This window comes from Neoarius graeffei, chromosome 8 (genome assembly GCF_027579695.1).
Source record: "Neoarius graeffei isolate fNeoGra1 chromosome 8, fNeoGra1.pri, whole genome shotgun sequence".
Classification (NCBI taxonomy): Eukaryota; Metazoa; Chordata; class Actinopteri; order Siluriformes; family Ariidae; genus Neoarius; species Neoarius graeffei.
Genome location: NC_083576.1, coordinates 67,381,151 through 67,453,239, shown reverse-complemented (window position 1 = coordinate 67,453,239; position 72,089 = coordinate 67,381,151). Strand labels below are relative to the sequence as shown.

Below are 72,089 nucleotides of genomic sequence, written 5' to 3'. Positions count from 1 at the left end.
GATCTAAACCCAAGTGGTGTTTTGTTACTGGACTTCTGTGCTAGTCACGGTTTGTCCATAACGAACACTGTGTTCGAGCATAGGGGTGTCCATAAGTGCATGTGGCACCAGGACACCTTAGGTCAGAGGTCGATGATAGACTTTGTTGTCATTTCATCTGATCTCCGGCCCTATGTCTTGGACACTCGGGTGAAGAGAGGGGCTGAGCTGTCAACTGATCACCACCTGGTGGTGAGTTGGATCTGCTGGCGGAGGAGGAAGCCGGACAGACCTGGCAGGCCCAAACATATGGTGAGGGTCTGCTGGGAACATCTGGCCGAGCACTCTGTCCGGGGGGTCTTTAACTCCCACCTTCGGGAGAGCTTTTCCCAGCTTCCGAGGGAGGTGCGGGACATTGAGTCTGAGTGGACCATGTTCTCTACCTCCATTGTGGACACAGCTGTTCAGAGCTGTGGCCGCAAGGTCTCTGGTGCCTGTTGTGGCGGCAATCCCCGAACCAGAAGTAGTGGACACCAGAAGTAAGGGATGCCATCAAGCTGAAGAAGGAGTTCTATCGGGCCATGTTGACCTCTGGGATTCCTGAGGCAGCTGACGGGTATCGGCAGGCCAGGCGTGCCGCAGCTCGGGCAGTTGCGGAGGCAAAATCTTGGAACTGGGAGGAGTTCGGGGAGGCCATGGAGAAGGACTATCGGTCGGCATCGAAGAAATTCTGGCAAACCGTCCGGCGCCTCAGGAGGGGGAAGCAGTACTCTGCCAACACTGTTTACAGTGCGGGTGGGGAGCTGTTGACCTCGACTGGGGACATTGTCGAGCGGTGGAAGGAATACTTTGAGGATCTCCTCAATCCCACCGTCTTGTCTTCCATTGAGGATACTGAGGATGATGACTCAGAGGTGGACTTGTCCATTACCCAAGCCGAAGTCACTGAGGTGGTTTGCAAGCTCCTCAGTGGCAAGGCACCGGGGGTGGATGAGATCCGCCCTGAGTATCTTAAGTCTCTGGATGTTGTGGGGCTGTCTTGGTTGACACGCCTCTGCAACATCGCGTGGCGGTCGGGGACAGTGCCTCTGGAGTGGCAGACTGGGGTGGTGGTCCCTCTTTTTAAGAAAGGGGACCAGAGAGTGTGCTCCAATCACACTTCTCAGCCTCCCAGGGAAGGTTTACTCCAGGGTACTGGAGAGGAGAATTCGACCAATAGTCGAACCTCGGATCCAGGAGGAACAATGCGGTTTTCATCCTGGTCGCGGAACACTGGACCAGCTCTATACCCTTCATAGGGTGCTTGAGGGTTCATGGGAGTTTGCCCAACCAGTCCACATGTGCTTTGTGGATCTGGAGAAGGCATTCAACCATGTCCCTCGTGGTATTCTGTGGGGGGTGCTTCGGGAGTATGGGGTTCAGGGCTCTTTGCTAAGGGCTGTCCGGTCCCTGTATGAACGGAGCAGGAGTCTGGTTCGCATTGCCGGCAGTAAGTCAGACCTGTTCCCAGTGCATGTTGGACTCTGGCAGGGCTGCCCTTTGTCACCGGTTCTGTTCATAATTTTTATGGACAGAATTTCTAGGTGCACCCAGGGGCCAGAAGGAATCCTGTTTGGGAACCACAGGATTTCATCTCTGCTTTTTGCAGATGATGTTGTCCTGTTGGCTCCTTCAAACCAGGACCTTCAGCATGCACTGGGGCGGTTTGCAGTCGAGTGTGAAGCAGCTGGGATGAGAATCAGCACCTCCAAGTCCAAGGCCATGGTTCTCGACCGGAAAAGGGTGGCTTGCCCTCTCCAGGTTGGTGGAGAAGTCCTGCCTCAAGTGGAGGAGTTTAAGTATCTCGGGATCTTGTTCACGAGTGAGGGAAGGATGGAGCGTGAGATCGACAGGCAGATCGGTGCAGCCTCCACAGTGATGCGGTCGCTTTACCGGTCCGTCATGGTGAAGAAGGAGCTGAGCCAAAAGGTGAAGCTCTCAATTTACTGGTCGATCTACATTCCGACTCTCACCTATGGTCATGAGCTTTGGGTAATGACTGAAAGAACAAGATCGCGGATACAAGCGGCCGAAATGAGTTTTCTTCACAGGGTGGCTGGGCACTCCCTTAGAGATAGGGTGAGAAGCACAGTCACTCGGGAGGAGCTCGGAGTAGAGCCACTGCTCCTCCACATCGAGAGGAATCAACTGAGGTGGCTCGGGCATCTTTTTCGGATGCCTCCTGGACACCTCCCTGGGGAGGTGTTCCAGGCATGTCCCCCCGGGAGGAGGCCCCGGGGAAGACCCAGGACACGCTGGAGGGACTATGTCTCTCGGCTGGCCTGGGAACGCCTCGGTGTTCTTCCCGAGGAGCTGGCCGAGGTGTCTGGGGAAAGGGAAGTTTGGGCTTCCATGCTCAGACTGCTGCCTCCGCGACCTGGCCCCAGATAAAGTGGAAGAAGACGAGATGAGACGAGAAGATGGACTTAGAGAGGGAAATGCATCTGAACTATTCACAACTAATATTCCTGCACCTGTCACACTCTTTTCAAAGCAGGATTATTCTCCTGTTGTTGTGTCTTTTTGCAAACACATCCATAAAGTCATCAAGACTTAAGGCCTTTGACCTTTTTGACTCAATACTTAGCACCCCTAAGTTGCTCAGTCGCTCATCACTCATGGAATTTCTTAAGACAGTCTTGATCAATTTTAGAACAGAAAAACTACGCTCACAAGCAGCAGTACTCACAGGTAATGCAAGTGCAATTTTGCAAAGTTTAAACATCTCAGGAAATACTTCCCCATTTGGCTCAAGAAAGACTGTGAGGTCTAGTAAACTGGATGGTGTTTCCAAGCCACTAGTTTGCTTCCTGCCCAGTATCCTTTTAAGTTGAGGGATTTCAAATTCAAGAGCCTCAGTGTTGCATTTGTATTGTGATGCCAAAGCTAATATTACAGTTTTCTCACAAAATCTGGAACTCACTGGATTCAAGGCCTGTATGCCTTCCATTATGACACAACTCTCCTTAGAAAATCTTCTCTTAATTTCTGAGAGAAGGACATCAAGAATTGGAATGAATGAGCCCTTCCTAAAAGACTCCTTATCTGTGTTGACCTGTCTCTGAGCTATTGGTGTGGATATGTAATAGTCTTCAAGCCTAGAGCTTGGTGTGACTTGACGTCTAGATGCAACACTGACACTGCATTGTTCAGCGAGGGCCATTGCATTGTCCCAAATTTCATTAAAGACAGAGCCTTCTCGATAAATGTTTAATGTGTCAACAAGTGAATCCACAAGGGTAACCGCTACACCCAAATTCAGTTGTGGGGACTGTAAAGCATCAGACAGATACTTAATCTCAGCAAAGACTTGTGTCATTGTCAGAAGGAGGGCAATGAACTAGAGATCTATTTGTGCCAACAGACCTCTTGCTTCGGTAGCCCTGTCACCATTTCTCTGTTCAGAGAGTCGTTTCAGTAGGCACATGATAGCCGGCAGTCTATCCTTAACCGTTTTGCATGCATGTACCTACATGCCCACCGTGTCCAAGGTTTAGCAAACGCCTATTTTAGTTAGCCAAAAGGTTCACACTGAACAGGAGTTTGTTCAGCCTATTACTCTGGTTCTGTCTGTCTCTCAGTAAGCCTACAGAAAGTAGCCTAGGCTACCTAAATTATGGTTTGCTTTTCAAATAAAAAAAAAAAAAAACGTAGCCTATTGTGCTTCATTTTCTTCTCAACCAAAATGAATCCTCAGCCATTTCTATCAAAATTTCGCATTGCTGGTTGGCGGTACATCGAAACATGATGCCATTACATTACTGATGTTAGCCTATCTGAAATATCCATTTCAGTAGCAAGGATACCCATTTTATCTGTAACTTTACCTGCTGGCCCAGGAACCGTTGCTGACATGGCATCACTGTGTTCTGTCCCTGCTCTATCCCTGGACACCTCTTCCAGTTCATTGCCTAGCTCTACCTCAGTCAGGTTATCATCTGGTTCCTCCTCATTCTCCCCTGGCTGTATCTCCCCTGTACTGGCATTTTTCTTGTCGAAAAAATGTGAAATGTCCATACGTTTTTGTTTCATCCTCTGCAAATTGACACACCATATTCAGTATTAGTTGTTAGCTATGCTAACTTTCCCACTTAGCAATGCTAGAGTGAATTCAACAATAATAAATTATTAATAAAATATTAATAATAAAAACGTAATGAGTCAGTTGAGTTTTAAGAATGAAGTGTATGTCCTTTGGGAATTCACGATTGTGTGATATATATACCCACTAGAAGTTTTCTTTTTGGAAATGCAAGTGTTGTGCAAGCACTGTGCTGCGGTCTTCCATGCATCGTTCAAATCTGATTCATGCTGCCTCTGGTCAGCAAAGCAATCACCAACCAGCAATGTCAGGGAGGGAGGATGTCAGCAAGAGCAGCGCCGCTGTATCTTGCTACAGAATCGTTTTCACATTACGAACTGTTGTGAATTTTAAAAAATCTAGTGTACATTATATATTTACACTTAGTATGCATAATAAAAATTCTCTTAGGGGTGGCCTATGTGGTGGCCAAGAATGATTTTCAGGTGGCCGCGGCCACCACTGGCCACCACATGGTGGCGCCCCTGCTTCTGAAATCAACTCCTTTCACAATTTTTGGAGGAATTTCATGAAACTCGACAGAATTCTTTTTTTATATGTCGGTAATACATATATTGCAATTTCGTTCAATTCAGTCACATTTTACCAGAGTTATGGCATAGTTGCCCACGGGGGATATTGTGCTCTCAGAGCACTCTTGTTAACTATTGCCGCTTTTCCACTACAAACGCGGCTGAGCCGTGCCGTGCCGAGTCGAGCTGAGTCGAGCTGAGCGGGGCTGTTGGAGTTGCATTTCGACTACAACCGCGCTGAACCGTGCTGGCTGGAAGTGGGTGGACACATTGGGTGGAGTTAGCGAAAGTGGGTGGACGTCATGTGATGTCGTTAAGCAGCACAAACAGTGACATCAGTGACAGTGGCGGAACAAGTCAGAGCCGGGCCGGGGGCGGGGCAAATGACCGGACCCTTTATTAAAGCTTATCATAACATCATTTTAGGCTACAAAATGTCCGCAACTGCGGTGTTTACCAATTTCAACACTACCGGGTGCAACTATGTTATTTAGTACATCAAGTCCTTCAAACGAACATGTAACTCAGAAACAAAAAACATTAGGATACTGTACATGGCTCATAATAAAACATCAATAGCCTACTGCGCACATTATTTGAAGGGCATACGAATGAGCGCTCAGAGGTTGCAACAGTGACAGGAAGAGTCAGAAATAAAAGGAGGGCGGTGCAAACCTCACTGAATGCACTGTGTTTACCAATTTCAACACTACGGGGTGCAACTATGTTATTTTGTACATTAAGTCCTTCAAACGAACATGTAACTCAGAAACAAAAAAACATTAGGCGACATACTGTACATGGCTCATAATAAAACATCAATAGCCTACTGCGCGCATTATTTGAAGGGCATACGGCGAGCCTTGCGCTCCGCGAACTCGTCCACGATGCTCTGTATGTCACTGATTCAGTGAGCTTTTAAGCGGTAGTCTCACGACCCGAATAGTAAACAATAAACATGGAGGACATGGAGTCGTTAGTGTTGCTGGTCTTGGTGCTGTGGCTTGACAACGCCAACAGATACTGGCAAGAGCGTATAGATGAGGCGAGGCGCATAAGGCTTCAGAAATTCTCGTAATTCGTAATTCTTCTTCTTCCGGGTTTACGGTGTTTACAGATCCCAGCGCGCTCGCGGGGCGTGTGTGGGCATGTGAGGACACTCCTCCTCACCAATCAGTGCACAGGGGAGTGTCTGCTCACGCCCCCAGCCTCAGTCAGCACGGTTTGGCTCGCTTCAGCCCCACTCCAAAACGGTGCGAGTTTTAGGGGCTAAGCAGGGCTGAAGCGAGCTGAGTCGTGCTGGTTTTTGGTAGTCGAAACGCGAGCCGTGTCGGGCTGAAGTGAGCTGAAGCGAGCTGAAGTGAGCTGAAAAAGGGTAGTGGAAAAGGGCCATAAGTGTGTTTGCTCGGCTATCTTCAGTCTCTTAAACCCAGTTGACTGTAGCGCCCAATTTTTTCGACTGTCTGTGTTTTTAGTTTTATTTAGCTAACTATCATTTGCTCACTTGTTTGCTTAGAGTGTGTGCTGTTTGTCCAAGCTGCTGATGTCCCACAGCCATGAGATGATTGCTGTTTTTGGCTCAAATTTGCTAACTGCTTTTTTTTTCCAGCTAGCTAACTAATGCTCTTCAGCTTGTTTTCTGTTCTTGTCCACTATGTTCAACTGGGCTGTGAGCTGTAGAGCAGCATAGAGCATCAAATCAAGTGAAACAAGCAACTCTTTTCATTTTCCCCAGGAAAAAAGGGGTGGGTTATGAGGAAATATCTCAACAGAGCAGGAGAAATTATAAAATAATCATCACAATCTTTTTTTTTTATTACAACAGCATTTGTGTTCTACCCTAAACATTGGGGAAAATCATAGTTAGCACAACAGCCAAAGCGACAAGTATATAGGGAAGTCGGTTTATGAAAGCAGTTACTAAAGAACGTATAAAATTGAAGCTCTTTATGTTATTTCATATATAGCAGTGCAAGAGCCACGAGCTCATTCTCTCACTCTCACTGTCATCATGCGTAAAAACTGCACTAGAAAAATCTACTTGCACTTTCTCGAACACACAAAGTCTGTACCATGGGCATGGGCAGAGACACCGGGGGGGTTGACTGTGCTGTTGCTGAAGAGCTAAGCGTAGACAGAGTGCCAGTAGCAGTCCTCTTCTGCAAACATAACATTGATCCCATGTTCACGGTACTGATTTACAGCATAATAATGCATTTTAACACATTTGTATCATTTAGTCCTTTAAGCTACAGTGCGTGATGCAGATACGAGTAGATATCTTGGTCTGAATGTGCAGTCCTGCTGCTTCAGGCTCTATTCATGTTTATTGGGAAGGCTTCTTTTGGTCCGCTGTGAGAAGACAACGACTCCCGTGTCACTTTCAAGCATACAGAAAAAAATCATCTTCATTGTTGTTCTCTGACATTCCACTTAAAGGAATACTCCAGTGTTGTTGTTTTACTGTTATCTCCATCTACTGCATCTGTAGCATATGTGGAAGTACCATGGACAAGAAATTTACCAAGAAAAGAAACCCTGATGGCTCAAAAGAAATTAATAGAATATGACTGAAGGGGGGCGGCACGGTGGTGTAGTGGTTAGCGCTGTCGCCTCACAGCAAGAAGGTCCTGGGTTCGAGCCCCGGGGCCGGCGAGGGCCTTTCTGTGTGGAGTTGCATGTTCTCCCCGTGTCCGCGTGGGTTTCCTCCGGGTGCTCCGGTTTCCCCCACAGTCCAAAGACATGCAGGTTAGGTTAACTGGTGACTCTAAATTGACCGTAGGTGTGAATGTGAGTGTGAATGGTTGTCTGTGTCTATGTGTCAGCCCTGTGATGACCTGGCGACTTGTCCAGGGTGTACCCCGCCTTTCGCCCGTAGTCAGCTGGGATAGGCTCCAGCTTGCCTGCGACCCTGTAGAAGGATAAAGCGGCTAGAGATAATGAGATGAGATGAGATGACTGAAGGGCAGTCATTAAAAATGTATGCAAAACATGTATTTCTGTAGAAAATTCTTCATTATTGTCAATCGTCAATGATGTTTGGAAATTTAGCTGATTAAATTCATCTATTAGACTGCCTTGACCGCGAGCTGGCCTAGTGGTTAGCGTCTTCACCTCTCGATTGGGAGATCGTGAGTTCTACTCGCAGTCGGGTCATACCAAGGACCATCATAAAAATGGTACAGTTGTAGTCATTAGTTTACATACAGCAACATGAATGTCAGGGCAATATTTGGGCTTTCAGTAATTTCTTTGAACTGTTCTTTTTCTGTGGCAGGATGATTATACAGCATACATTTTTAATTTAAAAAAACACTAGAATTTGGTGCGCAAGTTTTAATTTTCTTTGGGTTTTCTGAAATCAACACAGGGTCAAAAATATGCATACAGGGTCAAAATATACATACGCCTCACTTAGATTACTAATTCAGAGGTGCTGAAACTTCCAAAATGTCTCTTATCTTGCCAAGGCCAAGGTCTCTTAACTTCCTGTTAGTGATCATGATTGACTACAGCTGGTAGCTTCTCTGTGCCTTCATAAAAAGGGTTTGTTTACAGCACTCATTGGATTGACCAACATACAGTAAAATGGGAAAGTCCAAGGAGCTCAGTGCAGATCTGAGAAAGAGAATTGCAGATATACACAACTCTGGAATGTCTTTTGGAGCCATTTCTAAACAACTGCAAATTCCAAGATCACTTCAAACAATTGTATCCAAGTTATTGTGAGGTGTAGTCACTTTGCCAAGCCACTTTGCTTCAAGAAAACCCAAACTGTCACCCTCAGCTGAAAGGAAATTGGTTTGGATGGTCAGGAACAACCTGGGAACCACCATGGCACAGCCCTGCCATGAACTGGAAGCTGATGGATCACTGTCTACAGTTCAGATCACCATAGACTAAAAGGCTGCTATCCAAGAAACAACTTCCTGCTCAAAAATTTACACCTTCAAGCTTAGTTAAACTTTGAAGCTGACCACATGGACAAAGAAAAAGCCTTCTGGAGGAAAACTGTATGGTCAGATGAGACAAAGATTGAGTTGTTTGGCCACAATGACCACCATATACAGAGGGACACTGTACCAGCTGGTGGTGGTGGTAGGATCATCATGCTCTGGGGCTGTTTTGCTGCCAGTGGAACTGGTTCATTGCACAAAGTGGATGGAATAATGAAGGAGGACTACCTCAGAATTCTTCAGCATAAACCATCAGAAACTTGAACACAACTTGAGAGTTACAACAGGACAATGAACCCAAACACGCATCAGAGCTGGTTGTGGAGGATAAAGCAGGCTAACATTAAGCTTAAAACAAGTCCTGACTTCAACCCTATTGAAAATATATGGACCATGCTTATAAGTCAAGTCCATGCCAAGGAAAAAAAAAATTAATTTAACTCTACCAATTCTACCATGAAGAGTCGTGAAATATCCAACCAGAATTCTGCCAGAAGCTTGTTCATGGTAAACAAAAACGTTTGGTCAAGATGAATCTTGCGAAGAGATATTTTCCCAAATATTAGGTGTGCTGTATGTATATTTTTGACCCTGTGTTGATTTCAGAAAACCCAAAGAAAATTAAAACTTGTGCACCAAATTCTAGTGTTTTTTTTAATTAAAGATGTATGCTGTACAATCATTCTGCCACAGAAAAAGAACAGTTCAGAGAAATTATTGAAAGCCCAAATATAGATGACATTCATGTCACTGTGTGTAAACTTCTGACCACAACTGTACCTACTACCGTCTGGCAAGGCATGCTGCAATACAGATGCGAGTGGGGAGTCAAACTCTCACGGTTACTAGAGGACTAGCCCTCCACTGTAACCCTAGCTATATAGGCGAGAGGCCGAAGGCTATAGAAGCAGAGATGGGTGCCTGATTAGTACTGGGTCAGGAGACTGCCTGGAAAGCCCGGGTCCAGGCACAGGAGGGACTTAGACTTTGTTAGACTACTTTATTCAGAGGGAAATATCTGGGTTTATCAGCATTGACATAGCGCATGAATAACACAAAGCCTTGTGATAGATTGGCAACCTGCCCAGGGTGTACCCCGCCTTAATGGGATTGGCTCCAGCTTCCCCCATGAATCTGACGGATAAGTGGTATAGATAACGGATGAATGGATGGATGCCACAAAAGCTGACAGGGAAAGCATCTGTAACTAGAATTACTGTACTATCACTATCCAATTTTCACTTGGATAAAATATAGTATGATATAAGTAAAACCTCTCTCGTACTGGTGTCATCCACTGCCAGCAATTGTTTTGTTGAGCATCATTCAAATTATGCTATACTAGTCACTACATGTGATCTTTCATTGACTGATTTTTATTTTTAATTGACTTCGTGATCATTAGATTTACTTCCAGATACCATGATTTCCCTGGCAGAGCCAGAGTAGTGCAATATCCACACAAACAATGACATCTGTATAAGCTAGCTACGACATGTACAAAAAAAAAACTCTCATTTGACCCCAAATCAAAAGTCTTCTGACTAAAAATAAAACCTGGAGGAAAATGCTTTCGTATAAAAACGCATCTGTACAGCAGAGGGGAACTGTCAGGGCCTTCTAGGCCTTTAGAGAAGGCCCAAACATATCAGCATTTCAAATGTTATATTTAATTTCTTTTATTCTTTAATTGTTTTCATCATTTCATTATAATTATTCTCTTCTAATTCGGCCTCATTTTCTATTAAATTTGCTTCAGAAATGAAAAGGTTACTGTCCTGAAAGCATTAAAATTGAGTTATCCAATGAGATTATTTTGTTTGATGCTGTTCTATTGTGGGTGAATGAAACTCTTCAGCCCTGTAGGGACAAAGCAAGCATGATCAATTCGCTCAGAAGTAAGAACCAGAACGTCAAGGATGTAGTAGTTCATCTGGCCTGCCATTAAAACAACCATGACTACCAAACATCAAACAGAACTGAAATGTGACAATGTGAGAGAGGACCAACCTCCACGACTAATTGTTTACAACAGGAAAATCAACAGAGGACTAAATTTTGTTTCCCAATGCAAGATCTACTCAAAACATCCATCAGAACTGGAATCGGATGAGAACTGCGAGAGGAGATACAATTCTAATGAGAAGTCCGAAAATTCATGAAGTTGACCTAACGAGCAGTTCATTAGCAAAAAATTGACAATACAATGACCAAGTGTTGTGCAGAATGACTAGTTCTTTCAAATGAAACAATCAGAACTGAAATGCATTGAGAATAGAAGGAGATATGATTTAACTGAAAATAAACAAAGTTGTAAACAAATTGTTTACAACAGGAAAAATCAATAAACAAACAACCAAGTTTTGTTCCTTAAAGGAAGATCTACCCAAAAACATCAATCAGAACTGGAATCGGATGAGAAATCAGAGAGGAGATACAATTCTAGTGAAGGGCTTGGAAAATTCGTTACCTTGGCCTAATTACGAACTCGTTAGCAAAAAAATTGGCAAAACAACGACCAAGTTTTGTGTGGAGTGATGAGTTCTTTCAAACAAAATGATCGGAATGGAAATCCATGGAGAACTGACCAAGGAGATACGATTTTGTGGACGACGGATGGATGATGGATGCCACGCCATGGCAACAGCTCATTGGCCTTATGGCCAGATAAGCTAAAAAAAATACTACATGGAACCAAACACTACCCATTGGTAGTCACCAAATTGGTTTGCATCTCATTTCTGTATAGTTTCTTGCTTCAATTGCCGCTCCACTTTGTGTCACTACAGGAAATTGCCAGCTCTCATTGGAAATTAATGAGTCACTTTGCTGCATAGCGTTGCTGTGCGTGGTGTGATGCTGTGTAATGATTTGAACTCACAATCTTCTGTAGCAATCAGTAGCCCAAAGCCTTACCATGGAGCCTCAATACAGGAAATCATGTTGAAACTCTTGTCTGTAGTAAACATACATATGCTACAGATGCATTCGATTAGGATAAACACTGCAGCATTCCTTTAACTCACTTTCAATCTGTTTTCTCTTTCTCTCTTTCTTTCACTGTTACACACAAACATGCACACGCATACAGTACATACACACACACACTCCAATACTTCCAATCACATACCCTGTCTCTTTCTTCTTTTTTTTTAACGATACTATGAACAACACCCTCACAATGGGTTCCCTAACGACCCGAGCAGGTAGCTCCATTGAAAAAGAACTGAGATAATACAGTATATAGGATCCATCAACTGAGATAAATTGCTTTCAAGTGCCTGAGTCCATTATGACGGCTCAGAAAAGAAACTTTACAATAAATAAATATGATGTTAATAAATAATGGGGACATTTGCATCAAACTGTAGACAGCTGATATGAATCTGAACAAACACCACCTCAGCATGTGACAGAGCCCTTAAAACAGCTACTGAGGCTGAGACATCGAAAAGGCCTCGCGAATAAGCCAAATGCTACATGTCACGCAAAAAAAACAAAAAAATTAAAGAAAAAAAATTCAGTCAGGAAGCCAATCCTACGTATGGACTTGTCAAATACTGAGATGTCACCATAAATGTGTTATGGCTTCAACACTGAAATGTGGCATCACTCTAAAGTATACACTCCAAGAAACACATCATAATGTCTCAGTTATTTCATAGTGACATCAGGAAAGGTGCCCCATGATGCTGCAGTCCATGTTCTCCACACATCAGCCTTGTGATCATATCATAGTGCACCTCACTGACCGTCACAGGGAAACTGCCATCTGACTGTGTTGTCAGTCATGTGATGTAAACACACTCCTCTAATACAGCCTCGGTCTCCTTGTACTTCTGTACTTCCTTTTTGGCACGACGTTCACTTCGGTATTAAACTGTTGTCATAATAATACTAATAATACTTACAATAATCCTAATTTACTGTGCATTGAAATTATAATGACGTTTTAATGCTACGTTCAAGTGTCTCTCTTTTTCCAAAGTTCGAGACCATCTCAGTCATATACTGCCATCTCGACTGCGTCGCAGACAGAGGTCAAAGTTCAGGGACCCTGCAATGAACATTCAGTTAGAGCTGTCCGAGGTGTGTTTGTGAGCGGCTTGTCCGTTGAGTCCATGAGCATGGCTGATGGAGGGACTGGACTGGGTTTTGCGCATGTGGCCGTCTCGGCTGTCTCCACTGAACACACTGGCCTCGATTTTATCCAGGTCATCGCTCCCGACGTGCAACTTGGCCTGCAGCAGGTTGACATACGTCTCATAACGGCTTTTCTACACAGACACACACAAAGCGGTTATGAATGGATGCTGGATAAACAGGAAATTAATTCAGAAACACAGGATTGCAGGCATTATATTGTATCAAAGATCCTTCAACGTGCTACTGACCTCATAAGTAAGGTAGTGTTCTTTGATGCGGTACTCCTCTGACTCTTTGCTCTTGGGTGTGAGCTCTGGCGGATTCCTTTTGTGCTCCTCCACCTCTAAGGAGATCTGCTTCAGTTTGCTCTCATGACACTTCAGTTGCTCCTCCTGTGCAGATGTGCCAGCATGACAATGTAAAGGTCTTTATTCTAGCCACATTCATGGGATATGAGCAATCGCACGCTCTGATTGGCTACTCTACTACTAGGATATCAGCTCATATACCGTGAATAGAGAAAAACAAAATGGCGGTGTGTTTTGGATGAAATAAAAACTCTACCTGAAAACAAAGAAGTAGTTATAGACACAGGCTGAATCCGAATACTCACAGTCCCTTACTATTAGTACACAAAAAGCAGTACGTCATAATCCATAGGCTGTCCAAATTCTCAGCAGGCATTTAATAGCAGTCGAACGGTACCCAGATGATCGACTACATCCACAGTATGCAAACATACTATGCTACACTCTTCCTTAAGTCAGTTAGAGCCTTGAAAGAACCAACCAGAGTGTCAGCGACGCAGTAGCTCACACGGCCGTACCATCAGAAACCAGACTCATTTACAGTATAATTAGCCGAGTTGCTCTTCATGAGAACAATTAGAACAATTTGATCTTCCAAGCAAAACAATCAGAATCAAAATCCACCAAAAACTCAGGGGGGAGTCGTGATTTTTGTGAATTGTGGATGGACAGACAGATGGATGGATGACGGACACGACGTGATGCAATAGCTCATCGCCCTACGGCCAGGGAGCTAAAAAATCAAAGTTCCCTGGAAAAATAGAAAGAAAATGGAGGACTAGTCTCTGGTAGTGCTGCAGTCAAGACCACCTAAACCGAGACCAAGTCATGACCAAGACCAGAGTGCATCAAGACTGAGACAAGACCAAGACTTTGAGGGGTTGAGATCAAGTCAAGACCAAGACCAAAGCAGGGCAAGACCGAGTCAAGACCAGGACCAGATCAGTGTGTGTGTGAAGGGTGGCGGGGAAGCACGATAACCATTAACAGTCATGAAAATTTCAAATTAGCATTGAGTCACGTTATTGGTTACATTTGAGACAGGAAGTTTTACATCCAATCACACTAATGATGTTAACAAATAAATCAGACAACACAAAGGCAATTTAGTGAAATCCCTACAGTTGTGGTCTTGACCGATCTTGAAATAAAATCCCAAGTCTCTGTGTCCGAGACCAAGACAAGACCGAGTAAAAATGCCGTCGATTCCGAGACGAGACCTTCAACAAGTGGTCTTGAGACCAAGTACTACAGCACTAGTCTCTGGTGTCTCTGGTGAAGTACAAACATATCAAGAACAGTTTTAAAAATTTTCTACCATTGCAGAAATAATTTCTTTCAACTTTCGTGGCATACATAGGTATGTCATCTGTGACATCCGGGTCAAAGGATGGCAGCGGAGTACGTCCAAAATGCGTCCTTATTTCTCGCACGCATACTCATAGAACGTACTACAGTAATGGTTGGGTATTAGGTACGTGACTGATGTTAGTACATACTGAATATTTGGAATTTCAGTTTATCCTAAAATTTGAAAAATTATTAACATGGCCAAAATTGTCATTTCTATCTCAACCTATAGTGTCTTGCCTTATAAGTGTGTGTACCTGGTTCAGCCTGGTTGTAGATGATGGCAGCAGCGGTCTGCAGAATTTTTTCATGGAACCGATGGCAGCAGGAAACGCAGGAGCAGAGAACAGAGCAGCCACCAAATTGATCCTGAAGATCCATGACATCATCTCCTCCTCACTCCTACACCCACAGAGGCACACAGACACGTGTGTACTTGTACCAGTAAAATAGCTGGCTGAGTATAATGTGAAAATGGATAAAAATATGGCACGGTACACAGTCCCCTCCAAAAGTATTGGAACGGCAAGGTCAATTCCTTTGGGTTTTTTTGTACACTGAAGACATTTGGGTTTCAGATCAAAAGATGAATATGAGACAAAAGTTCAGAATTCCAGCTTTTATTTCATGGTATTTACATCTAGATGTGTTAAACAACTCAGGACAGAGCACCTTTTCTTTGAACCCACCCACTTTTCAAGTGAGCAAAAGTATTGGAACAGACATTATTAAATTAACTTAAAGTGAATAACATTTAATATTTGGTGGCATAACCCTTACTTGCAATAACTGCATTGAGCCTGTGACCCATTGACTTCACCAGGCTGTTGCATCCTTCATTTGAAATGCTGTTCCAGGCCTTTACTGCAGCCTCTTTCAGTTGTTGTTTGTTTCTGGGGGTTTCTCCCTTCAGTCTCCTCTTCAGGAGGTAAAATGCATGCTCTTTTGGATTAAGGTCCAGTGATTGACTTGGCCAGTCCAAGACCTTCCACTTTTTCCCCCTGATGAAGTCCTTTGTTGTGTTGGCAGTGTGTTTTGGGTCATTGTCTTGTTGCATGATGAAGCTTCTCCCAATTAGTTTGGATGCATTTTTCTGTAAATTGCCAGACAAAATGGTTTTGTAGACTTCAGAATTCATTCTGCTGCTACCATCATGAGTTACATCATCAATAAAGACTAGTGAGCCCATTCCAGAAGCAGCCATGCAAGCCCAAGCCATGACATTACCTCCACCATGCTTCACAGATGAGCTTGTATGTTTTGGATCATAAGCAGATCCTTTCTTTCTCCATACTTTGGCCTTTCCATCACTTTGGTAGAGGTTAATAATGGTCTCATCAGTCCATAAAACTTTGTCCCAAAACTTTTGTGGCTGATCTGTGTACTTCTTTGCAAAATCCAATCTAGCCTTCTGATTCTTTTTGCTGATGAGTGGTTTGCATCTTGTGGTATGGCCTCTATATTTCTTCTCTCGAAGTCTTCTTCGAACAGTGGATTGTGATACCTTCACCCCTGCCCTGTGGAGTTTGGCAGTGATGTCACTGACTGTTGTCTTTGGGTGTTTCTTCACAGCTCTCACAATGTTTCTGTCATCAACTGCTGTTGTTACCCTTGGCCGACCTGTTCGATGTTTGTTGCTCAGTACACCAGTAGTTTCTTTCTTTTTCAGTACATTCCAAATTGTTGTACTAGCTATGCCCAATGTTTGTGCAATAGCTCTGATCGATTTTCCCTCTTCTCTCAGCTTCAAAATGGTTTGATTTTCTCCCATTGACAGCTCTCTGGTCTTCATGTTTGCTTAGCAGCAAATACAGTTTTCACAGGTGAAACCCAAAGCCAAAAACAAGAACTATTTAAAGTTTCAGCAATCAATCTAAAAGGCAACACCTGAGCAACTAGAAACACCCATCAGTCACATGTTCCAATACTTTTGCTCACTTGAAAAGTGGGTGGGTTCAAAGAAAAGGTGCTCTGTCCTGAGTTGTTTAACACATCTAGATGTAAATACCATGAAATAAAAGCTGGAATTCTGAACTTTTGTCTCATATTCATCTTTTGATCTGAAACCCAAATGTCTTCAGTGTACAAAAAAAAACAAAGGAATTGACCTTGCTGTTCCAATACTTTTGGAGGGGACTGTGTAACACCTTGTTAATAATTTCCCCCTGAGCTAAATTAAAAGGCGTTTCGAACTTACGGCGCCTGGAAGAGGAAGACTCTCCAGTCTGATGTTTTGAGCTTGAGAACGTTGGGTCTTTTGCTGTAGTCGCAGGCCCTGGTGGCCAAAGCGTGGTGCACACGCACTGCGTTTTTCAAGTCCACTTCAGAGAGGTCCTTATCAGGTTTATACTCATCCTCAACACAAGAGGGAGGCAGAGAACGAGCATTGAGTGGGTTTCGTAAGAGCTGGGTCATGTTGCAGGAGAGTTTGTGTGTAATGGTGAAGAAAGTGGAGGAAGTGACAAAGTGTGTGTGTGTGTGTGTGTGTGTGTGTGTGTGTGTGTGTGTGTAATACTTTCTGCAGGTAGAGGATCATGCCCTTCAGAACAGCATAGAATTTCTTCCAGCCTCGTCGTCCTCTTGGGGCTGCAGAGAGAAATAGAGAGAGGCAGAGACAGAGCAAGTGAGAGAGAGAGAAAGAGAGAGACAAAGAACGAGAGTTACTTAGTTAAGAATGCATTTTACTAATGGCTGTGGGTGATCACAGATGCTGTATCCAGCTGTTAGGAATATCCCCGCTATCTCCTCTACCTACAAGAAATCCATGATCTCACTCGCCAGTTTAGCTGAGCACACACACTAATTCGACTAATTAGGTCTTACATCATATTGACACATTGAGACAGTTACCTTAGAGAGATGGGGCCCTTCAGGGCCAAGCTTCGTACTGATCATTTTCTTCTCAGTGTGTCACATTAACACGTGCTTAAAAGGATCCTCCAGCGGATTTATTCTCAAACTTATTTTAAGTAAAAGTAGTCACAGGTTTAAAAAAAAATCTTTTTCAGTGACCAAATAGTGTTCGAGAATAATTAATTTTCTTTAAAATGCCAGATGGGCTTCCTGCGGTGGTGATGTATACAATGACGTCAGGTAGTGGTCACTTGGAGCAGCTCAGCAGTTTATATTCTCTGTTTACATCGTAGTTTTGCTAGTTTTACAAATATTTTACCGAATTTATCAGTTTTTAAATAAGTATGCCTCATTGTGTAGTATATAAATTCCACAATGATGCTAAAAAGAAAGCACAAGCTGGAACTAGACTGCATTTCTGCAGAGAAAATGCAAAGTGTGCTTGCTCAGCTGTGGCAAAGGGTCACCAACAGAAACTGGATCAGACATGAGACCTCGTGCTGCAAATTTTTTTTTACATGATCTACAGAAAGTGTGTGGCTGCGTGCTCTAAAATCTCAGTTTAAAATAGCTAAACTTGCAGCGTGACATGATACTTTGCACTCTAAAATCTTTTTTTACATGATCTATAGCTGGTGCTGAGCAGATTAACAGAGTGCGGCATGGTTTAAAACAGATTTTAGAGCACAAAGTGTTATGTCGCACTGCGAGTTGAGCCATTTTAAACCAAGATTTTAGAGCGGGGCGGCACAGTGGTGTAGTGGTTAGTGCTGTCGCCTCACAGCAAGAAGGCCCGGGTTCGAGCCCCGTGGCCGGCGAGGGCCTTTCTGTGTGGAGTTTGCATGTTCTCCCTGTGTCTGCGTGGGTTTCCTCCGGGTGCTCCGGTTTCCCCCACAGTCCAAAGACATGCAGGTTAGGTTAACTGGTGACTCTAAGGCCGAATCCCATTTCACCCCTTGGCCCAACCCCTTGGCCCTTCCCCTCCATTTTGCGCGTTCACGTGAAGGGGTAGGGGTATCCCAATCCCAGTTAACGCGGAGGGGAAGGGGTAGGGCTTCTGTACCCCTCCAAACGGAGATTTTCCTGGAGCTGACTCCGAACGAAGGGGTTTGAGTGATTTCCCACAATGCCATGCGGATTTCAGCGAGATTTCATGCGGATTTCAGAAAGATGGCGGTTCCCGCGGCGAAAGATTGTCATAAATGTATTTTCTCCATTATTTACGTGTTTTAAGTTGTTATCCAGAGGAAACACGCCGCTTGATTCGCTTTCGAGCTGAGAATGAGCAGCGATTTCTGAAATCCAAGCTGCTGCTAAAAAGCTTTGGGAGTGAGTATTGTTTTCGGTTGCTTGACTGCGTACGTTTTGTTCTGTTATTCTCGCTTTTATTGTTTACATGAGTGTTCTGACACCTCATTCTGTCGGATGTGGTGCACGAAGTGCCAAAGATATCCCATTCAGTGGTGTTAGTTAACAAATCACACCCTGCCAGCAGAGATTTCTGGTTCTGGCTCTGACTGTAGCGGCTGGTCGCAGCCAATGACGCATTTAGTCGCGTTTTGCTAACGTAAACGCTGACGGAGGTACGCGATGACGTATGCGATCGTTGAAGGGCTATCCCAATACGTAAGGGTTGAATTTCAAGCCCTATCCCTTGTAGCTCAGTTTCAAGGGGAAGGGCCAAGGGGAAGGGGGAGGGGAAGGGGGAGGGGTAGGGGTAGAAATTAGAATTGGGATTGGGCCTAAATTGACCGTAGGTGTGAATGTGAGTGTGAATGGTTGTCTGTGTCTATGTGTCGGCCCTGTGATGACCTGGCGACTTGTCCAGGGTGTACCCCGCCTTTCGCCAGTAGTCAGCTGGGATAGGCTCCAGCTTGCCTGCGACCCTGTAGAACAGGATAAAGCGGCTAGAGATAATGAGATGAGATGATGAGATGAGATTTTAGAGCGTGCAGCCACACACACACACACACACATACTTTCTGTAGATCTCATCTCATCTCATTATCTGTAGCCGCTTTATCCTGTTCTACAGGGTCGCAGGCAAGCTAAAGCCTATCCCAGCTGACTACGGGCAAAAGGTGGGGTACACCCTGGACAAGTTGCCAGGTCATCACAGGGCTGACACATAGACAGACAACCATTCACACTCACATTCACACCTACGGTCAATTTAGAGTCACCTGTTAACCTAACCTGCATGTCTTTGGACTGTGGGGGGAACCGGAGCACCCGGAGGAAACCCACGCGGACACGGGGAGAACATGCAAACTCCACACAGAAAGGCCCTCGCCGGCCACGGGGCTCGAACCCGGACCTTCTTGCTGTGAGGCGACAGCGCTAACCACTACACCACCGTGCCGCCCCACTTTCTGTAGATCATGTGAAAAAAAGATTTTGCAGTGTGAGGTCTCATGTATGATCCAGTTACTCTCGGCGACCCTCTGCCACAGCTGAGCAAGCACACTTTGCATTTTCTCTGCAGAAATGCAGTCTACTTCCAGCTTGTGCTTTCTTTTATCATCATTGTGGCATTTATATGCTACCCAGTGAGGCATACTTATTTAAAAATGGATAAATTTGATAAAAATACTTGTAAAACTAGCAAAACTAAGATGTAAACAGAGAATATAAACAGCCCAGTTGCTCCAAGTGACCGCTACCTGACATCATCGCATATGTCAAGCCCATCTGGCATTTTAAAGAAAATTAATTTTTCTCGAACACTATTTGGTCTCTAAAAGAAAAGTTGGATTTTTGAAACCTGTGACTACTTTTACTTAAAATAAGTTTGAGAATAAATCTGCTAGAAGATCCCTTTAACTAAAACTCATCTTCTCTCTGTGTACCAGTATTGAACTAAATGCATCACAAAATGTCAACAAAACACTTTTGCCCCCAAAAGTCCTTATTAGCCTGAAATTGCAAACTTCTGTGGTTGACTTTCCAATTCAAAGACACCTTATACAATTCAGCATGTAATTACCAGATTTAGGAAGTATGTTAGAGCAGGGAAATCACCATCATCAAGCCTAACAAGTGAAGACAGGTAAATAATCCAGAACGGCAGGCAAAATCGTAAAACTGTGAAACAGGCAATAGGTCAAGCGAGGCACAAACTTGGCAGAATCAAAGATGAGAAACAGGAAATCGGGGATCAGGAATCCAAACAAGGAAATAAGGCTCAGTAACATGTCAGAAACGCAACTCAATGCTTTGCAAAGTAATTGTGTTTTCACAGTTTTTATATAGGCGCTCTGATTGCGCCTTAATCCTGTGCAGGTGCGAGTCATTTACGGCGCGCACGCGAGAGTCTGCTTGGTGCGCGCTGTCCAGAGCACGCCAGAGAGTCGATCTGATGCACGCGCCAAGGCGCGCAGGTGTGACACTCTTTCATGAAATTAGTACAAAATTATTGTAGATATAAATATCTTATGCCAAATTATGGCATGTTGCCAAAAAAAGAAAGAAAAAAATCTGAGTCCTCGTCTCCATTTTCCGAGTCCTAATGCAGTTAATGCACGAGTCTGAGTCCAAGTCTGAGTTGTCAGTGTTCAAGTCCAAGTCAAGTCATGAGTCCTTAAAATTAGGGCATGAGTCGGACTCCAGTCCGAGTCCTGGACTCAAGTACTACAAGCCTGACATTCACCGTATGATGAGGTTGTAAATGATTTTTTAAGAAAACATTTGTTTCTTTTGAAGCAGAATACTCTGTTGTTGTCCAGTAAAAACAGGACTTGAAACAGATGCAAGACACATTTGCAGCAGAGCTTCACATGTGGTTGAAATGTGAGTCTGTCAAAAAGTGTCCTCTCCAGAAAACCACAAGAATCATCGTCCCCACTTCAGTTGTTATTACAGTTACCACCGTGTACAAACATCGCTGCACAGGACTTGAAAATTTGTACTTAAAATCACATCCATTTCAACAGTTTTTCATTTTGTATCCCTTACTCTAGCCCTGTGATGACCTGGCGACTTGTCCAGGGTGTACCCCGCCTTTCGCCCGTAGTCAGCTGGGATAGGTTCCAGCTTGCCTGCGACCCTGTAGAACAGGATAAAGCGGCTAGAGATAATGAGATGAGATGAGATCCCTTACTCGTGTGGATTATAAGAATTTTAGAAATACACTATATGCCTCTTCTCACCACAAGTAACACGCCCAGTATACGACCTGTAGCTCTGAAATTCTGCGCGGTTCATTTCCATCTCAAAAGGTAATTTTTGGCAGCAGAGAAACACAAAAATCTGAAGTTTGAATTTTGGACTATTGTGGACCTGAAAAGTTTACGTTGATTGTAAAACAGCCCTAGTATTTTTTTTTTGTACCTGCCTGTGACCTTCTCTAGCAAATGTAGCTGGTTCTATTTCCCAAAATGTAGGCCTAAACAAACTGGTACCCTATTTTAAACCACTGTGACCTTGACAAGGCAGTTACTGAAGATGAATGAATGAATGCTGTAAATGCAACATTCATGCTAATGAATGTGGTCTTTCTTTTTACCATGAGCTTCATATCTGACTGCTTGGGCACATGAAAGTTAAAAACATCCCACTCATCTGACTTTTCTCCCTTTTTGGAAAGATTTGAGAAGAATCTATACGTATAACAAAGAATATATAGTTATGCATAAATATATAGTTATACATATTTTTATTCTATCCACATTCACTGGATATGAGCAATCGTGTGCTCTGATTGGCTACTCTACTACTAGGCTATCAGCTTATATACCATGAGTAAAGAAAAACAAAATGGCGGCGTGTTTTGGATGAAATAAAAACTCTACCTGAAAACAAAACCCCACAAAGTACAAAAAAAAAGCAACAAAATATGGAATGAAAGTATTTGATGCTAAGAATGTATCTTTTTTTGTTTTTCAAGAATTATTATTATAGCATTTTTCACAAATTGTTACTGTCATTTCGCCGGTTTGTTTGCATTCCAAGCGGAAATGATTTTGTCGGACGTTTTGTATGAAGTTTTTATCAAATTTGCAAAAAATAAAAATAAAAATGCTCTGTTTCTCAAAATCCAGTGAATGTGGATAGAATAAAACAGTTATGCCGCTCAATCTCATCGTACATGGCTTATAGCCAATTCGGTGCTATGTGCCTCATCAGTTATCAGCTCACGTACGACTCGATTTTGTGGAATAAGTGTTAAATACATATTCTATATATTGTATATTATGCAGTATATTTTGTGTATATTCTACAGATCATTCCATTATCACATTTTTATTTTTTATTTTATTTATTACATTCTATTTTACTCCCTTTCTTCCTTTTTTTTTACTACCCCCCTCCCCCAACTATTGTCATGACTTATGGAGCATTGCAATAAGCATTTCACTGCATGTCATACTCTGTATGATTGTGTATGCGACAATTTTGAATGTGATTTTTGATTTGATTTCTAAAAAAATTTATAAAACTAATAGTGTACCTCATATTCATGGTTTTTTTTCTTCCCTCCATTTTCTCCTCAATTTGGTCTCCTTCCAATTCCCACCCATCAGCCAGCTCCTGTCGATCATACGACTGCTACCAACTGGAGAAGAGGAGAGCTAACATGTGCTTCCTTGTTTGCTTCGTGCTAGCTGCATCGGTTCATACTGCTACTCATGTTGAACACACTCAGAGTAAAGCGCTGTCTGCCCTCTTCCACATACCTGAGCACACAGATGCCACTGATTGGCAAGTGTTGCTGAGATCGACAGGGGACAGGGTATGCCATCCCTCTCACCTGGAGAGCATGGCCAGTTTTGCTTTCTTGGCTACATAGCTGTTTTTCTGTCTGTTGTGAGCACATTATGTTTTCATTCTGAACAGTGTATTTATATTCAGTTACGTCGCTACTGCACATGCATCTGAGCCGTAGTGAAGGTCTATTTGTTACGCTTGAGTGCAGCATTTCAGAGGAAATTATGTTCTTTGGTGTCAAATTGGTGTGTCCAATATCCCTCATACTCAGCTTTAAATATCAACAGAATTTGTTCTGCTAACACCAGCAATTTATTGCATATTTCAGAAGTGGAGTATCGGTCACGCTATACATTTGCATACACACGCACGCGCGCACACACACACAGACACACATATTGTGCATGCTATATTCTCTCTTTATGTCTGAAATACTCACTGCGCTTGCCGTCCATATCTGCATGACTCTTACGGGTCAGAACTCCATGTTTGTATGTGGCAGCATTGAGCAGGAGCGGGATGGCAATGAAAGGGTTGCTACCATCCGTTACCCTAACAACCCGCTTGCCCCCTGCCTCACACTGATCCTCAACCAACTCGGACAGACTCTTCCTCAATTCCTCTTCCTCGCTGCAAATGGAGATTAAGTTACACATCCACAGTGACAGTCTTCTTCAGTTTATTTTCCTTGCAGCAAGGGAATACCAGTTCTACATACAGGGTATTTCCTAATCCACAGAGAGAACAGATACTCACATAGCCCATTCCAGCTTTTCATTCTTTATTGAATTATACAGCACCTAATCCAGAAAGAGAGGTGAGACCTGACGTTAGAGGTACAGTATGCTGCATTCAACACAACACTATACAAATATATACATCGCATACAACCCAGTGTTTCCCCTAGGGTTACTGGGTTTGGGGGGGAGGTGGCTTGCTGGATGAGGATGGTCACCTGCAGGACCGCTCCCCGCAGCTCCTATTACAGAGCATCTGGGAACAGCTAAAGGACTCATATTTAGGTCTTCACATCTATTTTAGAACAATAATTTGAACAATTTTTACACTCAAACTTTTTTTTTTTTACAATAGAACAATTATTTTACAACAATCTGTTGTACAACATAACATTTCTTTAACAAATCTTTTTTTAACAAGTATTAAAGCTACACAGTCTTTCGATTTCATAAAATCGGTGAAATTTAGCTCCCTCTGAAATTTAGTCATTGTGATATATGTTTATTTCTGTAATATCTCAAAAAAATAAAAAAATCAGGCCATTCTGTGGCGGGGAAGTTATTTAATTTGAAGGGATTCCCGAGCAAATAATGCACATGAAATTGCTTGCTTCGTGCAGTCAAGCAGACAGGGAAGTCCATGTGCGCATGCGCAAGTTTACCTTCTTCTTCTTTTCCTTCTTCTTTTGGGTTTTACAGCAGCTGGCATCCACAGTGTTGCATTACTGCCATCTACAGGCTTACCTTTGACCGTGCACTGACAATTACAGCATTTTGTCCCTAAACAAACAGCTAATGACACCGAGGTGCTCGCTGACCGCCGATATTTATTAGTTTGGTCCTGTGTTTCCTTTCTTTCTCAACATAATGTCTTATCTTCTCACTTTCCGTTACTGTAAACCGGGTCAGTACACCACTACCGTGTTCCATAGAAGGGGTGTCTGGGGCCAGCAAGATAGCGGAGTTGTGGAAGCAACACTACTCTGAACTATTTAACTGTGTTAAGAGTGATGTATACATGGTGGACCATATTGCTAATAGTGACACAGTGGGAATTACATGTAGGGAGGTCCAGCATGCAATCACACAGCTACCGTAGCTGATAACAAAACAAGTGGGCAGGATCAGATCACTGCTGAGCACCTTAAGCTTGTTACCCCTAGGGCTGCAACTCTTCTTGCAATCTGCCTTGCAGGGCTCATGACTCATGGTATTTTGCCACATTCTATGTTGTCTGTTACACTGGTGCCTGTTATCAAGGACAAGGCGGGCAAGGTGGGGAGCTTGGATAACTATAGACCAATTGCACTAGCCAGTGTGTTATCCAAGGTGCTGGAAAGAATCTTGCTGGACAGACTTAGTAGCTATATTGACACTGCAGATAATCAGTTTGGCTTTAAGCCGGTGCATGGCACTGATCAATGTATTTATGCTCTCAAGGAGATGGTGGAGATGTATAGAACACAGAATTCCTCCATTTTAATTTGTTTTATTGATGCTTCTAAGGCATTTGACAGAGTCAATCATTTTAAATTGTTTTTAAAGCTCAGACAGAGGGGTGTCCCCAACAGTATAATTAGGATTCTATCATACTGGTATGCTAACCAGACCATGCAGGTCAAATGGGGGGAGGTATTCTCTACACCGTTTGGCGTGGGTAATGGGGTTCGACAGGGTGGGTTACTCTCACCTGCTCTATTCAATATTTATATGAATGACCTGTCTGAACAACTGAGGGCCTGTAGGACAGGATGTATGGTTGGCAATACACTGGTAAACCATCTTATGTATGCTGATGATTTAGCCATCTTCTCTCCCAGCAGCACTGGGTTTCAAGAAATGCTAAATTTATGTTCTAATTATGGGTTGATTTTTGATGTTAAATACAACTGCAAAAAAAGTGTTGTCCTAATATGTAAAAGAAAGGGGGATAAGGATCTCACTTTTCCTTCCTTTTATTTGGCAGGGCAGGCTTTACCTGTAAGTAACAAAACAAAATATTTAGGACCAGGGCCGTCGACGGGGGGGACAACCGGGTATTTTGTCCTGGGCCCAGGCATGAGGGGGGGCCCAGAACTGGTCCCTCATGAAGATGCCATTAATCATTCTGTTTCATTTCAAAATGTGTTGATTTGGGGGAGAAAAATGTGCTATATTTGCATTCAATGAATGATTTCTGGTTCTTTTGCCTTTATTGTCTTCGAAAATAGATTCAAGAACCCACCTACCACCCCTAATGCAGAAATGGTTTGGTCTTTGATTAAGGCGCCAAATAACACGGCACTATTCCATCATAACGCTTCGACAATAAGCGTGCGAGCCCGTTTGCCAACATGCACAAGTCAGGAGCAAAGAAAAGAAAAGAGAAAAAGAGATGAAGAAGCCAAGAGCCTCAGGGGCTCACTGCATAGATATTTTAGAAAAGATTCAGATGATGCAGTGGGGCAGCTGAGCCAGGTAAGACACAGATAACTTTTTTCCATCCCCGTAATGTAACCCCAGCACGCGCGACGTGCCATTCATAATTATAAAGTAGGGGATAGCAGGGTACACTGAGGTGGGGTTTACATTAGACTGTATCAGCGGATCATCAGATTAATGTTTTTAAAACGATTAGTGTGCGCACAGCAACGCCAATACACGATTCGCGTGCACATAGCAACGCCAATACACGGATACGCTCGGCTCCGCAGGCATCCTGCGCTCCAAATCACTCCGCCCTGAACAGCGAGTGCCCTCTGGAGGGTGCGCACTCCGGCCCTGCGCAGCTCACAGAGCGCGCGAGTATAGCGCATGAGCAGTGATTTGGGACTGAGCCGCTGTGTGTGTGATCTCAGTGCATGTCGGGCATGCGCGTCACTTACCACTTGCAAGTGGAAGGATGGCAAGCCTAAAGACAATCATAACTACACAATGGGCAGTATTTGCATCAGTATACAAGGCGGAAGTCCGCGCCGTTTTTCAGCAGTCGCGTCACATGACCAACGCCAGCGAACCAGGAAGGTGGATGTCACAGTGACGTTGTCCAATGACGACACCAGCTAGAGCTCAGCACAGCGTATCTGCGTATCCGCGTATTCTCAATGTTTACACAGCACTGGACCAGACACGATCTAGATTGAATACGTGGACCCTGGTGGATTCCCGTTTCCCGTCGTTTCCAGGCGTTTTAATGTAAACGGACAGGGCATCCACGAAGAAAACGAGACAGATACGGTCTAATGTAAACTTGGCCTGAGTGAACACTGAAATGCACAGGGCATTGAATTATTTCATAAACATATCGGTTTAATAACACTGTGTTACATATATCTCAATGAAGCAAAGAATAGCACATTGGCCCGCAATCATATCCAAATGTTTTAGGCACGCTTGCTGAGCTGCGCTGAGCTGGACTCCGGTTAGCTGAAAGCCCGTGGAACGCTGCCTCTTGTTAATTAAACCTTATTTTGTTGGAAATCATCCCGTGTAGATACGACGGCATGTGAAATTGCCAGCTAGATAGAGTTTAATGTAACGAATGGGCTATAAATGGGGTGTTTTGAGGTTAGTCTGTTGCAAAACATTAAACTTTCGTTTAGACTGGATACTCTTCAAACAATTCCCTTGCTTAAGTGAAAAATGATAGGCCTGTATGAAAAGTGCAATTAATGAAAGTAGCCTAATAAGCTCTAAATGAATAAAACAACCTCTGTTTTATTGTTGTTGCTTACACGTTAAGATTTTGAAATCTTCTCGGTCCAGTTCTATATCCAGGGAATGTTGTAATCCTTTTGGTTTATCCGTAATAAACGTGTCAGCCCCCAGGTCAGATAGGCTAATGTTACGTGGTTGGGAGGGTGTCAATTTTTTTTTGTAACATTCTAAATCGAGTACGGAAAGGACGTTTATGAAAAACATGACAAAAAAATACACTGAAAAACTCACTGTACACATCACTAGTGGTGATGCTTCTATGTTCAGATTTTGGGAAAGCCATAACTCCGTTCTCATTGAGGCCCAGTTCCATCCCGAAAACAATCATTTTGGTTTATCAACTACCTGCGCTCAAACATGTCACAGGAGAGGCTCAATGGGCTGGCTATGCTCTCTATAGGGCGCGAACTTGCAAAGAAGCTGGACTTCAATGACCTTATTGACGACTTTGCCACAGCAAAAGTCCGGCGCATTGCATTTCGCACCTGAATAGTTGCAGACTAAGGAAATGTTCAAACTGTAAATATGTTGAAATGTTGAAATAAAATGGTTGACTGTTATAATGGGCTTGGAATACCTGTTATTTAAGGGTTGGAGTGAATGGAGACTGTGAAAAGAGGGGTTGGGTGTGGGTGGTTGCTGTGTGGCGATGTGCGTGCGCGCGTATGTGTGTGTGTGTGTGGGGGGGGGGGGGCACTCAGATTATTTTGGGGGGGGCCCACTCAGATTATTTTGTCCCGGGCCCAGCCAAAGCTGTCAACGGCCCTGTTTGGGACATATAATTACTGACCAAATGTGTGATGATGATGACATCTCTAGGCAACGCCGCATGTTATATGCACAAGCTAACATGCTGGTAAGGAGGTTCTACTGGTGCACTGATAGTGTTAAAATTAGCCTGTTCAAGGCATATTGCACCCCTCTGTATACTGCCCCCTTATGGGCAAAGTATAAAAAGGGTAGTCTTCAGAAATTTCAAGTTGCTTATAATGATGGGTTGCGCATTCTGCTTAAGAAGCCCAGGTGGAGCAGTGCAAGTGAACTGTTTTGTGGTGTAGGGGTCAACTATGCATTGTTGAGAAATTTAATGTATAAATTTATCTGCAGATTGGATGGTTCATGTAACCAAATTATTATGCTGCTATCAAATCCTGCTCTTAGTGCTGTGCGATACCAGTCATTCATGTGGAAACACTGATACAAGTGTCTTTTATAAGTGTGTTTTTGTTTATCTATGTAATGTGTTATTCTTTTTTTTATTATCTTTCTTTTTATTATATTGGTATGTGTGCTTGTGTGTCTTCTTGAAATTGGACCTTGAGTCTGGAATAAAAGTTGATGATGATGATGATGTAGTCGGTCTTTCACATTTCATTCTCACACTCACGTCCTCCATTTCCTTCGGCTATTTCAAATTTGTATCCCACAATGCCTTGTGCATACAGGGAAAGCCCACCACGTCATGCATGATGTAGTATCTCGAATTGGGTCATGGTGAAGTAGGAAAAAATAGCAGAGAATTTAGGGCCATGTGGCCCTAAATTCATTAATTGTTCTATTTAAAAAAAAAAAAAACTAATAAAATTGGAAGTCTGTGATTCGAATTCAGGAGCTTTTGGCCCACTCAACAAAAATAATTGGGTGTCAGGGAAAATTATTTTTATGACCTACACTTGAAAAATCTGAAAGACGGTCTAGCTTTAAGAGATTAAAATGGAATATGAACCATTTATACGTCGACTTGATCTATAATTCTAATCAGAAAGTCGGAGAGCTTATTTCTTCTTTCTGTAATGTTTTCACTCTCCTCTCCACTGCCCATCACTACTCTGATTTATGTGTTGAGTGAAGTACAGTCATAGACTGACTGTGCTCGTTTGAAATAACATAAAAAAAATAAGTTATTTTCTATGGCTAGCTAACTTGAAGATGTTTACAGTGATATCATATTCCAACATGATCTCACTATGAATATTCGTAACGTAACATTAGCTAACTTCATATAGAGTGCATCTGAAGACCTCACTCAAACCTTTTTTTTTTTTTTTATGTCGTGTGTCCTCTGTCTTTTGTCTCTGGGGGGGGGGGGGGGGGGGGGGGGGGGGTCTGACATTGCTAACTATTTAGAGCAGCTTGAGTGGGGGAGGTTTCTGCATGGTCCTAGTGCCTGTATCCCTCCTTTCTTGAGCAGGTGCTCTTTCCGCATGGTCCTAGTGCCTGCACTCCATTTTGTTTTTTGTTTTTTTCGGACCTTAAAGTGTGTGTGTGTGGGGGGGGGGTCGGAAGGAGCAATATAATGGTAGGGGAAACACTGCAACCTATGAGATAAATACTGAGCTTGTCTTTAAAGGAAAAAGTCCACCCTGAAACACATAAATGTGTTTATATTTAAATATTTATGATGTGTTTAGTGATTGTTGGTTGGTGATGTATTCTTGTTATTCCTTTTTGCAGATAATGGTTGTCTGCTGTGCTGATGCTCATGCAGGCGTTTAATGGTGTTTAAAATAAGAGAAATGCAACTTCAACATAAGCGATAATGGAAAGATTTTGCTGTTAGCCCTGAAAAACAAAAAAGTAAATGCTTTTATTTCTCACGCACCATTTTCCAGGGCTGTTTAATGTCATATTAATAGAAATCTAAAAGAAGTAGTAGCAGCGACAGTAGTGGAGGCATGACAGACAACTAACACTGGACTCAAAATTCCAAAATGCAGTGCAGCTCTCAGATACAACTGAGCCGTGTTACAGCAGAGCTTCAGCTGAGCTAATTAAAGAGCTACAGGATGACAAGTATGACAGCATTAATGAAAGCTGAAGTAGTTGCATGAAAGTTGACGCTTTGGAACCTCATCTGTTTGAGCAGAGTTTACAGAGGGGGAGGTGAAAGAGCTGGACAGACTAAAGAACTAGAGCACCACTGCATCTTTCTCTTTAGGTAGAGATGAAGCGAGGGATAAATCCATTAAACCATTAGCCATCCAGACATCCATTAACTACACCGCTTATTCATCAGGGTCACAGAGGAAGCTACAGCCAATCCCAGGTGACTGTGGGCGAGAGGTAGGGTTCACCCTAAACGGGTCACCAGTCCATCGCAGAGCTAAGACCGAGACAAACAAGCATTCACACTCACATTCACACTTATGGGTAATTTAGAGTAGGCAGTTGACTTAATCCGCATGTCTTTGGACTGTGGGAGGAAACCGGAGCACCAGGAGGAAACCCACACAGGCAACCATTAACCAACAAAGTGAAATTAGGCCACCAAAGAACAAGAAGCTTAAACTAAAGATGTCGACTCATTTCAATGCAAAATTAATCTTGGACACCGTTGACTGCATGAAAATTATAAAGATTAAAGTAATTCAGGGCAGACTTTTCCTTTAAGCGTGCAATGATGGCAACCTGTGTCTTTAAACACAATCTCAGCCTATCATAGGTTCATAGGTCTTTATTACATAAGATAAAATCACATATCCTGTATACAATATAAACAAAAAACAAAAGATTTCAGAATAAAAAAACAATATAAACCTAAAGCTTTCTAATATAATATGTAATATTAAAAGGTAAAAATGTTGCATAAAATAGATAATTACTACTACTACTACTACTAATAATAATAATAATAATATAAAAATGTTACATAAGACCTCTAATTAATTAAACTAAATTATATTTAAAAATTAGGCGGTTTATAAAAGAACTTGTAAAATACTGCGTACTTTGTGTTTTATGACTGACACTCTTCTGAGCTGGTATCTGGTGGGTTTTTTTCTTTTCTTTTTTTACCTTAGGCATCATATAATATAACGAATGACTCTCTAAACTCTTAACTTTAGTGTATTTCTTTATTCTATCCACATTCACAGGATATGAGCAATCGCGCACTCTACTACTCGGATATCAGCTCATATACCGTGAGTAGAGAAGAACAAAATGTGTGTATATATCTCATCTCATTATCTCTAGCCGTTTATCCTGTTCTGCAGGGTCGCAGGCAAGCTGGAGCCTATCCCAGCTGACTACGGGCGAAAGGCGGGGTACACCCTGGACAAGTCGCCAGGTCATCACAGGGCTGACACATAGACACAGACAACCATTCACACTCACATTCACACCTACGGTCAATTTAGAGTCACCAGTTAACCTAACCTGCATGTCTTTGGACTGTGGGGGAAACTGGAGCACCCGGAGGAATCCCATGCGGAGAACATGCAAACTCCGCACAGAAAGGCCCTCGCCGGCCACGGGGCTCGAACCCGGACCTTCTTGCTGTGAGGCGACAGCGCTAACCACTACACCACCATGCCGCCCCATGTATATAAAATCCCTTTGTTATCAAGTAGTTAAAAGAAACAGAAATAGCTAACATAATATAGGGTTTTTGCGTAATCCCCCCCCCCCCCAATATTGCCTGTTCCACACTCCAGCCCAGTTGGTGGCAGTAATGCACCTTTAAGTTGGTTTGCCAACCACCAAAAAACACTAAAGAAGAAGAAAATGGCAGAGTGCGTTGCTGAACAAGCCAAGGACAAAATAAAAACTCTACTTGAAAACAAAACCCCCCAAAAATACAAAAAAAGTAACAAAATATGGAATGTAAGTATTTCATGGTATGAATGTATTTTTTTCAAGAATTATTATAGCATTTTTCACAAATTGCTACTGTCATTTCGCCGGTTTGTTTACATTCTAAGCAGAAATGATTTTGTCAGACATTTTGGATAAGGATTCTATTAATCGAATTTGCAAAAAAATAAAAATAAAAATGCTCCGTTTCTCAAAATCCAGTGAATGTGGGCAGAATAAAACAGTTATTCCACTTGATCTCGGTGCTACGTGCCTCATCAGCTATCAGCTCATGTACGACTCGATTTCGTAGAATAACTGTTTAATATCTTGTTTTTCCATAAGTTTATGAATATCTATACTCTTTGAGATGTAATCTCTCTGAGATTTGAGGTGTGCTCATTACCTTGAGTAATTCTTTGGGAAAATCTTTTCCATCATTCAGACCATCCAGATTGCTAATGAACTGCTGGCAGGACATCTTCTTCCCAATGTTCTAAAACAACCACACAGAATATCATTCTCACATTTTTTTATGTTATCATAGAACTAATATTGTGTTGCATTTTAATAGTTTAAAGTAACTGATGAAAACAGTAACTGAGAGTCACAAAGATGTAAAAGATGGAGGGAAACTGACAGGTCAGTATTTACATCTACCACCAGATGGCAGTAGTGTATCAGTGCTAAACAAATACACACAGTGCACACCACCCAAGCTCTCTCAAATTGGACCATTTTGTTACCAAGAACAGGATCTGTTTTGCCAAAACATGCAAAATATGCTCTAATATTAACCATCTTACACAGCAAAACAAGACAGGTGTGGTGTGTATTCTAAACGTAACATTTACACAATCTCAGAAGTGATTGGATTTTGTCAAGCATGTAACTCAGTGTGGTTAAACACAAATGATAAATGGGGAGAGGGAAAGGTATTGTGAGAGAAAAAAAATGAAGAAAAGAGAAACAGAGACAGCATAGAAAAGAGTTGCACTTACCACCTGATCATAACAGCAGCCGTGGAAGGAGGTGAAAGTGTATTAGGGAATAGAAGTCAGAAACAGGGAGACAGGAGAGTGTTAGAGGGAGAGGAGTTTTATCTCATCTCATCTCATTATCTCTAGCCGCTTTATCCTGTTTCACAGGGTCGCAGGCAAGCTGGAGCCTATCCCAGCTGACTACGGGCGAAAGGCGGGGTACACCCTGGACAAGTCGCCAGGTCATCACAGGGCTGACACATAGACACAGACAACCATTCACACTCACATTCACACCTACGCTCAATTTAGAGTCACCAGTTAACCTAACCTGCATGTCTTTGGACTGTGGGGGAAACCGGAGCACCCGGAGGAAACCCATGCAGACACGGGGAGAACATGCAAACTCCGCACAGAAAGGCCCTCGCCGGCCACGGGGCTCGAACCCGGACCTTCTTGCTGTGAGGCGACAGCGCTAACCACTACACCACCGTGCCGCCGGAGAGGAGTTTTATTTTTATATATATATATATATATATATATATACACACACACACTGTGTGTGTATATACAGTAGCATGCAAAAGTTTGGGCACCCTTACTTAAAATGTTTGTTACTGTGAATAGTTAAGTGAGCAGAAGATGAACTGATCACTGAAAGGCATAAAGACGACATTTCTTTTCAGTGTTTTCTGCAAGATTTGTGTATTATTTTTGTTTTCAACAATTGATGAGTGAAAAAAGAAAAGGAACACCATGCGAAAGTTTGGGCACCCCAATACATTTGAGTTCTCAGGTAACTTTTACCAAGGTTCCAGACCTTAATTAGCTTATCGAGCTGTGGCTTGTTCAAATTCTTCGTTAGGAAAGGTCAGATGATGCAGATTTCTAAGCTGTATAAATTCTCTGACTCCTCAAACTTGTCCTGAAAATCAACAGCCATGGGCTCCTCTAAGCAACTCCCTCGCATTCTGAATAATAAAATAATTGATGCTCACAAAGCAGGAGAAGGCTACAAGAACGTAGCAAAGTGTTTTCAGGTAGCTGTTTCCTCAGACTGTAATGTTATTAAGAAATGGCAGTTAACAGAAACAGTGGAGATCAAGGTGAGGTCTGGAAGATGAAGAAAACTTTCTGAAAGAACTGCTCGTTGGATTGCTAGAAAGGCAAATAAAAACCCCTGTTTGACTGCAAAAGACCTTCAGAAAGATTTAGCAGACCCTGGAGTGGTGGTGCACTGTTCTACTATGCAGCGACACCTGAACAAATATGACCTTCATGGAAGAGTCATCAGAAGAAAACCGTTCCTGCGTCCTAGCCACAAAATTCAGCGTCTGAAGTTTGCAAATGAACATCTAAATAAGCCTGATGCATTCTGGAAACAAGTCCTGTGGACTGATGAAATCAAAATAGAACTTTTTGGCCACAATGTTTGGAGTAAAAAGGGTGCCAAATTCCAGGAAAAGAACACCTCTCCAACTCTGAAGCATGGGTGTGGATCGATCATGCTTTGGGGTTGTGTTGCAGCCAGTGGCACAGGGCACGTTTCACTGGTCGAGGGAAGAATGGATTCGAATAAATACCAGCAAATTCTGGAAGCAAACATCACACCATCTGTAAAAAAGTTGAAGTTAAAAAGAGGACGGGTCCTACAATAAGACGATGATCCAAAACACACCTCAAAATCTACAATGGAATACCTCAAGAGGCACAAGCTGAAGGTTTTGCCCGGGCCCTCACAGTCCCCTGACCTAAACATCATTGAAAATCTGTGGATAGATCTCAAAAGAGCAGTGCATGCAAGACAACCCAAGAAACTTGTAGAACTGGAAGCTTTTTGCAAGGACGAATGTGTGAAAATCCCCCAGGTAAGAACTGAAAGATTATTAGCTGTTTACAAGCTGTGATACTTGCCAAAGGGGGTGTTACTAGGTACTAACCATGCAGGGTGCCCAAACTTTTGCTTCGGGCCCTTTTCCTTTTTTGTCATTTTGAAAATGTAAAAGAAGAAAATAAAAAATTGTTTTTGCTTAAAATATAAAGGGAATGAGTCATCTTTAACTTTATGCCTTTTGGAGATCATTTCATCTTCAACTTGCTTAACTGTTTACAGTAACAGCAATTTTGACCAGGGGTGCCCAAACTTTTGCATACCACTGTGTGTATATATATATATATATATATATATATATATATATATATATATATATTTAATGGCTGTATTTCATTTTCTGACACTATCACAGGGTCAGAAAGAACATTTCAAACTGCTAGGTAATCGAACCAAGACAGAAAAGATTCATTGTGGTCCAGAAATTGTTTTCTGACATTCAAGTGATTCACAGTAAACTTCCCTCTCCATGTCAATCATTTTAGCTAAAAATTAAACAACATGGCTGATGTAACATGTCCAACAATCTATATTGGTTATTGATTTATTGACAAATCTAAAAAGTCTCTGCCGATACACTAAATATGTCTAGTATAAAGAATGACCAATAAACAATGTTTATCTTGAATATTTAAAAAGAATAGAAATGAATAGGGAAATGCAGTAATGGGTGAGGCTTTAAAACATGCTGTTTTTCACATCACTACTATATACACTCTCTGTTAAATTCGAGAAGATCATTAGCATACATAGTTACTGCTGTGCATTTCTACCCATCATCCAAAGACAGTAATTATGCAGTACATGAAACTAAATCAAATGTTTCGGCTGCATTTCCATATGTTGCATATGCAATTATTACAAAGCGATGCATCTCGGGGACTAAATGAAGAGATGCTGTGTGTAATAAACTCATTAGCACAAACAGAAATGGAGTCTGGAGTATGTCTGCTAATTGCTGCTGATTTAGAATGTATTTTATGATGGTTATTTCATTTATCCTTCTTTTTCTCTTTTTGAAATGTTGCCGATTGGTTAGCAAACAAACCATACTGCATACTGTGTATTGTGAAAATGTATTCAGGTGTCATGATGTGATGTTTTTGCTATATCACAAGCGCGTGTGTGTATGGTGTGTACATACATGGCCATGCAAATCCGTATTTAGAAGCATAAGAGCACAGGTCAGTGTATGGGCTCCATCTGTAAATAAAAAGAACAAATATATTTGAAAAATAGTACAACATACAGTCCGATTTCATTTTCTGATATTTGCATCTCAATGTGTAAAACAACTTAGCATGCGCCATTTTTGTTTGAACCCACCCATTTTTCAAGTGATCAAAAATACTGGAACATGACTGTTAGATTGACTGCTTAAATGATTAACAGCTCTGAATGTCGACTCTTGGTTTGAGCCCTAGGTTTTGCCAGGGAAGACTGCATTTGTTAAAAAAAGATAAACCAACATGAAGACCAGAGAGCTGTCTATAGGATAAAAGTGAGCCATTTTGAAGCTGATAAAATAGGGAAAATCAAACAGAGCCCTGGAATGCCCTGAAAAAGTGTTTTTTGTTCCCCCCCCCACCACATGTGACTTTCAGTCATTGGTTCTGAGCTCTGTTATCTGTTCTCTAATGCAGTCTTTCTCAAATCACTGGGCCGCGGCCTATTAATGAGCCATGAAGCAGCATCTAACAGGCCACAAATTTTTTTTCAAGGCGAAGTTGGTTGCATCCGATGTCATATCCGCCTCAATAGATATGCAAGACATAAAGTGGTGGTCAGCTAAGCTCAATGTTCACAAAGCGTTACTATCACTGGGGTGTCTTGCTAGTCATTAAAATGCCCGACACTTGTGTTGTTTTGGGCTGTCTGAATGAAACAAAACGTGAAACTGATAAAAGTTTCTTCTGGGTTCCTCGTGAAGTGATAAAAAAGGGTGAAAGAGCAAAGGATCATTAACCCCTTTTGACTGAGAATGCCCTGCATGCGTGGTTTTATGTTGGCTTCTGGCACATCCATGCAGTTTTAAATGCAATACCTACAATTAAAACAGTTTGTTTTTATTGCATTTATTTAATTCCTGGGCTCCCACCTGTAACAGGGAGTGATGTTGCATCCCATTAATACACTTTACAATAGATTATTAGATTCTAATAGAATAGAGGAGGGCGGCACGGTGGTGTAGTGGTTAGCGCTGTCGCCTCACAGCAAGAAGGTCTGGGTTCGAGCCCCGTGGCCGGTGAGGGCCTTTCTGTGCGGAGTTTGCATGTTCTCCCCGTGTCCGCGTGGGTTTCCTCCGGGTGCTCCGGTTTCCCCCACAGTCCAAAGACATGCAGGTTAGGTTAACTGGTGACTCTAAATTGACCGTAGGTGTGAATGTGAGTGTGAATGGTTGTCTGTGTCTATGTGTCAGCCCTGTGATGACCTGGCGACTTGTCCAGGGTGTACCCCGCCTTTCGCCCGTAGTCAGCTGGGATAGGCTCCAGCTTGCCTGCGACCCTGTAGAACAGGATAAAGCGGCTAGAGATAATGAGATGAGAATAGAGGAGCCAAAATAACTGGGGATCTTTTTTAATGGGCCTCGACTCGTTACAAGTATGAATAGGTGGGCCTTAAAGGAGAACTGAAGGCAATTTTTTATTATCAAAATTCTGTTTCTCATTTTATTAAATATCGGAGTGCATTTTTGATAGCTATTTTGTCACTGCTATGGCAAGTTATGAGTGTTTGAAATATGCTCTGTAATATATCAGTCCATGTCAAAGCAATGGCTGTAAACGAGATTCGTCGAGACCTGTGTGAGACATCGTAGGACGAAAGTAAAACGTACAGCGGAAATCAAAGTGACCAACATCTGCCAACGTTCTCAAAAGACGTGCGCACCCTCTTTCGAATGCTGATGTAATCAAGCCGGAAGTTTTGTTTGTTTTGATAACAATCAGGAAAGTTTGAAAAAAGTAGGCAGTAATTGTCATTTAAGCTCGTTTTTGTGCAATATTTTGTTTGGAAAACAGTTTTCAAAATGGTGGCATGGACACCTGGCTGACACTTGACGTTTCGAAGTCTCGCACAAGTCTCGTGAAGATCGCGTGGATAAGCGACGCCTGCCGTGGACCGAAGGAACTAAATTCGACATGGCTAAAAGCCGAATAGGCCGATAAGTATAATATTTAATTGCAATTAGTTGCCAATACGAGTCACGATATAAGGTTAGTAAAGCCGAAAACGTAATTGAATAACACGTTAATTAAGAAATAAAGCAAGTTTAAAAATGACTTCAGTTCTCCTTTAAATTAGAAAAGGTTGAGAACCCTTGCTTTAATGGGTTTTTTAATATCAGCAGTAGTCTTGGCATTTTGAAAGAAGCACGCTGCTGTTATGCATTAAGGTCCTCAAAGTTTCTATTAATACAACTTTTGATGTGCTTGTACATTCAATCTGTTTTCACACTTATGAAATGTAGCACACTGGGTTATGGCTTCTCAATCACTGGTGCTGCGCAACCACTGGCAAGCTTTGCTTTATTCCAGAAACATATGCCAGTATTGCTGTATAAATGCAACCCCTTTTAAACAACTACTCCGTCTTGTGGCCAGTTTTGCTTTCCTGCTGCAAAAATGACCAAGGGTTAATTTTGAATAGGCACCAGACTGTCATATTTTGACTAGGGTAGCCATTTTGGCTTGGACGGACAAGGCTTTACTGTACATATAGAATGCAAAAGAGAAAAAAAAAACAATCAAAGAAAAAGAAGGAAATGAAAGCTGAAATTCTGATCTATCAGCTCATATTCATCTTTTGATCTCAAACCCAAATGTCCTCAGTGTTTAGCAAAGCCAAAAGAAGTGGCCTTGCTGCTCTTTCAGAAGGGACGGTATATAAAAAAGCACAATTTCAAGGGCAGAAGTTGAGAGTTTACCTGAATATCAGTAGAGAAACAAGTCAGAGATCTAATCTTAAGCTCCAAAATGAGTCCTAAAAATACACTCACTGAGCACTTTATTAGGAACACCTGTACACCTAGTCATTCATGAAATTATGTAAACAGTCAAGCATGTGGCAGCAATGTAATGCATTAAATCACGCAGATCATCCAAGCCAGCATGTACAGATACTGTTCACATCAAACATCAGAATGGGGAGAATATGTGAGCTCAGTTATTAACTCATCCGGCCGACAGGTGATGAGTTTATGCCATCATGTATTGTCCGTCTTCTGTCTGGCGTCGTCCACGTTTCATGAAAATTGCTTCTTCTCTCTCAATTCTTCACCTATTTTGATTCTTTTTGGCAGGAAGGTAGGTCTGCCTGGGGTGCATATGGGTTCTACCCAAATTTGCAGAATTGCAATTAATAATGAAGATATGGAGTAATTAAGCCCTAACGAGCAGTTTCCACACAAATCGCTTCTTCTCACTCAATTCTTCACCGATTTTGATTCTTTCTGGCATGAAAGTAGGGGTACCTAGGGTGCATATAACTTCTACCCAGATTTGCTTAATTACAATTATTAATGAGGTTGTGGACCACGGGCGATTGCTCTAAGACAACGAGGGAGGCTCAGCCTCCTCTAAAAATGACGAACATCGTGTAGGATGAATTGCGCTAGGCTTATGTTATAGCCGACCTTATAACATTGCTATTTCAGATCCAGAATCATAGAAATATATGTGCTCAACCCAACTACAGTGCGAAATCATTCCGTTATAACTTTCCCCAGTTCACCTAATGTGTGCGTGAGTTTTCCCCCTCGTGACAGCGCGATGCAGCCCAGCCTCAGTGGACTTCAATGGCATTTGGGAGCTATGCGCTTTTCAATATCAAAATGCAAGATGATTATTGGACAAATACTGTGAAAACGCCCGCCCACGGACTCCCACGGACTCCCAGCCTCAGTGGACTTCAATGGCATTTGGGAGCTATGCGCTTTTCAATCTCAAAATGCAAGATGATTATTGGACAAATACTGTGAAAACGCCCGCCCCACGGACTCCCAGCCTCACAGTGGGAGGGACATGGCAGTTTCCGCGAGGAGACTGGTGATTGGTGAAAGCGGCCGGATATTTTCTTTGATTGACAGCTCGTTTCAAATATAGACAGGCGGCAGTGAATTTCAGTTCAGTCCCATGCGGATTCGCAAGTGCTGTGGTGTATTGTAAGAGATCAGCTTACATTTCGATTTCATTCATTACATACGGTTTCTACCAGCTTTTTTAGTTTGTATATATTTTCATTGTAAATAAAGTGTAAATATAGTGTTGTCAAGTTTGCTATTTTAGTTCCAGAAATTTCGTTTATTTGAGTGACTGAACTTGAACTTGAGGGGGCTAGTCAGCTAGCAAGAAAGCTGCGCACGGATGCCAAGCATTACTGATTTAATTTTGGCGAAGCCATTTGCCAGTCTTCCTTTCGAGGAAAAAATTAAAATTAAAGAGCAGGGTAGACCAACGCCTCAAACTGACTTGGTGAAAAAGGTAGGGAATAATACTCATTCCTTTCAGCTCTCCTGGTACGAGAAAGTGAATTGGCTAACAGCAAATGACCCACATCAACAACAGTAAATAGGCTACTTTAGTAATATGTCATGGATGGACCAAAAATATAGAATCTATTTAAAATGTTTATGGTGAGTATATTATATTGGAATATATATTTCTCTGGATATGAATTAAACACAGCTACAATTTGGAAAACATTTTTAAACAAAAACACAGCCGAGAACATTTCACACTACAGACCTGGATTAAAAGTGAAGGGTTATCAAAATTGTCAATAAAACATCTCGTCTCATTATCTCTAGCCGCTTTATCCTTCTACAGGGTCGCAGGCAAGCTGGAGCCTATCCCAGCTGACTACGGGCGAAAGGCAGGGTACACCCTGGACAAGTCGCCAGGTCATCACAGGGCTGACACATAGACACAGACAACCATTCACACTCACACCTACGGTCAATTTAGAGTCACCAGTTAACCTAACCTACATGTCTTTGGACTGTGGGGGAAACCGGAGCACCCGGAGGAAACCCACGCGGACAACATGCAAACTCCACACAGAAAGGCCCTCGCCGGCCCCAGGGCTCGAACCCAGGACCTTCTTGCTGTGAGGCGACAGCGCTAACCACTACACCACCGTGCCGCCTTCAATGAAACATTTCTCAGTCAAAATAAGTAAAATATAGGGAAAGTGTCATTGAATGAAATGTGTGGCACCCAGCTCTATGTTTGACTCCCCAAGGTCAGTGCTTGTGCCTATTCCAGAACACTCTGCTGTTACTGCTGAGGTTCCTGACAAAGAGCTGCTTTCAATAATGATCAATTTTTAAACAACATGCCACAATTTTAAAATATCATCTCATCTCATTATCTCTAGCCGCTTTATCCTTCTACAGGGTCGCAGGCAAGCTGGAGCCTATCCCAGCTGACTACGGGCAAAAGGCGGGGTACACCCTGGACAAGTCGCCAGGTCATCACAGGGCTGACACATAGACACAGACAACCATTCACACTCACGGTCAATTTAGAGTCACCAGTTAACCTAACCTGCATGTCTTTGGACTGTGGGGGAAACCGGAGCACCCGGAGGAAACCCACACGGACAACATGCAAACTCCACACAGAAAGGCCCTCGCCGGCCCCAGGGCTCGAACCCAGGACCTTCTTGCTGTGAGGCGACAGCGCTAACCACTACACCACCGTGCCGCCTTCAATGAAACATTTCTCAGTCAAAATAAGTAAAATATAGGGAAAGTGTCATTGAATGAAATGTGTGGCACCCAGCTCTATGTTTGACTCCCCAAGGTCAGTGCTTGTGCCTATTCCAGAACACTCTGCTGTTACTGCTGAGGTTCCTGACAAAGAGCTGCTTTCAATAATGATCAATTTTTAAACAACATGCCACAATTTTAAAATATAAAATGTTAAAATATACCCCCCCAACACCACCATCATGTATATTGGACAGTAGGCTAATGGGCCAAAAGAACCTGTTATTTCACAGTTTGTGACCCTGCCAACAATCAGCCAGATCAGAGGCAAGAGTATGGGCAAAATTTATGTGTTTTTTCTTTTAAAATCTGGAAATATCGTAACCGACCAGCCTCCCCTGTTTGAAAGACTACCAGCCGCCACTGTTGTGGACTAATTAAACCTTAATGAGCAGTTCAACAAAAATCACTTCTTCTCAGTCAATTCCTCACCGTTTTGGATTCTTTCTGGCAAATAGGTCGGTATTCCTAGGGTGTATATAGCTTGTATATAGAGCTTATATATAGTGTATATAGCTTGCGACATTTATTGTGCAAGGTGGCCCACTTTAGGTCGTTCCTTCTGGACTAGACAGGGCCAGAGTGAGCTATGCCATCATTGACAGTCTCGTTTTGACCATGGCATGATTGTTGGTGCAAGACAGGCTGGTTGAAGAATTTGTATAATCTCCTGCTGATCTCCTGAGGTTTTCATGCACAATTTACTCAGAATGGTGCAATAAAGAAAAAACATCCAGTAGGTGGAGGTCCACAGAGAATGGCCAAATTGTTTCAAGGCTACAGTAACTCAGGAACCTCTCTCTACTTGATAACTGGGTTGCTTTGATTTCTTAAGTTTACAGTGCATTGTTTTTTTTTAATTAAAAAGGAAAACATGATTGAGTCAAGGAACTAAAATATTCTATAATGAGATGTTCCTGAGCTGCTGTGAGTCACTGACAATCCTGCGATAGTAATTCACAGTTAGGGTTGTGTCAAGGGTGTCAGGTCAGAGATGTTGGAAATTTGTACGCATATGCCAGCTCGCATACGTCAAACAGCATAACATCCCAAGTTGGCATGATGGAAGTTCAGCAGGAACTGTAGCCAATAAGGACAGAGCAAGAGTGGGAGTAAGAGAGGTTAAACAAATAGGAGTCAGAGTGAGAGTCAGTATGACATATTTCCACTATAAATGGAAAATGGATTCAAGTGTGGTGGAGTTTTATCTTTTTTCTTGCTGAGAAAGATGAGGCATTTAGGCATTTGTATTGTTAACCAGTTGAAAAGTTGTTACAGTTAGCCTGCTAGTGACTAATAGGAGGGGTTGGTGTGGCGTAACCATGGTTATATTGAGAGACAGACACTCCTGAGACATTTTCTTGCCCTCGTTTGTTTGTTTCTTAGCTAGCATGCTAACCTTATCCAGCTTGTGCTTAACATGTGTCTACACAGCAAAATCCTCAGTGTTGAATTAACACTTTCAGAGTTAATTTGTGTCCAGTTGGACCTCTATAAACACAGTAGGGTGTTAAATCAACACTGGGGATTTTGCTGTGTACTGCAGTATTTTTATTCAAATATTCAGTTTGGTCTGATGAAATGCAGCAGGGGCAGCCATGGCCTGAAGGTTGAGAGAAGCAGCCTTGGGTCCAAAGGGTCGTTGGTTCAATTCCCGGGACCAGCAGGAAACATGTGAGGGGGCTTGAGTGAATGAACAGCACTTTCCCCTCCTCTGTATCATGGCTGAAGTGCCCTTGAGCAAGGCACCTAACCTCCAACTGCTCTCTGGGCACTGTAGCATAGCTGCCCACTGCTGTGTGTGTGTTTTTCACTGCTTCAGATGGGTTAAAGGAGAACTGAAGTCATTTTTAAACTTGCTTTATTTCTTAATTAACATGTTATTCAATTATGTTTTCGGTTTTAATAACCTTATATCGTGACTCGTATTGGCAACTAATTGCAATTAAATATCATACTTATCGGCCTATTTGGTTTTTAGCCATGTTGAATTTAGTTTGTTTGGTCCACGGCAGGCGTCACTTATCTGCACAGTTTTCACGAGACTTGTGTGAGACTTCGAAACGTCAAGTGTCAGCCAGGTGTTGGTGCCGCCATTTTGAAAACAAAATTTTAAACACAAAAATGAGTTTAAATGACGATTACTGCTTACTTTTTTCAAACTTTCCTGATTGCTATCAAAACAAACAAAACTTCCGGCTTGATTACATCAGCATTCGAAAGAGGGTGTGCGCGTCTTTTGACAGCGTTGGCAGATGTCGGTCACTTTGATTTCCGCTGTACATTTTACTTCCGTCCTACGATGTCTCACACAGGTCTCAATGAATCTCGTTTATGGCCATTGCTTTGACATATGGACTGATATATTACATAGCATATTTCAAACACTCATAACTTGCTATGGCAGTGACAAAATAGCTCTCAAAAATGCATTCCTATATTTAATAAAATGAGAGAAATAGAATTTTGATAATAAATTTTCCTTCAGGTCCCCCTTAAATGCAGAAGAGGAATTTCACTGTGTGTGAGTGTACATGTGAGAAATAAAGGTTTCTTCTTCTTCTTAAAATGCTTTGCTGGATCTGCATTCCAAACCATGGTCCACCAGTTGATGACCAGTGATGCAGTGTAGACTTATCTTAACAGAGTGGCAAGTTTCAATGAGACCGTCAATGACGGCGTAGCTCACTCTGGCCCCATCTAGTCTAGAAGGAACGATCTAAAGTGGGCCACCTTGTGCAATCAATGTTGCAAGCTATATACACTATATACAGAAGCTGTATACACCCTAGGAATACTGACCTATTTGCCAGGAAGAATCCAAAATGGCGAGAAATTGACCGAGAAGAAGCAATTTTTGTTGAACTGCTCATTAAGGCTTAATTAGTCCATAACTTCATTAATAACTGTAATTAAACAAATCTGGGTAGAAGTTATATGCACCCTAGGTAGACCTACCTTCCTGCCAAAAAGAATCAAAATCAGTGAAGAACTGAGTGAGAAGACGCAATTTGTGTGGAAACTGCTCATTAGGGCTTAATTACTCCATATCTTCATTATTAATTGCAATTATGCAAATTTGGGTAGAAGTTATATGCATCCCAGGTAGACCTACCTTCCTGCCAAAAAGAATCAAAATCGGTGAAGAATTGAGAGAGAAGAAGAGATTTTTGTGAAATGTGGATAACGGACAACACATGATGGCATAAGGTCATTGCCTGTTGGCTGGATGAGCCAATAAGTGATAATCCATAGCCATGATCACTGGATTAATGCAGTGATACTTGCCTTCAGAGGTGAGGGCTTCTGGGTTACAGTGACAGAAGCGTTTGGAAAAGTGCACCAGGACTCGCTCTCGCTCCTGTGTCTCTCCCATCAGAGGAAATGCCTTCAGGAAGTTCCTGTACCACGAGGAGGAACATCAAGAGAGAGTTAGAGGAACTGAGGGTGTTTTTTTCTTTTTTTGCATAAGACTCAGAAAAACCTAGTTGAGAGTCATCAAGGTCTAGAAAATATTTTTTTTAAGTTATATATACATTCTGTCAAGTTTGACTCATCCCATCATACTGCCCATACTCTACAGTGTACTAAATGCAAGCTATATTTAATATGGATCCTTTAAATACAAAGAAAGCAATAGAGAAAAAGAGACTAAAAATAGCAAGGATGAAAAAATGAATTGGACCAAACACTCCAGCAGTGTGAGGTGTGGTCAGCTAAACCTAATGAGTTTTATAATTGGGTTTAAAAAATGAACACTATCCCTCACACGGACAGGTAGGTTATTTAATACCATTAGTGCTCCATAAAAAGGGATTGCCGCCAGCTGTTCCCACTTTTTCATTTCAGAAAAGAAAGGTGGTCCGGATTACCTTGATCCCAGATCTCACACACTCTGAGAAAGGAATATAGTGAAGATATTTTGGAACGTGTCCATGCAAGAAGCAGCAGTTATATGCAATAAGAGCCAAATGTTTTAGTAGTACGAGAGCCAGGGTAGCTGTGGGCTTCACAGAATGCTGAGCTCAAATATTCCATTTGGGAAGTCTGTGTGGACCATGACTAAGACACCAGTGTCTGACAGACATGTGACGGCAGGGCCAAAGTTCCCACAACTATGCCTTATATTAAAAAAGAGGAAACTGAGAGGATTAATATCTAACCTGAGCTTTCTGTGCTCCAGCAACTGTGGCACCTTTACAGTCAGACGTCTATTTTATTATGATTTATATCATTTGTAAAAGGAAATGAAAAGAGAGAATAATAACAAGCATGTCCAAAACCATGAAGATTCTTTCTAAAGCACAGCTCCAGCTCATGACCAGAGATTTCAGTGGAGAAGAATGACTTTAACTATGACATAGCCTCCAACAAAATTAAGCTGAGAGGTTTTTTAAAAGGCTTGATGTCTAGTATTTACTAATATTTACAGTAACCTTCCTGATATTTACAGTAACCCTGTAAAAGGCAGTTGAGCATCAACAACAGTCATCTAGTATACAATGCAGCTCATTTTGAGCAGGTTTAGATGTACCTTTGTTCAACTTTGCTTTTAGTAATATCACTAACCAGGGTTGACAGGTTTCAGCAAAACTTCTAGCACAACTACATCTCAAAAACAACACAAAAAACCTGAAACTAGCCCAAATAATTTGAGCACTGGAAAAGGGTGCTCAAGATGCCATTACCAATCCCCCATTTCCTTCTTCCAGTCTTTGCAATCTCTATATTACAATATAAATGGTTCCGTAGACACACAGTCTGCACTTACACTCCGTTTTTTTGCAGAAAGGTATTAGATTTAATTCAGATTATCCGCTATAAAATAAGATCTTGGTAACTTTAGCATCACTTTGAATGATCTCAATCTGGCAACCTCCCCTGGGTACCTGCTATGCCTGGCATCTGGGTACTTGCTATTATCTGCTATAAAACAAGATCTTGGTAAGGGCCCGGTCCCACAACACCGATAACTATAAATATATCAATAACTATAACTATGACTATACCTCTGCCTGAATTTAGTTCCAGGCTGAAGCAGTCAAACCACAACTATAATCCCGACTATGATATCACTTGTTTCTGCCACTCAGGTAAATAAATGCATGCAATTTAGGAATAGTCATGGAAGTTTTTCCAAGTAGTAGCACATTATTCCGGGTCATACTGTACAGCCTGGACTTCAAAACAACCCATGTACACACTCTGGTGGTTGATATAATATAGATAGGTCACGGATTACGGAAATACAATAAAAAAGAATCCAAAATACAGAGCGGTTACGGATTTTAATACGGATGCATCATGGATGCTAATAATTTACAGATTGGTCACGGATGTATCAGTATATTACTGATTGGTTCCTGATTTCATACGGATGATGCGTCACGGATAAAAAATTACGAAGTCTAAAACAATTAAATGTTTGGACTGCCGAAGTTCATAATTAAAATATCTTACCTGCATTTATATGTTTACTTTATTAATTTACTATTGATATTTCATGGAAAATAATCACATATCCGTGAATAAAAGGTCAGTGCTTTGCATTATATTTTTTGTTTTCCGTGAATCCGTATTCTGTGACTTCATGATGCAACAAGGATTTACACAGATGCCCGGGGAAAATAGTATGTGCTCAGACAACGTCACGTAAACAATTACCTGACTGGTAAGATGTTTTATCGGATCAGGTCCAGGCCTGGAAATATGGCTCCAGAAGCAATCGCACCGATACGGATCAACCCAGTCCTGGGCTATAGGTATCATTATTGGTCTGGTGTGAGCACCAACCATATAAACTGCAGGGGACCGATTTATTTATAGTCATAGTTATCAGTATTGTCAGACCTGGTCTTAACTTTAAAATCGTTTTAAATTATCTCAGAGTACCTCCCCTGAGCATGGAGCAGTGCAATTCCTGCCCAAATGGACTTCTATTTGCACATGTTATAGTTCCTATTATGACCAATAGGTGCAATAATAACTCAAGGGAGCTAACTGGGGCAGTGAGCATGCTTCCCCATGATTACTCAATATCTAGAAAGGATGGTAAATCAACAGAATCCTAGGTTATATCTGTCAAATAGCAAGAATTTTGTACATCGTTGGCCATTCAAAATAAGTGCTTAGTATTTCAACTCGACAGAATTCATGTCCGTATAGATGAGCCACAACTGCTAAAAACACAGGACATCAAACAGGCTGTATGAAATAAAAAGCCAAACCTTACCTTAGTGCTCTGTCTAAGGACAACCCTGTGAAGTCAAAAAAGCTCAGATACTCCGACGCCACCATCTGGCTGAATTCATTACTGCAAAAGAACAAGAGATCATTTTCTTCTTGTATTCACTTATGTCAAGCAGGTAGTCGCCCACCCACACACAGTCATGCACTCACTTCTTTCCCAAGTGTCGTGCCACGTCACAGCGTTTGAAGCCCTCCAGGTAGAATAACCGCTTAGCCAGTCGCTTGGCAGCCTCTGCGTCGGCACGGCAACCATTGGCGAGGGTATCTGTGCTGCCCCTCTCCAAGGTCTCCAGGCTGCCCAGTTCAGAGTCAGAGTCGCACAGGCCATCTGTGAGATTGGCATCACTACAGCAACAAACATGGCCACATTAGACTCATCTCCAAATGCATGTCACAGCCAGTTCAATAGAATTACCACAGAAAGAGACGGTTAATAGCCATTTTAGGCCATGTAGTGATACAGAGCTACTGAAATCGACATTTACAGCTGCATAGGGATCTTATTTTCTGAGTCTGATTTTTCTCTCCCATTAAGGAGATGGTCCATCGAACTGAAATAATTAAGTTCTGGATGACTGCAATTACATGTGCAATGGTCTGTTCTTTTAAAATGATGACCTTCAGGCCAGTGGAGTGTTCAGAGTTCACTCTCCCACCCAATATGTGAAGCCACTGTGCTTTCTTCACTGGGGTGACACACAGCCAATACAGTTCTTTATTAAGTTAATCCTCTGGGGTCAAAAGTTTTGCCGGCGAAGCTCGGCAGGTTTAGAATGAGTAGGTCATGTATTTAGATAAATATCTTCGAGTTTTTATCATACAAGTATGATAAATATATTGACAGCAACTTTATACTTTACACTTTCCTATGTGCCCACTGCCAAATAATATTATAGTTTTCAAATTACCTAAATTAGATGAAACATAAAACTTGTCACCTTACTCAGTCACACCGGAGTTGGAGCACTGAGTGTCCATTTACACATTCATAAAAGCCTATTCACATGGTAACCACTTTCACTCTTTTGGTTTCGATTGGTTTCTTTTTAACGGTGGGAATGCCCACTGTAAACAGGATAAAATCTGTCAGCCATAGTTTAGGCTACCTGTTTGGAGGTAAAACTTGTTGTGAGATAGAATGACGATTTGATGCTCCGGAGGCACTTCGGATGCTTCAGGACAGTGATTCAATTCAATCTTGAGAATGGCGACACTGATGATAAGCGGTGTCATTTTGAACTTCGACTCGATCTAGCTGAAGATAAACTCGAGTAAGTGTAAATATTTCTTCTATTTCTTATATCAGTTCATATGTATGCGGTGTAGTGCATAATCTTTGCGTGCTTCTTGAGTAAATAAAACGTGCACCGCCACTTGTTTGCTCTCTTTTCTTCTTCGTCTTTTTCTGGCACTAATGATTTTGGCATGCTCTAATGATGTCAATTTCAACAAATCTAAGCAGTATTTTCAGTCATATGACTTTTTTATATTCAGCACAAGTTCAGCTACAATAATATCTATGTAGTATGTATGTCATGATTGTACTTTTTTTAAATAACAGTTAAATGAAGATGTTGTAAAAAGCAGTTTTAGAACTGGTGTTGGAACATGTGAAAAACATGACCTTACCCATTGTGAGGAACCGTTTTGATCACTTGACCTGATGGGATTAAGAGTTGGCAGTGGGAGGGGTTTTCACTCTTCTCATTGAATGGAATGAAAATTTTTACTCTTCTCAATGAATACCCCTCCCCTTTAGCCCAAAACAGTAGGACATACTTTTTTTTTGATGGACAGTTAATTGTCCAAATCAATGGAGCAAATTTAAGTTTTTGTGCTGGATACATTCCTAAGACTGAACAGAATCACCTCAAGTGATCAAAATGGTTCGTCACAATGGGTAAGGTAATGCTTTTTCACACATTCCAACACAGTTCTAAAACTGCTTTTTACAACATCTTCATTTATCTGTTTTTTTTTTTTAAGTACAACCCCGATTCCAAAAAAGTTGGGACAAAGTACAAATTGTAAATAAAAACGGAATGCAATGATGTGGAAGTTTCAAAATTCCATATTTTATTCAGAATAGAACATAGATGACATATCAAATGTTTAAACTGAGAAAATGTATCATTTAAAGAGAAAAATTAGGTGATTTTAAATTTCATGACAACAACACATCTCAAAAAAGTTGGGACAAGGCCATGTTTACCACTGTGAGACATCCCCTTTTCTCTTTACAACAGTCTGTAAACGTCTGGGGACTGAGGAGACAAGTTGCTCAAGTTTAGGGATAGGAATGTTAACCCATTCTTGTCTAATGTAGGATTCTAGTTGCTCAACTGTCTTAGGTCTTTTTTGTCGTATCTTCCGTTTTATGATGCGCCAAGTGTTTTCTATGGGTGAAAGATCTGGACTGCAGGCTGGCCAGTTCAGTACCTGGACCCTTCTTCTACGCAGCCATGATGCTGTAATTGATACAGTATGTGGTTTGGCATTGTCATGTTGGAAAATGCAAGGTCTTCCCTGAAAGAGACGTCGTCTGGATGGGAGCATATGTTGCTCTAGAACCTGGATATACCTTTCAGCATTGATGGTGTCTTTCCAGATGTGTAAGCTGCCCATGCCACACGCACTAATGCAACCCCATACCATCAGAGATGCAGGCTTCTGAACTGAGCGCTGATAACAACTTGGGTCGTCCTTCTCCTCTTTAGTCCAAATGACACGGCATCCCTGATTTCCATAAAGAACTTCAAATTTTGATTTGTCTGACCACAGAACAGTTTTCCACTTTGCCACAGTCCATTTTAAATGAGCCTTGGCCCAGAGAAGACGTCTGCGCTTCTGGATCATGTTTAGATGCGGCTTCTTCTTTGAACTATAGAGTTTTAGCTGGCAACGGCGGATGGCACGGTGAATTGTGTTCACAGATAATGTTCTCGGGAAATATTCCTGAGCCCATTTTGTGATTTCCAATACAGAAGCATGCCTGTATGTGATGCAGTGCCGTCTAAGGGCCCGAAGATCACGGGCACCCAGTATGGTTTTCTGGCCTTGACCCTTACGCACAGAGATTCTTCCAGATTCTCTGAATCTTTTGATGATATTATGCACTGTAGATGATGATATGTTCAAACTCTTTGCAATTTTACACTGTCGAACTCCTTTCTGATATTGCTCCACTATTTGTCGGCGCAGAATTAGGGGGATTGGTGATCCTCTTCCCATCTTTACTTCTGAGAGCTGCTGCCACTCCAAGATGCTCTTTTTATACCCAGTCATGTTAATGACCTATTGCCAATTGACCTAATGAGTTGCAATTTGGTCCTCCAGCTGTTCCTTTTTTGTACCTTTAACTTTTCCAGTCTCTTATTGCCCCTGTCCCAACTTTTTTGAGATGTGTTACTGTCATGAAATTTCAAATGAGCCAATATTTGGCATGAAATTTCAAAATGTCTCACTTTCGACATTTGATATGTTGTCTATGTTCTATTGTAAATACAATATCAGTTTTTGAGATTTGTAAATTATTGCATTCCGTTTTATTTACAATTTGTACTTTTGTCCCAACTTTTTTGGAATCGGGGTTGTACAATCATGACATACACATCCATCCATCCATTATCCGTAACCAGTTATCCTGTGCAGGGTCGCGGGCAAACTGGAGCCTATCCCAGCTGACTATGGGTGAGAGGTGGGGTACACCCTGGAAAAGTTGCCAGCTCATCGCAGGGCTATGACATGCATACTACATAGATATTATTGGAGCTGAACTTGTGTTGAATATAAAAAAAGTCATATGACATTGAACATGCTGCTTAGATTTGTTGAAAGTGACAACAACATCCGAGCATACCAAAATCATAAGCGTGCCAGAAAATACGCTCAGACCCCAGAGGGTTAATACAATATACACTGAGAGAATAATTCAGCTGTGTGTGATGCAATTTAAAAATTGGACAACTGATGCATAAACAAGTTAATGGTGCACTTTTATCTAGCCAGTGTGAAAAAAATCACCACAAATGGATTTTCAAAAAGGCATCAGATCACTCCCTCGACAATGACTGTGTCCCGGTTCATTGCAGAGGACCCCAGGGCACACTCACACACCACATGCTTACTGGTCAGCGTTGTTACCTTTATAAGTGTTTGTGCTTCCCTGCATAAATTATGGCCAGTATTATATGATTCTGAGGCAATTTTTTTTTTTTGCATGATCCAATTGCCACAATCACATTAGACCCAAACTTAATAAGACAGCAGTGCAATCTGTTGGTGGCCATGGTGCCTGAGAGAGAAAAGAGAGAAGCATAATGTGTGTTCCTCTTAAGCAGACAACCTCTTCAGCAAAATTACCCACAATCTTCTACCAAAAACTCCAATGAAAATGTAAAATGTTCCCCCTGGGGTGAAGCCGGAGTGGATGAGACTGACTTAATTTCATTTAGCTCCAAGGAAAGTTACTTACTTCCGCTTAATTGTGCTGATTCTAAAGTTGAAACGTACACTTGCATTGTGCCATGTATCAGAGATATGACACAGATTTCACAGCCACCAGTTATAGGGCACTTCACTCACAATTTAACACATTTTCTGAATGTTACAGTTCTTTGAGCTTCAGGTTCCCTGAATGTTTCATCTGTCAGATCGTTGTTGTGTTCTGATGATAATTTAACATTTGTGGATGTTCTTACAGCACTGATTCACCAATTTAGCTGTCAAAATGTAAACCATTTCCATCATGTTATCCTTCTAACATTACAGCACAGGACTTCTTAAACACGTCACTGAACGTCTGATAATGTTCCATGTTTAGCGAACACTCTGCACTTTGAACAAGAAGAACACAGCAGTCCTGTGAGAACAACAGAAGTCTCACAGTATGTAAGAAGAATATTTCAAATACATAATGTTTTCTTTTTCAATCTCTCTTTATCTCGGATATCTATAACATACTATATGTGCAATTAACACAAACAAGAATGTTGAGACAGTTTCTTGCACTGAAAAAAAGACTGAAAGACTGTTTACTAAAAACTCTGGAACAGAATTCTAACTGTAATACAAGTGCTGTTGATCTGATGAAGATTTTTCTTAAAAACGTCATTGTATATAATAATAATAATAATAATAATGTTTATTGGGGTGGCACGGTGGTGTAGTGGTTAGCGCTGTCGCCTCACAGCAAGAAGGTCCTGGGTTCGAGCCCCAGGGCCGGCGAGGGCCTTTCTGTGTGGAGTTTGCATGTTCTCCCCGTGTCCGCGTGGGTTTCCTCCGGGTGCTCCGGTTTCCCCCACAGTCCAAAGACATGCAGGTTAGGTTAACTGGTGACTCTAAATTGACCGTAGGTGTGAATGTGAGTGTGAATGGTTGTCTGTGTCTATGTGTCAGCCCTGTGATGACCTGGCGACTTGTCCAGGGTGTACCCCGCCTTTCGCCCGTAGTCAGCTGGGATAGGCTCCAGCTTGCCTGCGACCCTGTAGAAGGATAAAGCGGCTAGAGATAATGAGATGAGATGAGATGTTTATTGGGGGGCGGCACAGTGGTGTAGTGGTTAGCGCTGTCGCCTCATAGCAAGAAGGTCCGGATTCGAGCCCCGTGGCCGGCGAGGGCCTTTCTGTGTGGAGTTTGCATGTTCTCCCCGTGTCCGCGTGGGTTTCCTCCGGGTGCTCCGGTTTCCCCCACAGTCCAAAGACATGCAGGTTAGGTTAACTGGTGACTCTAAATTGACCGTAGGTGCGAATGTGAGTGTGAATGGTTGTCTGTGTCTATGTGTCGGCCCTGTGATGACCTGGCAACTTGTCCAGGGTGTACCCCGCCTTTCGCCCATAGTCAGCTGGGATAGGCTCCAGCTTGCCTGCGACCCTGTAAAAGAGGATAAAGTGGCTAGAGATAATGACATGAGATGAGATCTTTATTGAGGAAGCCAACTTCACAGGGGGGGATTTACAGAGGGGTCCTCCAAAATAAACATATAAATAATATAAATATATGATAATATAAATAATACATTAAAAATAGAATTATAACTAAAATAACTAGATTCTATATTAAATTCTATATTACTTATCCAAAAGTAAAGTAAGATCACTGCCATCATACTACACCACCACAATCACGATCACCAGAGTCCCTTACAGCTCAACATAAAAAAATAAACTAAAAAGGACCCGTCAACATGAATAATACAATAACAATGACCTTAAGTATCTCAGTAATGCATTAAATTGAAGCTCTAGCTAGGCCACAAAGCTAAGCTAGAGCTCACAAATACAAACACTTAAAGGGATCCTCCAGCGGATTTATTCTCAAAGTTATTTTAAGTAAAAGTAGTCGCAGATTTCAAGAATCAAACTTTCATTTTCAGAGCCCAAATAGTGTTCAGGAAAAATTCATTTTCTTTAAAATGTCAGATTGGCTACCCTCAGTAGTGACATATGCGATGATGTCATGTCGCGGTCCTTGGAGCAGCTCAGCTGTTTATATTCTCTGTTTACATCGTAATTTTGCTAGTTTTACAAGTATTTTACGAATTTATCAGTTTTTAAATAAGTATGCCTCATTGTGTAGCATATAAATGCCACAATGATGATAAAAAGAAAGCACAAGCTGGAACTAGACTGCATTTCTACAGAGAAAATGCAAAGTGTACTTGTTCAGCTGTGGCAGAGACTCACCAACAGAAACTGGATCAGACATGAGACCTCGCGCTGCAAAGTCTTTTTTTTTTTAACATCATATAGTGTGTGTGTGTGTGTAGTGTATGTGGCAAAGTGTGTGTAGCAAAGTGTGTGTATGCCTGCGCACTCTAAAATCTCAGTTTAAATGGCTCAACTCGCAGCATGACATGACACTTCGCATTCTAAAATCTTTCTTTACATGATCTACATGGTGCTGGGTGGCTTACCAGAGCGTGTGGCATGGTTTAAAACAGAGATTTTAGAGCGCAAGTCACGCAGTGCGACATGACACTAAGTTTTTCTCCCGAAACTTCATTCATTTGAATTGGGGAAAAAATGAATGGAAGTGAATGGGGGGAAAAGGGATGAGCAAAAAGAAAGATGAGTGTGGGTCAGAACCAATTGCATGTATGTGTCAGGGGAGTTGGCCTGAGGTATCACAAAGTTTGTAGTGTCTCTAATGAAGCGTGTCCAAACAGGATGGTTCGATTCGTGAGCCCCATTCATTCTCTGTAGGGAAAGGAAAATGACAAAATGAGAGAACGGGTGTGTCAATCCAAAAGCTGTATTCAAGCACACTACACCGGTTCAGGATGCTGTAGATCATGTAAAAAAAAAAGCTTTTAGAGTGCAAAGTGTCATGTTGCGCTCTAAGTTGAACCACTTTTCATGGAGATTTTAGAGCATGCAGCCATACGCACTACACACATACTTTCTATATCTCATCTCATTATCTCTAGCTGCTTTATCCTGTTCTACAGGGTCGCAGGCAAGCTGGAGCCTATCCCAGCTGACTATGGGCAAAAGGCGGGGTACACCCTGGACAAGTCGCCAGGTCATCACAGGGCTGACACATAGGCACAGACAACCATTCGCACTCACATTCACACCTACGGTCAATTTAGAGTCACCAGTTAACCTAACCTGCATGTCTTTGGACTGTGGGGGAAACCGGAGCACCCGGAGGAAACCCACGCGGACACGGGGAGAACATGCAAACTCCACACAGAAAGGCCCTCGCCGGCCACGGGGCTCGAACCCAGACCTTCTTGCTGTGAGGCGACAGCGCTAACCACTACACCACCGTGCCGCCCTACTTTCTATATATGATGTTAAAAAAAAGGATTTTGCAGCACGAGGTCTCATGTCTGATCCGGTTTCTGTCAGTGACACTCTGCCACAGCTAAACAAGCACGCTGTAAAAATGATTTGTTGTTTTAACTTAAAGTTAGTACCCGGGCTGCCTTAAAATTTTGAGTTCATTGAAATTCATATAGTAAGTTAAATTGTTCACCTCGTTGTGTTAACTTACTATATTAATTTCAATGAACTCAAAATTTTAAGGCAGCCCAGGTACTAACTTTTTTTTTAAAGTTAAAACAACAAATCATTTTTTACAGTGCACACTTTGCATTTTCTCTGTGGAATTGCAGTCTGGTTCCAGCTTGTTTTCTTTTTATCGTCATTGTGGCATTTATATGCTACACAATGAGGCATGCCTATTTAAAAACTGATAAACTCAGTAAAAATACTTATAAAACTAGCAAAACTATGATGTAAATGGAGAATATAAACAGCCGAGTTGCTCTAAGTGACCGCTACCTGACATCATCGTATTATAATAATAATAATAATAATAATAATAATAAGTTAAATTTATATAGCGCCTTTCAAAAAACCCAAGGACGCTTTACAATTATAAACAAAAGAAAATAAATAAATAAATAAATAAATAAATAAATAAAAAGTTAAAAGTCCACCAAGTAGGGGTCAGGATGTAATTCCTGTGGTGTAGCAGCCACAGTCCCACCAAAAGGCGCACGAAAACAAGTCCCACATCTCCAGCACCGCCGGCGTGACGCCGCCAGCAACACCGCTCAACACCATGCCATGGATCCACACAGCGAGCAGAGAAGCTCCGCCACGCAGAGCGCTGGTGTGTTCCAAACCGCCTGCACAGCCGCCGCAACACCACCGAGCAACATCACTCGGAACATCACGCCGAGCGTTAAAGCGCAGAGCGCTGGACAACCATGATGTAAAATGAGCAACGAGCTCACTGCAGTCCACAGCTGGGAGCGCAGGCATCGCCCATGGCGAACCAAGGCCTGGAGGGAACCGACGCCCAAACCAGGTCCGGAGCTACACCACAACCGGCGGACAAAACACTCAAACAAACATCAAACTACACAAACACACAGAAAAAAAATAGAAAATAAAATAAAGAAGCTCCGTCACCACCACAGGAAGCCCAGCTGACATTTTAAAGAAAATTCATTATTCTCGAACACTTTTGATCTCCAAAAGTGAAAGTTTGATTTTTGAAATCTGCAACTACTTTTACTTTAAAATAAGTTTGAGAATAAATCCACTGGAGGTTCCCTTTAAATGATAATATTAGATTCTAATATCACGTCTCATATTGTGTGACAATCGTCTAATCTCATTATATATTTGCATATTTTGAAATTGCCCATAGACTGTCACTGTATATGAAATAGGTTTCCATTCTCTTAATAAATAAACATGTTAATTCTTGTCAGTGGTTTGTTTGCATATACGCCTGAGATATGGTTAAGACGAAGCTTAAAAAAAAAAATTGAGTATTCCTGTAAAATACAGGGCCGAGGTGCCCTATTTCCTAAACAATGTACGGTTTCATTTTAGCACATGTAGATAACTGAGTAGTGTGCAATGTAATGTGATATAACCGAGCCCTGATGTCAACTCCAAGACAGATTGCTTGTTTTTGTTTCAGCACTGGTGAAAAAGGTGTAACGGAATTCATGTTTGGCTGATCATATCCTCTTCCTGTGAGGTAAAATGTCTCCAAACTGAGTCACTCCAAATGTCATTCAGGAAAAACTTGGCTCAGGGGAAGATGTGCTGTGAAGCATGATTAAAATATGTCGATCACAGATACTGTAGTCAACAAAACAGCTGATTCCTTTGTTACTGTAATACGTCTACATGACAGGTACAGTATTACAAAATGTAATATATTTTCACAAAAAAAAAAACCAACAATTGAATAATTATTCTTTTCAGTTGGATCAACACAGGCCATAGAGTTAGGTTTCATGAATCTTCATGGAGTGGGACTCAAGTACTTTTTTCAGTTGTTGATTCCGAGTTCACAGGAATGCTTGAATTAATGCTTACACGCAAAAGATAATACTGGATAATAAACGCAAGTGCAGTGCAAGAGGCAAAGGATGTAGCTGACTGATGATTGTCATTTTGACAAAAAGTATAAACTTTCCACCATCACCCTGACCGGGATATAGTGCTTACTGAAGATGAATGAATGAAAAAATGAATGAAAAGTATAAACTGTTATTTTACTCACAGTGTTAAAGGAGAACTGAAGGTAAATTTTTTTATCATCAAAATTCTATTTATCTCATTTTATTAAATATCGGAATGCATTTTTGAGAGCTATTTTGTCACTGCTATAGCGAGTTATGAGTGTTTGAAATATGCTATGTAATATATCAGTCCATATGTCAAAGCAATGGCCGTAAACGAGATTCGTTGAGACCTGTGCAAGGCATCGTAGAACGGAAGTAAAACGTACAGTGGAAATCAAAGTCCCCAACATCTGCCAACGTTGTCAAAAGACGCACGCAGCCTCTTTCGAATGCTGATGTAATCAAGCCGGAAGTTTTGTTTGTTTTGATAGCAATCAGGAAAGTTTGAAAAAAGTAAGCAGTAATCGTCATTTAAACTCATTTTTGTGCAATATTTCGTTTGGAAAACAGTTTTCAAAATGTCGGCACTGACACCAGACTGACACTTGACGTTTCAAAGTCTCGCACAAGTCTCGTGAAGATCGTGCGGATAAGTGACGCTTGCCGTGGACCAAACGAACTAAATTCAACATGGCTAAAAACCAAACAGGCCGATAAGTATAATATTTAATTGCAATTAGTTGCCAATACGAGTCACGATATAAGGTTACTAAAACTGAAAACGTAATTGAATAACACGTTAATTAAGAAATAAAGCAAGTTTAAAAATGACTTCAGTTCCCCTTTAACAGAAGGTGAAGGGAAACAGTAAAACTAACAGCGTAACTATGTGCAGATCCACGACCAAAATAAATTACTGAATAAATTTCTGTGTGTGTTATTTGGTTATATGGGTAAACAAAAATGTAAATGATTGCCAAGTTATTACCAAATCTTCTGTTAGCTTGTGTATGAGTGTATGTAGCTAGTTTAGATCGTTAGGTGTCTTTGGTATGAAATGTATGCTACTTATATCAGTATATCATGCGTCCAGAATATTTATTGTCCTGTCTGGGACGTTAGCTTGCATTAGGGCCAGTTTTATAGTACATTACAATCAGAGTGCCATAAACATTATATATTACATATTATTATACATACAGGACACTTTTTCGATGGAATAAAAACAGGTATTCTATTCCCTTTTAACAGGTTTCATTCATTTGGCTTGATAGTACGCAATATTGTTAGCATATCGCTTATCCTACGTGTATTATATCACTCTACCCAATGGAGAATGAGTGTGCAATATTATTATGATATTGCACGTTTTCAAGACAACGCGATGTCACACATCGGAGCTAATGCGAATATTCAATGAGAAAGTTTACTGCTACGCATGCACAGAACAATTTCTTTGTTTGCCGGGAAAGAGAAAGATGCATTGAGCACCTGAAAGGCTCCCAAAACTTCATTAGATATTCTTTATACATATTTACAAGAGAAAAACATACCAACGGACATCAAAAAACTGGAAAAGACACACGTCGGAGATGTAAAACTTCCGCACTAGCGAGCCACTGTGGCAATTTGTAAATAAGCATAGCCGCCAGGTTTGCTTTATTAAAAACGGAAGATTTTGAGAGAATTTTGGATGCCAGGTCGCTCTGCTATGTATGTTCTGTTAGCTTGTTTATGAGTGTATGCTGATTTTAAAAGTAACTAAGTAAATTACACAGGGAAATGAATATTTAAGTCTGAGTGAAAACTGTTATGGTGAGCGTGCGTGGAAGAAGAGTCTGGAGACAGAAATCTTAGTTTCTCAGTCGTTAGCCTGTGCTACTTGCTCTTGATAGCACTGCTTTATTAGCATTCGCTCCCACTACTGATGAATGCTATACCGGCTGGAAGGTGACTGTACTGCCACGCTAACAGCATCAACTCGCGGGTAAGCTAGCGTTGGCCTTTGAGAATGCTGATATGAAGAGAGTGTGTATGTATTATTATAATAATGGCTTTTTTAATGTGATATATCCGATACATTCCATTCAGCTAGTGTGATACTGAACTCGTCTTCGACTCGTTCAATATCATACTAGCTGAATGGAATATATCTGATATACCACTCAACGCCAGCCAATATTATTTAAATAATAACCATGTACAGCTGTGTTTTTTAAACAATACATAAATATTATTCATATTTATGTATTGCTTAATGTTAAAGTAGTAGACAACATTCACAGACTTTACTGTCTTGACAATACTAAGGCATTTTAAGCAGCATTTTAGAAACTCAGAAATTTATTTTCTAACCGAACTGAAATTGTAGTGCTTCAGTACTGCAGTAAATTACACTACATATAGTGCTTTGTGTAATATACAGTACAGCTAATAACATTGTGTGACTTCTGTACGACGTTGTATAAAATAACACCAAGAAACTCAGCACTTATAACCAAAAAAAATGTCCACACAATCATTTACTATATGTTAAGAATCTGAGAAGCAATACCACTGAAAGGTAAGTGTGTAAAGAATTTTTTTTTAAAGGCATGGGTTATTACAGGCTTCTTTCACATATGCCACTTTTGTAAGAAAACTGTAAACACTCCCTTATGTCTGAATGTGCCTGGAGTTACACATTAAAACATGAGTCTGCTTGTCCATGACTCAGAAGGCAGCACTGCCCTCGTGGCTGGCACGTTGCATGCTACCCCCCTCTCCCGGGGTGAGTGAGTGAGTCAGGTTAAAGGTGTGGAGCTGGGCATGTCATTTTGTATTTAAAAAAATAATAATAATTGTATGGGTGTGTGGAGTTTAGCAAAGAGGGAAGCAGCATAGAAATATGCTCTGTAATATACCAGTCCATGTCAAAGCAATGGCCGTAAACGAGATTCGCTGAGACCTGTGCGAGACCTCGTAGGACAGAAGTAAAACGTACAGCAGAAATCAAAGTGACCAACATCTGCCAACGTTGTCAAAAGACGTGCACGCCCTCCTTCGAATGCTGACGTAATCAAGCCGGAAGTTTTCCCTGTGTCCGAAATCGCTCCCTACTCACTATATAGGGCACTATATAGTGGGGATGCCATTTTGTAGTACTGTCCGAAACCTTAGTAAGGATTATGTGGGAAATGCGCTCAGTATAATATGTATTTATCATAAAAATACATGCATGTATTTATTATTTTGAAAACCCACCAACCACCTGATCTGGCACGTTTTAATTGTGCGACAGTAATGACGTAAATACCAGCGTGACGGACTAGTCCTTATCCTGTCGTCTTTCCAACTCTTCTCTACTCTACGTTGGTTCGAAGTCGTATGGAATAATCTCCATGTCGCGTACGCGAGGGAGGCGGATGCATGTGCAGAAGTATACAGTTTAATAAAATGCAGAATATATATATACAGTGAGACAATATATACACAGGCAAACAATCCAAAACAGCAGGCTAGATCAAAAACGAGAATACGGGCAAAAGGGTCGGTCAAGGCACAAACAGTACATCAAAGGCTAAGCGAGGACAAGAACGAGAAACAGGCACAAGGATCGTGAAACAGGAAATCAAGACAACGGGTAGAGAGGCTCGGTAATGCGTACATGCGTATCGTAATATTTTGCGATGCAAATGCATCAGCACAGTCTTTAAATAGGAAAACAGACAGTTCCTTAATTGAGCTCAGGTGCATCTTGTTCACAGCGCGCGTGCTGGAGTCCGCTCGGCGCACGCGCAGCCCAAGGCGCACCTTCAGGTGCACGTACCACAGTGCGCAGGACTGACACTCCATCACTGATGAAGATGGCAAATCTTGAAATTAATCTAAATTGGAATGAAAAACTTCGTTTGAAGTCTAGCACAAGTCTTGTGAAGATCACGTGGATAAGCGACGCCTGCCGTGGACCATACGAACTACATTCAATATGGCTAAAAACCGAAAAGGCCGATAAGTGTAATATAATATGCCAATACGAGTCACGATATAAGGTTAGTAAAACCAAAAACGTAATTGAATAGCACGTTAATTAAGAAATAAAGTAAGTTTAAAAATGACTTCAGTTCCGCTTTAAAACACAGAATTCTGTTTCAAAATCATCTCTCTCCCCTTTTTTTTATATAAAAACACACAAATACTTGTGTCTGTAACTACTTCACGGACCAAAAAAAATATTGAATTTGTCACGGTTAGATTTGAAAGTAACAGTCAAGATCTCAAAACAGTCAGGACAGTGTTCCAGCAAGGAGTTGTTCACTAAAACATGATCCACTTCACTGGTAGAGAGGAGCAAAGGGTGACAGCATCCAAACCATCAATCTGTTCCTGTTTACAAAGCAGATGGCTACTATTATATGGCAACGCATTTGCAAGAAATCTTGAAGTAAGCTCGTTCTACTGACGTTTCCTCAATTGCCGTCAGAGATATTAACAGTTCTCTAACAGCTGTCATTTTAGCTTTGAACTAATTTTACATCCTACAGCTTGAAAAAGAAGAAGCAGCCTTTATTTGTCACATGTACACAAGCACAGGGAAATTCCTCCGCTGCATTTAACCCATCTGAAGCTGTGAACACACAAGTGAGCAATGAGCACACACACATATCCAGAGCAGTGGGCAGCTATGCTACAGCACCCAGGGAGCAGTTGGCGGTTAGGTGCCTTGCTCAAGGGCACTTCAGCCATGATACAGAGGAGGGGAGGGGGGGGAGGGGGGGGGGGGCGGAGTGCTGTTTATTCAATCAATCCCCCTCATGTTTTTCCTGACGATCCCGGGAATCAAACGGGCAACCCTTTGGTTGCCCAAGGCTGCTTCTCTAACCTTCAGGTCATGGCTGCCCACAGTTCTACATGTTTTACAATTAGTGAAGGGCTTTTTTTTTCCTGAAACACTCATCTCATCTCATTATCTCTAGCCGCTTTATCCTGTTCTACAGGGTCGCAGGCAAGCTGGAGCCTATCCCAGCTGACTACGGGCGAAAGGCGGGGTACACCCTGGACAAGTCGCCAGGTCATCACAGGGCTGACACATAGACACAGACAACCATTCACACTCACATTCACACCTACGGTCAATTTAGAGTCACCAGTTAACCTAACCTGCATGTCTTTGGACTGTGGGGGAAACCGGAGCACCCGGAGGAAACCCACACGGACACGGGGAGAACATGCAAACTCCGCACAGAAAGGCCCTCGCCGGCCACGGGGCTCGAACCCAGACCTTCTTGCTGTGAGCCGACAGCGCTAACCACTACACCACCGTGCCGCCCTCCTGAAACACTTATCTAGAAAATGTGTATATGATTCTGTAATTCTGATTTATTATTGAATTACACTTCAGTTCCTCTCTGGAGTCTTCTTTATGTTTACATGTCCTATGAAATGAATGAAACATGATGGTGAGTGCTGTTGTTGTATGAAAATAATCAAAAATGGGATGGTGTGATGCGGCTTAATGTGAAGCGAAGTTACTGTAACCATGGGTGTAGCGGACGCGGGGTACGTGGGGGACATGTCCCCCGCACTTCCCGTATTTGTGCCCTCTGTCCCCCGCACTTTTTACAGCCATTACAACCACTCAATTCATTTTTAACATGTGGAAACGTGTTTTTCCGAGCCGCCTTTAAACGCATCATGAGCAGGCGGAGCTAAGGCGGCAAACAAACACCGCTGTCGTGTGTGATCAGAGACGCTTTCGAAAATATTGTATGAGTATCTTTGGTGTGATTCAGATCTGGGCAGTGCTTCTGTATGTTCAGCAAACCAGCCAAGAGGCTAAAGACTTTAGACAGTTTTTTCCAAACAAACTGTGTAAGTTGAGTAATGCTGTTGAATGTAGATAATGTTTAGCTAAAAGATGACAAATAGATGTCAATTTAGTTAGTTACGCTAGCTAGCTAACTTAGAGGTGGCAGTAACTAGTTACATTTACTCCGTTACATTTACTTGAGTAACTTTTTGGATAAATTGTACTCTTAAGAGTTGTTTTGTTGCAAAATACGTTTTACTTTTACTTGAGTAATATTATTCTAAAGTAACAATACTCTTACTTGAGTAACGTTATTATTTTGGCTACTCTAAGATTACTCACTTCTGGGTAGAAAATAAGAATATAAATGTATTTGTGTTCCTTTGACTGTTATTTTTGTAAAGATTTAATTTATTTTTGTGGTAGTTAAAGTTTAAAGTACATGAATTTGCTGATTATTATTACTGTATTCCTAATTCTATTTCAAAATGTTGCTTTCCACATATTTTTTAATCTTTATTGCCACAATAGAAAGAGCAGGGTGAGAGAGGAGACAGTGGACCAGAGGCCAACAGGGATGATTATGCAGGGTCACAGGTCTCATTCTCATCTCATCTCTTCAAGCCGCTTTATCCTTCTACAGGGTCGCAGGCAAGCTGGAGCCTATCCCAGCTGACTATGGGCGAAAGGCGGGGTACACCCTGGACAAGTCGCCAGGTCATCACAGGGCTGACACATAGACACAGACAACCATTCACACTCACACCTACGGTCAATTTAGAGCCACCAGTTAACCTAACCTGCATGTCTTTGGACTGTGGGGGAAACCGGAGCACCCGGAGGAAACCCACGCGGACACGGGGAGAACATGCAAACTCTGCACAGAAAGGCCCTTGCCGGCCCCGGGGCTCGAACCCAGACCTTCTTGCTGTGAGGCGACAGCGCTAACCACTACACCACCGTGCCGCCCAGGGTCACAGGTGAGAAGAAAATATAACTAGCTATGTCACTACTACTATTCTTAATTCTATTTATAAATTTTACTTTATAGATTTTGACTTTAGATTTTGATAGTATATCATTTTAAAGAACTAAAGTCGGTTCCCTGGTGCTGTGCTGTTTGTGGTTATGTGGTTCTTTAGCTGCTAAGGAGAGGTGCAATTGAATGCGAAAGGATGATAAATCACTCAATAGACCTCTGAACAATTTGTCCCCCTCACTTCTAAAATGATGGCTACGCCCCTGACTGTAACCACCGAGAAGTTGGTATTGTCCAATAACAGAACATCCTGAAGTGTTTAATTCCTCTTTTCCCACAGTAATATGCCAAGGTTTGCAATTTATTAATGAACATGTATTTTTTAAATCATTTATGTGTCTTGTTACCATTTATGTTGTAGCTCTTTTAAACAAATAAACAAAAAACAAACAACAACGAATAAAGCTCCATCCTGAAGACTTTCCTGTGGTGGGGTGGGTTTCCCAAAAGCCTCTTAATGCTAAGAGCATCTTAACTAGGAGAGAAAGTGTTCATTATACTGCTCAGTCTACCATTTAACGATGATCTTTGTGCTACGATGCTTTTGGGAAACTCAGCACTGACTGTTACAAACCTGACACCTGAGGCTACATCCACACGACAACGGCAACGAGATGTTATTAAAAAAAATATCGCGTCCACATGGGCAACGGATCAGTAAAATATCAGGTACATATGGCAACGCAACGCTTGCTGAAAATGATGCAATACACATGCCACACCTCTACGTGCGCTGTAAGACGGTCCCATCGGAGACACCAGAACAATAGGAGAAGTAGGACGCATGCGCATAAACCCCTTCTTCTACCCGGCATGAAGCACTCACAGGAACAAACACACAACAACAAGAAGATGGCTGCGACTACGCGAGGAAATCGTGCCTTCTGTGTGTACAAATTAGTTTTATTAGTGTGCATAGTTTTATATGACTTAATTTTCTTATTGTGTGTGAACATTTTGAAAAGCATTTTTATATAATTTATATAACTTTTTATATTGTATGTGAACATTTTGAAAAGCAGTCTTAACCAATAAAAAAAAGAAATTCAAGAAAGGGTTCAGTTACTTGTTTATTTAAAAGAAAACCTGTATACAAAAGTGAATGCAATGCAGTGGTTCATACAAAACAGCGAGAGTGCTGCTTGTTCTAGTCATGTGGTTGTGACGTCATCGTAAACAAATCCGTTCTACTCATCCAGACGACTTCGCAACGGCGCCGTTGCCAGATTTTTCCACTCTGGAACCCGTTCTCGTTTTGGGGCACCCAAAACGCCGGTGCCGTGTGGACGCCAGGCCGAAACGATAAACAGTTTTATCAGATTCACCTGAATCCGTTGCTGTGTGGACAGCCTCTGAGACTCCTTCCATAAATGTTAAAAAAAAAATCTCGAATAAGAGGTTGGGGTTTTTTTAATTCTGTTTATTATTAGGCGAAGATTATGTGGAACATGCACCATACAAATCCCTATGAAAGAATTATTACTACAGAAACTATACTGTATTACAATGAGCACATTAATATAAACCTGTGATTTGAATTACATCCAGCACGACTGTCCGAGCTGCTGCTGAGAACTAATCAACACCTTCTGACCAATCAGATTCGAGAATTCAACAGCTGTGGTATAAACACTATTACTGACAACTTTATTGGACATGTGTATCTTGTTAGTACAAATTGTTGGTGTATAATTAGATACGAGAGATATTTTTTCCATAATATTTCGGTAGACATTTATTTCCATGTGCAGTGAATGTTAATCATCCTCTGCCTTTTCCTTTTGACAGTTTCTCACCACATGACTGCTGTTCTATAGCTGGATATTGTGGTTGGCAGACTGTTTTTCTCAAACTCAGCAGTGATGCTTTGATGTTTTAGAAATCCAAGCATTACTGCGCCATCTGATAGACCTGTCCCAGTGCCATACACACTACCAGTTCAGCATCAGTGATAGCAAGGGAACTGTGTACCAAATAATATCTGGTCAGCAGTAGTAATAGGAGTAGTAGTAGGAATATGAGTAAGAGTAGTAGGAATAGGAGTAGTAGTATGAGTAGGAGGAGGAATAGTAGTATGAGTAGGAGGAGGAATAGGAGTATAAGTATGAGTAGGAGGAATAGGAGTATGAGTAGAAATACGAATCGGAGTAGTAATCTGAGTAGGAGTAGTAATATGAGTAGGAGTATGAGTAAGAATAGGAGTATGAGTAGAAACAGGATTAGTAGTAGGAGTATGAGTAGGAATAGGAGTACTAGGAGTAGTATAAGTAGGAATAGGAGTAGTAGGAGTATGAGCAGTAGGAGTATAAGTAGGAATATGAGTAGTAGGAGTATAAGTAGGAATAGGAGTAGTAGGAGTATGAGTAGTAGGAGTATAAGTAGGAATAGGAGTAGTAGGAGTATGAGTAGTACAAGTAGTAGTAGGAGTATGAATAGGAGTAGAAGTAGCAGTATGAGCAGGAGTATGAATAGGAGTAAGAGTAGTACGAGTAGGAGTCGGAGTAGGAGGAGTAGGAATAAGAGTCAAAGTAGTAGTTGTAGTATGAGTAGTAGTAATAGGAGTAGGAGTAGTATGAATAGGAGGAGTAGGAGTCAGAGTAGTAGTCGTAGTATGAGTAAGAGTAGTAGGAGTAGGAGTAGTAGGAGTACAAATCGAAGTAGTAATATGAGTAGGAGTAGTAGTGCCTTTCCATTGGTGGACATTGTAAATGGTGGCTTACAAACTGTTCTTGGCAGTAGTCAGGACTTGTACGCATGTTATCTTTGGGATAATTTATTAAAATAGCTGATAAATGTAGATATAAGGTTTTTGTATCTAATAAAAGTATTCTTTAGACTATAATATGTATCTATTATACATAAATATATTAAAGTTTCATCATCTGCATAAAGCAGTGAGTCTCTGAAACTCTAGGAGGTGAATCCAGTTCATGACACTCTCTCTCCCTCTCCCCAGTATCTCTATAAAGTACCACTCAAAAGTTTGTACACCCCTACTCATTCATAGATTTTTCTGTATTTTGACTATTTTCTACTTTGTAGAACAATACTGAAGACATCAAAACTATGAAATAACATCTGGAACATATGTGGTAAACAAAAAAGTGTTTAATAACCAATATGTTTCATAGTTTAGATTCTTCAAAGTAGCCAGCGTTTACCTTGATGACGCTTTGCACACTATTGGCATTATCTTAACCAGCTTCATGAGGGAGTCACCTGGAATGCTTTTCAATTAACAGATGTGCCTCGTCAAAAGCTAATTAGTGCAATTTCTTGCCTTCTTAATGCGTTTGAGATCCAACAGTAAATAATTTTTAAAAATGCAATAAATATACTATTCAACAAGTGTAAGCCTAGTAATCCATATTATGTGATTAACTGCTCAAGTAGTCTCAGTAAAGACATGAAGTGATGATCACTGCATGAGAAGGACTGAACTGAATCCTCCTAAAGAACCCAGTGTACTGTATTCTATAGGAGACATTTCAAGGATAATAATAATTTAAAAATACTTCTGTGGTTTCAATAAACAGGTAAAAATATGACAAAGATTTTAACGAAGATTCAAGACTATTTATTATCTAGATTATTACCATTTAATGATCTAGATATTTGGAGGCTCAGACATGGTGAAGTAAAATAGTGCAGCTTTGACAGACAGGATGTACTTACAGGAGCTCGAGCAGAAAGTGGAAATGAACATCGTACTCCTCTTTCCACATCGCGTTTCAGCGCAGATCGCACACTAATGACACAGCCATGTTCACGGGTTCAACAAGCGGTGTGGAAACACGATCAGCGCGCGCTGGAGCTCCGGGAACTAATCAGTGTCTTTCCAAAGACCAAAGGGAGGGGGGGAAAAAAAAAACAACTTCGGAGCTCAAATAGTTTCCACAGTCAGTGTCAGTCAGAGACGGACACACAGACCTACACGAAAACATACACACACACAGGCTTTTATAGGAACAAATCCGAGGTACAGAAATTTTTGAGCGCGGTACACAGCGCACAGCTGATGTGTTTATCCGGCTGTGCTTAGCGAGATAAACCAAGGCTCACTCCAGTCACCTAAAGTCCAGTGTGTTGCCAGATTGGTTAGAAACTTTCCAGCATGTTGCACGTCACAAACAGCTCTTTCATCACTGTTTGCCAGAGGCACAGCTTAATGGCTCATTGCATAAACGCGTCTGCATTCTTCTTCATGCTGTTCTTGCATTTCCAGTTCTTTCACGACACTCATAACGGTGGTGTAATATTTTACAGCCAGTTTTCATTGCACCTTTGCAAAGATGGACAGTAACGAAGTACAGTGGTGCTTGAAAGTTTGTGAACTCTTTAGAATTTTCTATATTTCTGCATAAATATGACCAAAAACATCATCAGATTTTCACACAAGTCCTAAAAGTAGATAAAGAGAACCCAGTTAAGCAAATGAGACAAAAATATTATACTTGGTCATTTATTTATTGAGGAAAATGATCCAATGTTACATATCTGTGAGTGGCAAAAGTATGTGAACCTTTGCTTTCAGTATCTGGTGTGACCCCCTTGTGCAGCAATAACTGCAACTAAACGTTTCCGGTAACTGTTGATCAGTCCTGCACACCGGCTTGGAGGAATTTTAGCCCATTCCTCCATACAGAACAGCTTCAACTCTGGGATGTTGGTGGGTTTCCTCACATAAACTGCTCGCTTCAGGTCCTTCCACAACATTTTGGTTGGATTAAGGTCAGGACTTTGACTTGGCCATTCCAAAACATTAACTTTATTCTTCTTTAACCATTCTTTGGTAGAACAACTTGTGTGCTTAGGGTCGTTGTCTTGCTGCATGACCCACCTTCTCTTGAGATTCAGTTCATGGACAGATGTCCTGACATTTTCCTTTAGAATTCGCTGGTATAATTCAGAATTCATTGTTCCATCAGTCATGGCAGGCCGTCCTGCCCAGATGCAGCAAAACAGGCCCAAACCATGACACTACCACCACCATGTTTCACAGATGGGATAAGGTTCTCATGCTGGAATGCAGTGTTTTCCTTTCTCCAAACATAACACTTCTTATTTAAACCAAAAAGTTATATTTTGGTCTCATCCATCCACAAAGCATTTTTCCAATAGCCTTCTGGCTTGTCCACGTGATCTTTAGCAAACTGCAGATGAGCAGCAATGTTCTTTTTAGAGAGCAGTGGCTTTCTCCTTGCCACCCTGCCATGCACACCATTGTTGTTCAGTGTTCTCCTGATGGTGGACTCATGAGCATTAACATTAGCCAATGTGAGAGAGGCCTTCAGTTGCTTAGAAGTTACCCTGGGGTCCTTTGTGACCTCACCGACTATTACACGCCTTGCTCTTGGAGTGATCTTTGTTGGTCAACCACTCCTGGGGAGGGTAACAATGGTCTTGAATTTCCTCCATTTGTACACAATCTGTCTGACTGTGGATTGGTGGAGTCCAACTCTTTAGAGATGGTTTGTAAACTTTTCCAGCCTGATGAGCATCAACAACGCTTTTTCTGAGGTCCTCAGAAATCTCCTTTGTTCGTGCCATGATACACTTCCACAAACGTGTTGTGAAGATCAGACTTTGATACTCACTTGTGTGAGTATTTTTTTTTGGAAACTTATGACTTTAACTTCCCTGTTCTTTAAATAAAACAGGGTGCCCACTCACACCTGATTGTCATCCCATTGATTGAAAACACGACTCTAATTTCACCTTCAAATTAACTGTTAATCCTAGAGGTTCACATACTTTTGCCACTCACAGATATGTAATATTAGATAATTTTCCTCAGTAAATAAATGACCAAGTATAATATTTTTGTCTCATTTGTTTAACTGGGTCCTCTTTATCTACTTGTAGGACTTGTGTGAAAATCTGATGATGTTTTCGGTCATATTTATGCAGAAATATAGAAAATTCTAAAGGGTTCACAAACTTTCAAGCACCACTGTACATTTACTTGAATACTGTACTTAAGTACACTTTTTGAGTATCTGTACTTTACTTGAGTATTTTTTTTTTGGAAACTTATGACTTTAACTTCACTACATCCATCCATCCATCCATCCATTATCTGTAGCCGCTTTATCCTGTTCTACAGGGTCGCAGGCAAGCTGGAGCCTATCCCAGCTGACTATGGGCAAAAGGCGGGGTACACCCTGGACAAGTCGCCAGGTCATCACAGGGCTGACACATAGGCACAGACAACCATTCGCACTCACATTCACACCTACGGTCAATTTAGAGTCACCAGTTAACCTAACCTGCATGTCTTTGGACTGTGGGGGAAACCGGAGCACCCGGAGGAAACCCACGCGGACACGGGGAGAACATGCAAACTCCGCACTTGAAAGGCAAATGATATACTTTTTACTTCACATATTTCTGTCAAGGACCTCGTTACTATGAAGCGGTTTTGAAAGTGGATGTTTTTTTCTTTTCTTTTCTAAAACGTGATTGGTTTTTTTGCAGGTGACACTGAGACAGCTGATCAGTAATCACTAGGGTCACGTCACATCCATAGACTGTGTAAAATCAAGTTCAATGATTTCCCAACAGCATTATTTGAACACAATCAGTTGATGACAGAATGGAAGGAAGTGGTTCTTCTGGGGAATGCACACACCCATGGCTTTCCCTAGAACCCATGTTTTAGTTTTCTGAAAGGATTAAAGATATGTTTTGTTTTAAATGTTTGCTTTGTTTGTCGAAAACGAACCACATCACGGCCTATAAAAACTTGCCGTCCAACCTGCGGAAGCATATCAAGGTATATAAACGTTTTATTCCAAGAGAAAGCTTGCAATGAAGTTGTCTGTGCTTTTAGAGCTAGCGATAACATTGCAAATGTAGCTATGCAGTCTGGTTAGTCAAATGACTTTCTCTGGATTTGCCCACCAAGTTGCCACAGCCTTGTCCACGGCTAACGTTTACACATAGCTAGTTAACTTGGATACTGTTAGTTAGCATGTAAAAATGGAGTTATGCTAACATGACTAATGTTAACTTATCTGAAATCCTTTCAGAAATGTTTCAGCATAATCTTGCCAAATAAACAGAATGTAGAAATCTCTTTTTTTCTAGTAGCGTTAGCTACCCAATATGATTTTGAGTTTGAAAAGAGTTTGCTAGCATGTCAGGTGGAGCTTCACTGACTAGCTAGCTTAACGTTGAACCACCAGGATGGCACAGCATGCGTTCATTTTGTGAATTCACATTTCTGTCTTTGGTCATGGCTTTAGGTTTTGTAAGCATTGTGGCAATAATACAACAATGCGTTGACAGAAAATGTACTTTTAATACTTAAGTATTTTTAAAAGCAAGTACTTCAGTACTTTAACTTAAGTAAAAATTTGACTGGACAACTTTCACTTGTATCGGAGTAACATAGGTTCTGGTTTTAAGATTACATGTAATTTCCACCTTATCATTAGCATGTTCTTTTTAATAATTTTCAGTGGAAATGTCTTAAAGGTGTATTATTAATATGGCATGATTAGCTGAAGAGATTGTGCCTTAGGCCCACTTTACA

At 41.6% G+C, this 72,089-nt stretch overlaps 1 protein-coding gene across 1 annotated transcript; it reads right to left on the bottom strand.

Moving 5' to 3' along the window:
* Positions 1–11,901: 11,901 nt before the first annotated feature.
* On the bottom strand, positions 11,902–68,607 carry psd2 (pleckstrin and Sec7 domain containing 2). Its single transcript, XM_060928064.1, has 13 exons — positions 68,228–68,607; positions 47,999–48,193; positions 47,832–47,912; positions 44,888–45,000; positions 35,975–36,033; positions 32,366–32,455; positions 23,708–23,751; positions 23,391–23,581; positions 16,908–16,978; positions 16,590–16,747; positions 14,650–14,794; positions 12,983–13,126; positions 11,902–12,865 (listed from the first exon to the last, which is right to left on the bottom strand). Exons 1-13 carry the CDS (start codon positions 68,275–68,277, stop codon positions 12,659–12,661), a joined length of 1,548 nt encoding a protein of 515 aa, XP_060784047.1. The 5' UTR covers positions 68,278–68,607; the 3' UTR covers positions 11,902–12,658.
* Positions 68,608–72,089: the final 3,482 nt, after the last annotated feature.

Excerpts from the sequence above, each read along its gene's own strand:
- psd2 (XM_060928064.1), bottom strand. The coding sequence starts at position 68,277 with ATGTGGAAAGAGGAGTACGATGTTCATTTCCACTTTCTGCTCGAGCTC. Across the intron at positions 23,752-32,365 it reads TTCCCAAAGAATTACTCAAG|GTGCTGTATAATTCAATAAA; the intron begins GTAATGAGCACA and ends TTTCTGGATTAG. Across the intron at positions 13,127-14,649 it reads CTACAACCAGGCTGAACCAG|GAGGAGCAACTGAAGTGTCA; the intron begins GTACACACACTT and ends ACATCTGCACAG.